General features: G+C 45.3%; 2 protein-coding genes and 1 long non-coding RNA gene across 3 annotated transcripts; all 3 read right to left on the bottom strand.

Moving 5' to 3' along the window:
- Positions 1 to 5,064: 5,064 nt before the first annotated feature.
- Positions 5,065 to 20,343, bottom strand: LOC142819914 (protein maestro-like). Its single transcript, XM_075908791.1, has 9 exons — positions 20,219 to 20,343; positions 19,899 to 20,010; positions 14,849 to 14,995; positions 13,671 to 13,853; positions 12,631 to 12,786; positions 11,464 to 11,598; positions 9,143 to 9,245; positions 8,105 to 8,170; positions 5,065 to 6,010 (listed from the first exon to the last, which is right to left on the bottom strand). Exons 1-9 carry the CDS (start codon positions 20,269 to 20,271, stop codon positions 5,937 to 5,939), a joined length of 1,029 nt encoding a protein of 342 aa, XP_075764906.1. The 5' UTR covers positions 20,272 to 20,343; the 3' UTR covers positions 5,065 to 5,936.
- Positions 20,344 to 24,394: 4,051 nt separating this feature from the next.
- Positions 24,395 to 26,874, bottom strand: LOC142819885 (uncharacterized). The gene is made up of 3 exons (XR_012897558.1): positions 26,727 to 26,874; positions 25,026 to 25,188; positions 24,395 to 24,582 (listed from the first exon to the last, which is right to left on the bottom strand). It is a non-coding gene; the product is annotated as an uncharacterized LOC142819885 (long non-coding RNA).
- A 1,122-nt stretch (positions 26,875 to 27,996) lies between these two features.
- LOC142819939 (maestro heat-like repeat-containing protein family member 2B) lies at positions 27,997 to 39,445 on the bottom strand. The gene is made up of 7 exons (XM_075908918.1): positions 39,282 to 39,445; positions 38,687 to 38,822; positions 38,422 to 38,517; positions 37,468 to 37,572; positions 32,189 to 32,312; positions 30,672 to 30,781; positions 27,997 to 28,271 (listed from the first exon to the last, which is right to left on the bottom strand). The coding sequence occupies exons 1-7, from the start codon at positions 39,302 to 39,304 to the stop codon at positions 28,110 to 28,112; spliced, it is 756 nt and encodes a 251-aa protein (XP_075765033.1). The 5' UTR covers positions 39,305 to 39,445; the 3' UTR covers positions 27,997 to 28,109.
- Between the last annotated feature and the right edge of the window lie 32,097 nt (positions 39,446 to 71,542).

Raw genomic sequence — 71,542 nt, 5'->3', positions numbered from 1 at the left:
CACCGTGTGCCCTTCGGGGGATATTACTCCTCCTTTGTAGACACCTATATGGCAAAGGGGTGCAACCGACCCTTCCCGGCTTTGATAGGGCATCATTGGGTCTGTGGAACAAAGGCCTATACCACATTACCAGTTAACTGGTCAGGTATCTGTTATCCCGCCCAACTCTTCCCACAATTCCGAGTGTTAGAGTCCTTCCCATGAGAACGCCTCCGTAATTTTAGGCGAAAAAGAAGGGACTTGTCGGATGCCCAATGGTGAATCACATAAGCCCTTTAACTTGGGAAGAGGCTATTGGTGGTTCCTTTGACCCACTTGGGGGAGTAATACATCATGCAAAAAGGCTTCTGAGGTTACAAACAGTAGTTAAAATCATGGAAAATGAAACTGGAAAAAGTTTAAGGGCCCTGGCCAAAGAAACAGGAGCGATCAGACAAGTGGTCCTCCAAAACCGTCAGGCATTGGATATAGTGCTGGCAGCAAAAGGAGGGACCTGTGCTCTCATTGGCAAAGAATGTTGTGTATATATACCAGACAACACCAATGATATAATAGTTCGCGCTAGCTACTTAAAAAAGATTGCATACCTTTCCAACGAAGAGCCAAGTTCCCTGTGAAAATGGCTAAGTAACTTATCCAATTTCTCTGGCATAGGAAACTGGTTGTTTCAGGAAGCCCTGACTATCCTATTTGGAATCTTAATAATTTTTGTATGTTTTCAGTTAATCTCCTGTTGTATCCAAAACTGTGCAAGACATGTCACAGACATGTCCCCTCATCAGAGGGCTAATCTGATGATTTTAAATATCACTAATGAACAAAAAGACAAAGAACGGTTAATGCAAGGAACCCAGTAATTGTTGGTCATAGGCGAGGCTTGACCAAAAGGAGGGATTGTGAAAGTAGAAAGAATTATACTGTAGGAGAAAGATGAATTGTACTGTAATAATTGAATAAGTTGAAGGAATTCTGTTTGTCTTTTAAGAGGAAGAAAAAAACGTATGTTAATGTTGATTGTAGGTATGCAGATCAAGGTGCTAGCCAATTTGGGCCTGAGTTTAACAGGAAGAGAAACATTAGGTGTTAGACAGAAAGCAATTCTAGATAATCAGGGAGATATAGCCAGGAGATTGCTGTGTGCTTGATATTGAAATGAAGATACTTAACCACACTAATAATGTGAAGTTTTGCCACACCCTTTGATCTTGTTAACTTGGCCTTTTGACTGTATAAAATCAAGGGGTTTGAACCTTGTATGGTACTCACATTTTCTGAATGCATTTTAGCAAAGCTTTGCTGAAATAAACAGAGCAGTCTGCCAAATCTGTGAGTCCTGTCTGACTTTGACACTTCCCAGGGTGCCCTGGTGGCCACTCCAGCCTCAACCAAGATCACTCCTCTCCTTCCTCCCTCCCCGGAGCCTTTAGGGGTTGACTCTGGCCACAGTGTCTGTGCCAGTTCCAAGCCTGCCAGGCCAGAGCCAGCAGTCACTACCCCTGACCCAGTGGCCCCCAAACATGAGCCAGCAAAGACTGGCAGCCAGCCCTCCACCACTCGCCAGGAGCAGTCTGCCAGCTCCCAGGAGCCTGACAGGGGCTGGAGAAGGCGGGCGCCTTCCTGGTCCAGGGTGGAGATCATGGACCTTATTCAGGTTTGGGGGGATTGCCCCCAATGTCCATGATCTCTGCACTAGAGAGAGGAATGCGGCCATCAATGGCAGGATAGCTGCCAGCGTGGCACTAAAGGCCACATGTGAACCCAGGAGCAAGTTTGCATGAAAATCAAGTTGGTCTGGAGAGCCCCCCAACCCTGAGCCTTGACCTTCCCCTCCCCTTTCTTCCCCTTGCTTCCTCCCCCCAAGTTTTCCCCCTTCCCTCTCCCCCCTCTCTTCTCCCCTCTCCCGCCTCCTTTCCCCAGTCTCACCAGAGTTTCATTCTCCCCCCTCTCCCCCGGGGTTTTGTTAAATGAAGATAGTTTGTGTTCATGAAAATACGTGTATTTTATTTGACATCAGGAAGGGGGCTGAGGGAGAGGTAAGTGGAAGGACGTGAGGGAGGAATGAGGCACAAGCCCCCAGTGGGGCAGACCAGAGAGGCTCTGAGGGCTCCTCAGGATGGAAGCTCTCCCGCAGGGCCTCCTGGATACTGACAGCCCCCTGATGGACCTCTCAGATGGCAGCCTGCAGAAGGTTCAGACAGGTCCGCAGCAACGCGTCCACGAAAAGCACCAGAGTGCCCAGGGGCAGCTCTGGCTTCATGTTGCAGAGTGCTGTGATGTCCCGAGTGAAGGCAACCAGAGCACACAGAGACAAAATGGTTTCCTGTCCCTCATGGAGGTAGGCAAGCAAGCAGGGAAACCTGAGAACTGGCTGTCCAGGGGGGTGCCTTTAAGCACAGGCCTCAGGCAGCAGCCACACAAAGTAACTCCTGACCTGATGCCCTGCCGGACCTGGTTCTGTCCGGCCTTAAATGCGATTCACCGTCCACTCAGTGTGGACGCGCTATTTCGAAATAGCAAAACGCTATTTCAAAATGCATTTTGTGTGTAGACGCGCTATTTCGAAATAAGATATTTTGAAATAATGCTGTAGTGTAGACATACTCTGAAAGAAGAAATCAGGCCCCTGAGTAATTGAAACAGATACTTCAAAGAGTTTAATTGGAAACATGTGCACAGTAAATACAAACACTATATTATTTACAGGGGAGGGTTATTTACAGGTGACTGTTTGTGAGACACAGCATGGCCAGCACCTGAGAAATAAACTTACCGAGTCATCAGCATTTGTACAATGCCCCTTAATAAATATAATAACATGGGTTGGGATTAAGCTGCTGGATATGGAATGGAAAACAATGTCCAAAACAGGAAACACCACAAGATTAGGGGAACTCCTATTACCTAATATAGGGAATTATCAGAAAGTGTCAATTCAACAGGGGATCTCCACTGATCCCCTTCCCATATTCAGCCATCACAGGAAGATTCTCTCCCCATTGAGAACCACAGACAATGATATCCCAGACCCCCTCAGCCTTTTACCCTCCTTTGCTAACTGTTGTCTGGTGACTCCTCATAGGCCCAGAACCCAGGAGGGCAAGAGTAAAGTGCTGAGAGAGACTAGAAACCTAACTATTCAGGAAACTTTTGCTATGAGGTGGAGGATCATAGCCTCTAAATTTGGAGGACGAATGATATCTGCTGAGTACCTTCTTTGAAGGGCAGAGTGTTCTGAACTCCCAATAACATCAGAGGGAGTTTGAGGACACTCAGCAACTTATGGGACTGGACAATACAAGCACAGTTAAAGGCCCTGGATATCTAAAGGAAATCACCAAAATCCACAGTTAGATGCAAAATGCCAATTAAAGCCACCCTTAGTGAATTCCCCCGGCATGTGTAATCCCCTAAGTAGTATAAGGGCCCTACCATCAATCAAACGTTAGCCCTGCCCTCTGACCCCGGAAGTCCCGCCCCCTGACCGCCAGAATTCCCTTCTCCCCTGTCACCGGAAGTCCGGCCACTGGATGGTAGTACATCTGGGTCAAGAGGGACAGCTGACCGGGTGTCATGTGACCCCCGTTAGGCCCGTCCCCTGTCACCGGAAGTCCCGCCCTTGGGGGTAATACATCCGGGGTCAAGAGGGGCAGGTGAGCGGAAGTAAGGAGTGTCATGTGACCCCTCTAAGGACTCGCCCCGCCTCCCTCAACCAATCAGGAAGGGTTTTTCCCCTGTAGGACCGCCCCGCGAACCGCTTTGACCAATCGGGGGGGCAGTTCTGGGATCCGATGACTCGCCCAGCAGTGGGTCGTGTGACCCCTCTAAGAACTTGCCCCGCCTCCCTCTACCAATCAGGAGGGGGTTTTTCCCTGTAGGACCGCCCCGCGAACTCCTTTGACCAATTGGGGGGCAGTTTTGGGACCGGATGACCCGCCCAGCAGTGGGTTGTGTGACCCCTCTAAGAACTCGCCCTGCCTCCCTCTACCAATCAGGAGGGTTTTTTCTCTGTAGGACCGCCCCACGAATTGCTTTGACCAATCCGGAGAGTGCAGTTCCGGGACCCGTTGACCAGACCGGAGGCGGGTCGTGTGACCCCTCTAAGAGCTTCCCGTGACACCCTTTGCCAATCAGAGCATAGAACTTCCCCGTAAGTTCTAGCACCACACAAAAAAGGCCATCTTGTTCCAAGAGCGCGTGTTTCAGAGAGCGTGCAAACGCTGAGCGGAAACATGGCTTCTTTCACCAACTTTGTTTTGGTGCCGAGAAGAAAGCGCTACATCAGCGACAGTTCCGAGGAGGAAGGAGAAGTTGAAGGGAGCCCTTTGGCCCAGCCGCTGATGGATACACCAATATCTGACGCCGAAACCCAACCGCTCACGATGCAGCCAGACAAGCTAGATGGCCTGGAGGAAGAAGGTGCCCATGGCTCCCAGGAGTCGGACAAGACGCATGGAAAAGAAGCCAAATAGGTAAATGAAAGATCGAAGTTGGGGCATCATGGGGTTAGGAAACCGGGATTTTGAAAACTTTAAAAAAAAAATGACCAGAGCGTCTTACATTATTTCTTTCTGGCAATCTTTTGACAGCTTGATGATGCCTTTCTAGCTGACCGTCAGACCCGGGACAGCATTGCATCGGACGAGGAAGACGAACCGGGCCCACCTTGTTTTTGCTCAACACTGATACAAAGCATTGACGAGAACGCCAAGGATGAATCTGGTGTATCCAATAGCAGAGGGGGCAAAGGGCCCCTTTTCGCCTCTCCCTTGTCCTCGGAACTGTTGCTGATGTGGCGCTTTCTTCTCATGTGGTGGAAGGCCCTCGTCACCAAAACAAACTCCAAACTCCTGGTGGGGGTGGTGAAGGAGTCCATGTTTCCGCTCAGCGTTTGCACGCTCTCTGAAACACGCGCTCTTGGAACAAGATGGCCTCTTTAGTGTGGCGCTAGATCTTATGGGGAAGTGCTATGCTCTGATTGACAGAGGGTGTCACGGGAAGCTCTTAGAGGGGTCACACGACCAGCTTCCGGTCTGGTCAACGGGTCCCAGAACAGCACCCCCCGAATGGTGAAAGCGATTTGTGGGGTGGTCCTACAGGGAAAAAAACCCTCCTGATTGGTAGAGGGAGGCAGGGTGAGTTCTTAGAGGGGTCACACAACCCACTGCTGGGCGGGTCATCCGGTCCCGGAACTGCCCCCCGATTGGTCAAAGCAGTTCACGAGGCGGTCCTACAGGGAAAAAACCCCTCCTGATTGGTGGAGGGAGGTGGGGCGAGTTCTTAGAGGGGTCACATGACCCACTTCTGGGCGGGTCATCCGGTCCCGGAATTGCCCCTCCATTGGTCAAAGCGGTTCGCGGGGCGATCCTACGGGGAAAGCCCTTCCTGATTGGTAGAGGGAGGCGGGGCAAGTCCTTAGAGGGGTCACATGACACCCCTTACTTCCGGTCACCTGCCCCTCTTGACCCCGGATGTATTACCCCCAAGGGCGGGACTTCCGGTGACAGGGGACGGGCCTAATGGGGGTCACATGACATCCTTTTTAACTTCCGGTCACCTGTCCCTCTCGACCCGGATGTACTACCCTCCAGGGGCGGGACTGCCGGTGACAAGGGAGAAGGGACTTCCGGGGAGTCGGGGGGGTGGGGACTTCCGGATTCAGGGGGCGGGGCTAATGTTTGATTGATGGTAGGGCCCTTATACTACTCCCTTACCCCATGGAGAGCTAGCAGATATAGCGTTCAGTCACTGTAGCTGGCCGCATACCACCCATGTCTCGCTTCCCACCCAAGTATATGAGGTGCAAGCTGGAAACAGAAGCTGGCACAGACAGAGCACATTGTCCTCCAGCAATCCCCAGTGAAGCAATGGATGTGACAAGGTAGCAGGAGCTCTTTGTTCTATTTGTCTGTGCTTCATTCCCCGAGCACTCATCCAGGTCAGATGTCTCTTAGGACCTGAGTTGCCACCAGCTGGACAATGGGACTTGGGTCATTCTGTAGGACCTGGAGAGCTGGAATTACAGAGAATATGACTCACTTTTCATATAGTCACCTATGCCTGCAGTAGCTGGAGATTTAGTACCAGTGAGTACCAAGCTACAGAAGCTCTCTGTACAAACAAAGCTTTAGGTTCCTCCATTGGGATCCTTCCAAGCTCCAAACTGAGATGGAGGAGGGGGGAGAGGGGAGACCCTGACCCTACCAGAAACTCATCCAATTGGAAGGTGCTCCATTGACTCAATAGCTTCTGCTTTTAAGTTAGTTTACATCTCCTGACAGAAATAAATCTGATGGTGTGGAGTTTGGGGTAGCAAAAAGTGGCTCCCAGGGAGCCGATGGAGCCCAAAGAGTGGATGACACAGGTTGGGAAGAGGCATTGCCAGGATAGCCAGGAGATGCACTGACTTATATCACACTGGCTGCAGTTTCCTCCAGGTACGTCTACACCGCAAAGTTAATTCAAAATAACAGCTGTTATTTTGAATTAACTTTAATAGCATCTATACATGCAAACCGCTATTTCGAAATCAATTCGAAATAGCAGAGCGCTTAATTCAAATTTGGTAAACCTCATTCTACGAGGAGTAACACCAAATTTGAAATAGCTATTTCAAATTAAGTGCTGTGTAGACAATTAATTCAAAATAGGGGGCCTCCAGCCCTTCCCAGGGAGCCCTGGTGGCCACTCTGGGCACAACCAGGAAAACTTACTCTCCTCTCCCCCTGGCCCCAGAGCCATTAAAGGGATAGACCCTGGCCCGTGCCAGATCCAAGCCTACCAGCCAAGAGCCAGCAGTGGCCACCGGGGCCCCTGAGCCAGTAGCCACAAAACGTGAGCCAGCAAGGCACTGGCAGCCAACCCTCCACTGCTCCTCAGGAGCAGTCTGCCAGCACCCAGGAGCCTGACAGGGGCTGGAGAAGGCGGGTGCCTTCCTGGTCCAGGGTGGAGATCATGGACCTTATTCAGGTTTGGGAGGGATGCCCCAGCATCCATGATCTCCGCACTAGACAGAGGAACACGGCCGCCAATGGCAGGATAGCTGCCAGCCTGGCCACCAAAGGCCACATGCGAACCCAGGAGCAGGTTTGCAGACAATCAAGTTGGTGCGGTGAGACCCCCAACCTTGGGCCCTGATCTTCCCTTCTCCTTTCTTCCCTTTGCTTCTCCCTTCCAACTTCCTCCTCCCAGGTTTCACCCTCCCCTCTCCCACCCACTCTATTCCTCTCTCCCACCTCCTTTTCCCAGTCTCCCCAGAGGTTCACCCTGTTGTTCAATAAACCCAGTTTCTATTTTTGAACATACATGTCTTTTATTTGACATCAGGAAGGGAGGCTAGGGAGGAGTAAGTAGATGGACGTGAGGGAGGAATGGGGCACGAGCCCCCGGTGGGGAGGACCGGGGTGGCTCTGAGGGCTCCTCGGGGTGGACACTCTCCTGCAGGGCCTCCTGGATCCTGACAGCCCCCCGATGGACTCCCCGGACGGTAGCCTGCAGCAAGTGCAGCTGGGCTGATGGCAACAACCCTACGAGACGCACCGGTGTGCCCAGGGGCAGCTCTGGCTCCATGTGGCCGAGTGCTGTGGTGTCCCGAGTGCAGGCACTCAGGGCACTCCAAGACAGGACTGCTTTGCTGTCCCTCATCGGGGTAGACAAGCGAGCGGGGAACCCTGAGAACTGTCTGTTCGGGGTGGGGGTAGGGTCCCGTGAAGCACGGAGCTCAGTTAGCCTGAGGCAGCAGCCCCACACACTATGTCCTAACCTGATGCCCTGCCAGCACTGGTTCCGGCCAGCCTGAACTTCGGTTCAGGGTCCACTCAGTGTGGACGCGCTATTTCAAAATAACAAAATGCTATTTTGAAATAGGTTTTGTGTATAGATGCATAATTCGAATTAGCTTATTTCAAATTAACTATTTCGAATTAAGTTAACTTGAATTAACGCTGTAGTGTAGACGTACCTCTTTCAGAGCAGACTAAAGCTGAATCTGTCCTTTGATGTGTGGCTGATGCACTTCACACCTGTGGTATCAGTTACTGCTTGCTTGTCAGCTAAATTTCTTTATAACTCACTAATGAATGGGATTTCACCTGTATTTGTTACTTACAGGTCAACAGATGTTCCATGTCCAGCCATTTCATATTCTTGGTGTCCGTATGTTCCAGGATGATGCCTAAATAAGCAGTGTAAAATAAACATCAATAAAAAACCTTCTCTTGTTAAGTGCAAGGTGATAACATTGGCCCTTTGGCTTCTATTGTGGGTCTACGGTGAGTTGTAGGCAAGAAAATACTAGAAAAGTTTAGCGTCCACACTGAAGAGAATAAGAGAAAAAAATTAAGAATGTTTACATAAAACCTCATTTGCTTTAAACAATCTATGTTCCTCTTGCCACTGCTGTCAGTTAGTGGAGATATACTAGGATAGTGTATTAATCTAGTGGTGTGAACAAAGGGCTGGGGCCAGGAATAAGTGCGTACTAAGCAAGGATCTCACATGGATAAATTAATTAGGCCACAATGCTTGCCTGGCTTGCATGGGTGTGCTAAGGAAAGGATGGCACAGGGCCAAAGGGGAGGAATCTAGTGCTTCCTGGGCAAGGCAATCAGGAACCTGCAACAGCAGGCACTGTGTGGCGGTGGCCTGCCTACCTCCCAGTGATGAAGCACCAGTAAGGAACAGTGAACAACACTGAGCTTAGGTCTATAGTTTGAGTCCACACTAACTCTGACTACTAAAAATAGAGTGCAGGTCAGATGACAGAAGCAGTCTGAGGAGCTAGCCACCTTGAGAACAGACTTTTGGGTTTGGATGGGATCATCCTTGGAATAGTTAACCCCTCCTGCTACTCCTGCCACAGCTACTCTATTTTTAGCACACTAGTTTGATCGGAGAATAAACATACCCTACGTGACAGTGTGCCAGCCTCTGCTACTAAATGACTGCGCCATCTCAAAGCATTCAATTGCAAATTACAAATTCCTCCTAACACCACACTGGAGAAGTAGGAGAACATTAACATCTCCATTTATGCATGAGAAGTCACAGCACGGAGAGATTAATAGTAGCTCAGTGCTGCACACAGGGACTTTTTCTGTCTACCTCAAAGGGAATACCAAAAGGGACATGGCACACTTTCTCTCACCAGCTAACTTGGCTGCAGCTGCCCGGATCTCTTCCCAGCTGCTGCGGAAGTATCTGATGGTGGTTTTGTAAAAGTTCTCCAGTAGCTCAGCCTTCTCTTTGGCCTAGAGAAAATCAGGGACACATGAGCTCTCTCTGGCTAGAAATGCCCTTTGACTGCCAACACATGCCTTTACAAACCACAAGTAAACAGTCTGTGTTCCTCTTGCCACTGCTGTCAGTTATTGGACTCACTCAGACTTTTTTTTTTAATTTAAACAAGTAAATAGAAGAAAGGACAGGAGGCTGTGTAGAAGTGGGGAAAGTGGGAATCTAGGGCAGATTTACATTCCTCTCACCCTCAGTCCTGTATCCCACTCTAATAGGGTACGTCTACACTACAACGTTAATTCGAACTAACTTAGTTCGAATTACTTAATTCGAACTAAGCTAATTCAAACTAACGGATCTAGACTAAAAAACTAGTTCGAATTAGCATTTTACTAATTCGAACTAGCATGTCCACATTAAGTGGACCCTGAACCGGGCTTAAGGATGGCCGGAAGCAGTGCCGGCAGGGCATCAGAGGAGGACTTAGAGCGTGGAGATGCTGTCTCAGGCTAGCCGAGGGCTGTGCTTAAAGGGTCCCAACCCCCACCCCGGACAGACAGTTCTCAGGGGTGCCCCGCTTGCAAAGCAGTCTTGGCTTGGAGTGCCCGGAGTACCCACACTGGGCACATCACAGCACTTGGCCATCAGACCGGCTGCACTTGCCGCAGCCTGCCATCTGGGGAGATGGGGCAATTGGGGGGCTGCAGGAGAGCTTCCACCCCAAAAGCCCGCAGAGCCAGCCCAGTCCTCCCCATCGGGGGCGCGTACCCCATTCCTCCCTCAACTCCTTCCCCTTACCCTTCCCTAGCCCCTCTTCTTGATGTACAAAATAAAGGACAATTGTGTTCAAAAATGGAATCTGTCTTTATTGAACAAAACTGGGGGAGACTGGGAAAAGGGGGTAGGAGAGGGGAAGAGAGAGGGTGGCAGAGGGGAGGGCAACTAAAATGATCAGGGGTTGGGAACAGGTCTCATATGAAGAGAGGCTAAAGAGACTGGGACTGTTCAGCTTAGAAAAGAGGAGACGGAGGGGGGACAGGATAGAGGTCTCTAAAACCAGGAGTTGGGTGGAGAGGGTGCATACAGAAAAGTTCTTCATTAGTTCCCATAAAGAAGGACTAGAGGACACCAAAGGAAAGGAATGGGTAACAGGCTTCAAACTAGTAACAGAAAGTTGTTCTTCACAAAGCACAGAGTCAACCTGTGGAACTCCTTGCTGCAGGAGGCTGTGAAGGCTACAACTAGAACAGAGTTTAAAGGGAAGTGAGATCAAGCCATGGAGGTTGGGTCCATGGAGTGGTATTAGCCAGGGGGTAGGAGAGGTGTCCCTGCCCAAAGTTTGTGGAAGGCTGGAGAGGGATGGCACGAGACAAATGGCTTGGTCACTGTCTTCGGTCCATCCCCTCCAGGGTCCCTAGGGTTGGCCGCTGTCGGCAGACAGGCTACGGGATAGATGAACCTTTGGTCTGACCCAGGATGGCCATTGTATGCTCAGGGCTCAGGGTCGTGGGGTCTCAGTGGACCACCTTGATTTTCATGCACTCCTGCTCCTGGGTGGCCAGGCTGGCAGCTCTCCTGCCCTAGCCGGCCACCTTCCTGTGCCTAGTGTGGAGATCGTGGACGAGGTCCACGATGTCCGCACTAGCCCAGGAGGGAGCCCGCCTTTTGCGGTCCCGGGCAAGCTCCCAGGAACCGCCAGCCTGGTCCCGGGAAGAGGGGGAGGGCTGGGGGGCATCGGGTGTGTGGCTCGATCCGCACCAGGTGCAGGGTCTGCTGGCTGGGTGCTGGCAGGCTTGCACCTGGCACGGGCACCGTAGCCATCCCGTGCCCCTTTAAGGGGTCCGGGGCCGGGAGGGGGGCATAGAGTTTCCCTGGTGTTGGCCAGAGTGGCCACCAGGGAAACCTGGGGAGGGCTAGCCTCCCACTAGTTCGCATTAAGAGGCTACACAGCCCTTAATTCGAACTAGTAAATTTGAACTAGGCTTAATCCTCGTGGAATGAGGATTACCTAGTTCGAACTAAGCGCTCCGCTAGTTCGAATTAAATTCAAACTAACGGAGCGCTAGTGTAGCGCCTATGAAAGTTAGTTCGAACTAACGTCCGTTAGTTCAAGCTAACTTTGTAGCGTAGACATACCCATAGATACTTACATTGCCCATCACACATTCCCCCTGCTTCTACATCACAAGCCTATGCTGTCAATAATCTCATATAATTCTATAGGTCACTCACAAGGTGTCTGCAGATATCCATCTGGAGCTCCTCAGGGTTCAGCTCGGTTCTGCAACTAAGATGCTCATTAAGTATAGTTTGGAGCCTCTTCAGTCCCAAAAATGGGGCACAGAGATGAAATGTAGCTCTGCACTCCTGAAAAAGAGGGTTGCACCATTGAATTGTTCCATAACACGTATTGTGCTCATTCAAATGGAACTCATGTCCTTGACTGCTCATCTACCCCAAGAATAAAAGGGATTCCCCTGAAGTAATAGACAGAAAATATGCCAGCATGACTTTAATAGGGGGAAAGGGATTCTACTTCTGGAGTATTGCATCCAATTCTGGGCACCCCATTACTTAAAACATGTTGATACATTGGAGAAAGTCCAACGGAGGGCAACAAAAATGATTAGGAGGCTGGAACACATGATTTACAAGGAGAGGCTGAGGGATTTGGGATTATTTAGTCTTCAGAAGAGAAGAGTGAGGGGAGCTTTGATAGAAGGCTTTAACTACCTGAAGGGGGATTTCAAAGAGGATGGAGAGAGGCTGTTCTCAGTGGTACTAGATGACTGAATGAGGAGCAATGGTCTCAAGTTACAGTGGGGGAGGTCTAGGTTGGATATTCGGAAAAACTATTTTACTAGGAAGGTGGTGAAGCACTGGAATGGGTTACCTAGGGAGGCAACGGAACCTCTAAATCTAGAGTTTTCAAGTCCTAGCTTGACAAAGCCCTGGCTGGGATTGTTTAGTTGTGGCTGGTCCTGTTTTGGGCAGGAGGTTGGACTCAGTGACCTCCTGAGGTCTCCTCCAAACCTATGGTTCTATGATTTTATAATACTGAAAACTGGAGATAGCAGCAATGTTTTTTCAGAACAGATGTAGCTATGAAAGCTGCTTCACTAGGCATAGCTGTGATCTTTCCTCTGTTGTGGGGAGGCAGGAACGTGGGGTGCAGAGATAGGCAGGAATGAACTCTTGGGATCAGACCCATGACCTATCCTGAACTCCAGTGAGACAACCCTGGCTGCTAAGGACCAGCCTGTCTGGGATTGACTCAAAAGGAGGGCAATGAACTGAGGGAAGAATTTAGGTCTCCACTGCAGGAAGGAATAGCAGAGCTCCCCTGGCAACAGGAGGAAGATTCTTTTTGCTTAGTATTTAAGTCACTGTCATTCTTACCATTGAAACTTCAGGGCTTGGATCTTGCAGGTGCAGCAGAAGCGTGACCCAGCTCTGTCTAACCTGCTTGGCAAAATAGTCCTTCCATTTTCTCTTTGCAGAGCCGGCCAGGATACCAAACAGGACAAAGGCCAATGCACGAAGAGTGTTGTCCTTCTATAGCCAAGAAAGCCACACAGGTTGGTAACGAAGAGATAACCACATCATGTATCTAGCACAGCTGTCTCTTCTACATTAGAGTAGAGTGATTCCAACTACAGAAGTTTAGAAGAACTGGAATTAATCACGTTTGGGCCAAATGTGTTGATTCTTCAAAATACTTTGAAGACAGTTCAATTTTGACAAAATTCTTCCAGAAGCCAAGTAGGGGTACTTGGTCAGCTTCTTGGTGACCCATCTAGCAGGCTAACTGAGATCTTGGGCTTCCTGGCCCTCACCTTCAGAACAGCCTGTCTGGCAGGCTGACAAGGAGCCAGGAAATGTGCACCCTGGCACCTCTAATTCCCAGTGTTTCCAGGTTCCCTGTCTCCAGCATAGTCTGCCAGTAGACTGCCCTCAGGCAAGGCTCCCAGTAGAGCTGGGTTGAGAATAGTATTACTGTTTCACAAAGAGATTTGAAATTTGGGCTGGGGGGTATGTCCCCCAAATAGGAACAAAACCAAAATTTGAAATCTCAAACTTCTCTGCAAAATGGAATAATTTCAACCAGGTGACATAAAAATCGTATGGAGCAGGCCCAAAACAGTCTATTACACCCTGTATGCCCATTTTCCTTGTTATGCAGCTACCTAATCTAGTATTCATACTTCCTTTGCCATTCTCATTGGAAATAAAGATGAACAGAAGGGTGAGACTGAAGGAGCAGGGATGGCATCCTCATTTTCTTAATTCTCTGCTCCGCCATAAAACACATCTCTTCCCTAAGGCCTAAAATCACTTCATTCTGACATGAACAATGCCCAGTGAGGACACATCATGCATTGTAAATGGAGCCTCATCAATGTCAGCTGAACTGGGGTTGAAGGCTTCTGTTCACGTACATTATCGAAGTACTTCCGGATCTCTATGGTGAGGTCTCTGAAGGAAGAACCTATGTCCTTCCCTTTCAGCTCCTTCAGGACTTTGGCCAGTGCCTTCATGCATTCGACAATGATTTCAAAACTGAAAGTCTCTTCTAAAGTCCTGATCAGTGTCTCCAGAAGAAACTTCTTGTACTTTTTCACCTGTTCAGACATATGACATTAAAAAACACTTTCCACTAACCACATTTCTAATATGTTTTTTTAGCAATTATGAAGCAGTGGGAATTTCATCTGCCCCCTAGTGACCTATAGCTATATTTTACATCAGATACTAGCTACAATAAGCCAAACTCTGTGCCATATTACACCTATGTAATCCTATTAGATTTCTAATTACTTAGATTTGAAGGCCAAAAGGGACCATTGTGACCTCCTTCACAACACAGAACCTCCCCAAAATAATGTCTGTTTGACTAGAGTACCTCTTTTAGAAAAACAGCCCATCTTGTTTTTAAAGTTGCTACTGATAGAGAACTCACCACAACCCTTGGTAAATGGTTCCAATGATTAAAATTACCATTAAAATGTATGCCTTACTAGCAGTCTGAATTAGTTTAGCTTCATTCCTCCCCCCCCCCATTGAATCTAAAGGCACATTTTCTAGTCCTTTGAAAATTCTTGTGACTCTTCTCCAATTTATCAGCATCCTTCTTGAATTGCAGGCATGATCCTGACATAGTATTCTAGCAGTTCTCACACCAGTGCCATAAGCAGAGGTAAAATAACTTCTTTATTCTTATTCAGAATCCCTCTGTCTATGCCTCCGAGGATCACCTCAGCTCTTTTGGTCACAGCTTTGTACTGGGCGCTTACGTTCAGCTGATTATCTATCATGATTTGAGTTTTTTAGTGTCTCTGTTTCCTGGAATAGAATCTCTCTCATCTTGGAAGTATGGCCTACACTCTTCATTCCTAGGAGTATACATTTACATATGATCATATTAAGTACATATTGTTTCCTTATGCCCAGCTTACCAAGGGAACCAACCTGCTGTGTATTGACTGCAAAGAGGTTACAGGGGTATGAGAGAGCAGAAGTTGGCCTAGTGCATTGTGCATGGCCTCTGTAAATCCTGAGCAATTGTTTCCTTTAGTTTCTCTAGTTATGCTGCATTGTATTCAGTATTCTATCTTACCTTCTCAGGTGCCCCATAGACTACATTTCCCAGGCCTCTTACAGCCATTCGACGGACAATCCAGTTATTGTCCTCTAACCTTTCTTCTAAGATGTGTAAGACAGACTTAAGCAACCTCTTCTCCCTGAGTATGGGATCAGTCATTAGCTGAAAGAAAATCAACATGTCCATTAGCTCTAATATGTTCATTAAGATAGCGAATATAATTTGAGGAGACACGTAATACACTGTAATTTATTATTCTATACGAATGAGTACTGTGTTAAAAACATGGATTTTTCCTTTTAGGCACTATAATGGGTGATTGCTCATCCCTTGAGAGCCTCTCAGTGACTGCATTTGATACCACAGTCCTTTTCTCGCCCAGGTGCATCCTGCCAGTCGATCTTAGTGAGTCTTCCATGGCTCAGCCCTCTGGCCAAGTCCCAAAGTCCAAACAAATGCCTTTTAGGTCCTGTTGCCCTCACTAGGGTCTTCAGCCCCAACTCTGGACCCTTTATATTCTGTTCTTTGTTCAACCTCTCCATAAGCCCTGTCCCCTTGGGTGTGTCTAGACTACATGCCTCCTTCGACGGAGGCATGTAGATTAGCCAGATCGGAAGAGGGAAATGAAGCCGCGATTAAAATAATCGCGGCTTCATTTAAATTTAAATGGCTGCCCCGATCTGCCGATCAGCTGTTTGTCGGCAGATCGGGGGAGTCTGGACGCGATGCCCCGACAAAGAAGCCTTTCTTCATCGACACAGGTAAGCCTCGTGAAACCAGGCTTACCTGTGTCGATGAAGAAAGGCTTCTTTGTCGGGGCATCGCGTCCAGACTCCCCCGATCTGCCGACAAACAGCTGATCGGCAGATCGGGGCAGCCATTTAAATTTAAATGAAGCCGCGATTATTTTAATCGCAGCTTCATTTCCCTCTTCCGATGTGGCTAATCTACATGCCTCCGTCGAAGGAGGCATGTAGTCTAGACACACCCCTTCATCGGGTTTATGCCACTGGGGAACCTGGGCCTGCCCACTACTCTTGGTTCCAACCTAGAAATAGCAGCGAGTCATTGCTTCATTTCAGTTTATTGCTACTTTTTCCTTGGGTTCTTCCTATGGGGCCACTTTCAGTTTCTCCCTCAAATTATATGTTTAAGGCTCGTAAGGACTCTCTCTCTGCAAATTCAGCTTCAGAAAATGCTGCCTGAAATAAACCCCTGTGAATTGGTTTGGCCAGAGAATAGCATCCTTTCTTGGCCCTCCACTTCCTGAAAGAAACTGACCTAATAAAGCCCTGTAGCTCCATATATCTGAGCCAGCTGGGCTCTGATTGGCAGCTTTCATGAGGCCTCTCTAGGCAGACCTTGAAAACCCACGTTTGTGACTCCTTTCCTAGGTGGGGTGTAGAAAGATTTTGGGGCACAAACAGATTCCTAGAACCACCAGATGAGCCTCTAAAATAGCGACTTAGCGTAAATGTGAAATATGACACAGACATTATAGCAAGGCTGTGGAGAGGGAGGATGCTCCAGTAGTTAGCAGCCTAGGACTTAGGAGGTTCCAGTTCAATTTCCTGCACCCTCAAAGACTTCCTAGATGATGTTGGGCAAGTCACTTAGGCCTTCTGTGCATCAGTTTCCTCTTTGCAAAATGGGACTATTAGTGTTTCCCTGCCTCACAGGGGTATTGTAGGGATACATACTTTTAAAGAGTTTTGAGGCACTCAGATACTACATTATCATTTTGAAGTACTCAGATAATACAAGTTTCTAAAAGGATGTTTTAAGGAAGATGGAGAAAAATTGTTCTCCTTGGCCTCTAAGGATAGGATAAGAAGCAATGAGCTTAAATTACATCAAGGGAGGTTTAGGTTGGACAGCAGGAAAAACGTCCTGCCTGTCAGGGTGGTTAAACCCTGCAATAAATTGCCTCAGGAGGTTGTGGAATCTGCATCACTAGAAATATTTAAGAGCAGGTTAGACAAACACCTGTCAGGGATGATCTAGACTGTGCTTGGTCCTGCCGTGATGGCTGGGGATGGGACTCGAAGACCTCTCAAGATCCCTTCCAGTTCGAATGTTCTATGAATCTATTATTCTACATTAATGAGAATCTAAGATAGATGTTAATGTATTTGTATGTTGCTTATTTTATAGTATTAGGACACTAGATTCATTTAGAAGATTTGCTGAGCTAGACCAAAATCAGGAGCTGTTGGTTAGTATTAGCCCTAGGAATTGTCAGAAAAGGTCTAGTAACTCAAATTCTATGGCTACATCTACATTGGCATGATTTTGCGCAAAAGCAGCTGCCTGTCTACACTGGCGGGGAGTTCTTGCGCAAGAACACTGACATTCTAATGTCTAAAATCAGTGCTTCTTGCGCAAAAACTATGATGCTCCCGCTCAGGAAAAAGCCCTCCTGTGCAACTGTTCTTGCGCAAGAGGCCAGTGTAGACAGGCCACATTAATTTCTTGTGCAAGAAAGCCCAATGGCTTTCTTGCGCAAGAGAGCGTCTACACTGGCCCGGATGATTTTGCACAAAAGCGCCTCTTAGCGCAACAGCACATGCCAGTGTAGACGCTCTCTTGCGCAAATATTCTAACGCAAAAACTCTCGCGTTAAAAGTATGGGTATGTCTACACTACAAAGTTAATTCGAACTAACAGCCGTTAGTTCGAATTAACTTTAATAGCGGCTATACATACAAACTGCTAGTTCGAATTTAAATCGAACTAGCGGAGCGCTTAATTCGAACTAGGTAAACCTCATTCTACGAGGAGTAACGCCTCGTTCGAATTAAGTAGTTCAAATTAAGGGCTGTGTAGCCACTTAATTCGAACTAGTTGGAGGCTAACCCTAATCAGGTTGCCCTGATGGCCACTCTGGGCCAAACCAGGGAAACTTTTCTGCCCCTCTCCCAGCCCCAGAGCCCTTAAAGGGGCACGGTTTGGCTACAGTGCCTGTGCCAGTGGCAAGCCTGCCAGCACCCAGCCAGCAGACCCTGCACCTGGCATGGCATGAGCCAGCCACCCGCTGCCACCCAGCCCTCCGCCTCTTCCCAGGACCAGGTTGGCGGCTCCTAGGAGCCTGCCCAGGGCCACAAGAGGCAGGCGCCCGCGTGGTCTAGTGCGGAGATCGTGGACATTATCGAGGTTTGGGGGGGGAGGCCTCCAGCGTCCACGACCTCCACACTAGGCACAGGAATGCAGCCGTCTAGGGCAGGATAGCTGCCAGCCTGGACACCAAAGGCCACATCCAAATCCAGGAGCAGGTTTGCATGAAAATCAAGTTGTTCCAGTGAGACCCCCGACCCTGAGCCCTGCGCTTAGAACATAAGAACATAAGAATGGCCGTACTGAGTCAGACCAAAGGTCCATCTAGTCCAGTAGCCTGTCTGCCGACAGCGGCCAACACCAGGTACCCCAGAGGGGATGGACCGAAGACAATGACCAAGCGATTTGTCTCGTGCCATCCATCTTCAGCCTTCCACAAACAGAGGCCAGGGACACCATTCCTACCCCCTGGCTAATAGCACTCCACGGACCCAACCTCCATGAATTTATCTAACTTCTCTTTAAACTCTGTTATAGTTCTAGGCTTCACATCCTCCAGTGGCAAGGAGTTCCACAGGTTGACTATAAGAAGAACTTTGTGTGAAGAAGAACTTTCTTTTATTAGTTTTAAACCTGATGTCCATTCATTTCATTTGGTGTCCTCTAGTCCTTATATTATGGGAACTAATGAAGAACTTTTCTTTATGCACCCTCTCCACACCACTCATGATTTTATAGACCTCTATCATATCCCCCCTCAGTCTCCTCTTTTCTAAGCTGAAAAGTCCCAGTCTCTTTAGCCTCTCTTCATATGGGACCTGTTCCAAACCCCTAATCATTGTACTTGCCCTTTTCTGAACCCTTTCCAAGGCCATATCTTTTTTGAGGTGAGAAGACCACATCTGTACACAGTTCTGAAGATATGGCGTACCATAGGTTTATACTTCCCCTCCTCCTTCTTCCCCTGGCTTCCCCCTTCCAGCTCCCTCCTCCCAGGTTTCCACCTCCCCTCTCCCACCCTCTTTCTTCCCCTCTCCCACCTCCTTTTCCCAGTCCCCCAGAGGTTAACTCACCCCCCCCCCCACCCCCAGTTTTGTTAAATAAAGAGAGTTTCTATTTTTGAACACGTGTCCTTTATTTTTTACATCAGGAAGAGGGGGCTCGGGAAGGGTAAGTGGAAGGAGGTGAGGGAGGAATGGGGCACGAGCCCCCGATGGGGAGGACTGGGGTGGCTCTGCGGGCTCCTCGGGGTGGAAGCTTTCCTGTAGGGCCTCCTGGATCCTGACAGCCCCCTGATTGACCTCCCCCAGATGGCAGCCTGCGGCAAGTGCAGCTGGGCTGATGGTCGAGTGCTGTAATGTGCCGAGTGTGGGCATTCAGGGCACTCCAAGACAGGACTGCTTTGCTGTCCCCATCGAGTTAGACAAGCAAGCGGGGAATCCTGAGAACTGTCTGTCCGGGGTGGGGGTCGGGTCCTTTTAAGCACAGCCCTCGGCTAGCCTGAGGAAGCAGCTCCACACCTTAAGTCCTAACCTGATGCCCTGACGGCACTGGTTCTGGCCAGCCTTGACTTCGGTTCAGGGTCCACTCAATGTGGACATGCTATTTCGAATTAGCAAAATGCTAATTCGAATTAGTTTTTAGGTCTAGATGCACTCATTTGAATTAGCTTATTTCGAATTAACTAATTCGAATTAAGTTAAATTGAATTAGTGCTGTAGGTTAGACATACCTTATTTGCGCAAAATCTTGCCAATGTAGACGTAGCCTATCTATATCTTTCTCACTCTCTCTTAACCAGCAACTAGAATAGGCAGCTAGGCCAGGCTAGTATAGACCCCAAAAATAACAAAGAGAAAATGATTAAGAAAGGTGTAATGAAGTTCCTTGTGAGATTTCCTTACAAAGGACACATTCTACTATCTAAAATGAATTCCTATGAAGTGAACTGTACAACTCCTCAGAGAAAGGTAAACAACAGATAACAGCCTAATGGTGGAAGTGCTCATACCTGAGCAAAGAAAGCTGTGCTGGTGACTCGCTGATTTTCTGATGGGGAATTTACCCAGGGGAGGAGGCTCTGTATGATCTCCACTGTTATTAGTCCAGATCTTTGCAGAACACTGGAAGACAAAAGGAACCACTTATGGGGCAGACTGTGCACTTCAAAAGCTTAGCTGCTATGACCATACAACTCTAAAACCTACGCATGGAAGCTCTGTGTTTCTCACCCAGGACACCCCGCACAAAGCTATACCTGAAAGTTCCCTGTCAGTCACTCTATTTGTTGCCGATCCCTGAGGATGAAATGCTGTCTCCTAGATCTCTTACCTCACCAGCAAACACACCCCCTCGTGGTGAGTCTGCGGATTTTCAAGAAGCATCCAAGTTCTCTGCTTCCAGAGTGTTCTTATCAGCTTCTCATTCACAGCCTTGAGAAGCACAGCCTCTAATGCTTCAATAGAAAGCCTGGGGGAAAAGAGGCACAGAACTGTAGTAACCAATAGAAAGGCACAGCCTAAGCAGTCAGGAAACCCCAGTTACTTGTCAGGGCTGTTGTTCATTGACAGTTCATCCATTGACAGTGTCCTGGGGACCACTGTTTTTGGAAGGACTTAATTCCAGGAGGTATTTCAGTCTCATACATCTCATATTACTAGTGTTGCTATGGACAACATTTTGCAGTCACTTTCTCCTATCTGCAAGGCGTATGGGCACTAGCACAGTACAGTAATATGGAAAAAATTCACAATCAGACCCCAAAAGCTGGGACACAGAGAGATTAGTGATCACTAATGGATATTTTGGGGCCCTATCTCCAGCGAGATGTGACAGGGTGCTGAGAGCTTGTACTTGGGGTCAGCACTCTGGTAACTACTAGTACTAATTAGCTTCCCCAGAGAAAGCCTAATTGGATAGAAATGTACCTGATTGCCTGGCTAGAGTGGGGCTATAGAATCAACAAACCTATTATCCCATTAATAAGGAATCTGCCTAAAGGGACACACAGAGGAGTGTTTGAGGGAAACAGAGAGCAAAAGAGACAAATGCTAGGAGAGCCTTTCAAAGGGAGTTCTCTGAATGGAAACACTTTCCCTCCATCTGGAGGAGGGACTAGAAAGCTGAGATATAATGTAACGGTGCTATGCATGGACAGGCGGATTAAAACACTGCACATAGTCTACACATCGGTATGTACAGACAAGAAAGTCTCAACACGGGCAACGACTCCTCCGAAGTTTGGAGAGTTTTATGACAGGAAATGGAAACCAGCCACAGAAGGTAGCGTTCTGCAAAGTGGGGCCTGAAAATAACCCTGATGTAGTTTTGGCTACCCTTAAAAGAGCAGCAGGTGGACCTGCGAGACACAGAGCAATGTGTGCCCTTCAACTGACACCACACAGCAGTGCGGATGGGAGGAGCTGCTGGTGCAGGACACTGGTTCCCAGGCATGACAGGGCCATGCGCCTCTCTGTTGGTCACAATGGCTCTTGGGAGCAGAGTCCTGTGGATGTGCAGAACCCAATGTCTATCTGCAGATCTCCGTGTCCAGGGGTAGATGTTTGTATTCGCACAGGGCTCTAACCATTTTTTGCCTGTATTCTAACTCATTATCACTGACATCTCTGTTCTTTGATAATATACCAGTTCTTGTTTTCCCTATAAATACATCTAAGTGTTGTATGTTTTCCAGAGCTGAGTTCTAAAGTATAAGTGTAAGCAGGGGCTGAACTACTGCTTGCAATCAGCCAGCGAAAAGGAGAGACTACACCACATTTTGGGGGTGGGCATGCTCACTCAAATTGTTTAGCCCTGTAAGATAATTAACTGTTGATATGTAAATACAGGCCTGTCTGATAATTAACTGCTTCATGCTGGGATGGGGAAGGAATCTGGGGTGTGGTTATATAAATCCAATTCAGCCAGGGCTCATGGAGGACTGGTTGTCAGAATGGAATGTGATGTATTGTAACTAATTTGGCTGTTGTGGGGTCACAAACCATGCTACCCCTAAATGTAGGAACTGTAAAATATGACACCAGTGCTTGCAGGAGAGACACCATCATTGTAAGGGGTCTCAGATAAACAAGCCTCCCCCTTCCAGAGCTGAGTGAACTGAGTTGGGGACAAAGGGCTTGAGCCAGCCTGCTTCATGCCTGCCAGGTGTCAGCTGTAAGGCTGGTTCAACCTGTCTCTCTCCTCCCCCCCCCCCCCGCCTTCTAAGGGTAGACCTAAAGCAGACTCCATTAGGAGTCTTTTTGTTATTCCAGTGGAAGCTGGAATCTTTTTGCCAGCCTAGGTGGTAGCTAAAGAGTTGAAATCACTAAGAGCTGAAGTCACTGGTTTGGCCTGGAGCCAGACCCATTGCGGCCAGCAGAGGGGCTGGTGGGAGAGACCAGAGGGTGGCCAGCAGGGCAGCTGGAGAGGAGCAGTGGCAGGCAGCCAGCAGAGCGGCTGGTGGAGCAGCAGACCACAAGAGCAGCACGAAGGTGGCATGGCCTCAGGCTCAATGGGTGGAGTCATCAGGGTGATGTGTCTGGGACTGTACTGACAGAGCTGTAAGTGGGGCGTTTGAAGTGGGGTATGGAGAAAGTTTGGGTAGGTGAATGGGACCCTTACATTGTTGGACTAGTGAGCCTGAGGGGCAAAGGACATTGCTCAATCCATTTGAGCTGGGATGGTTACTCGTGGGTTGGTTATGAACTCTGGCTGTGGTATTTTCCCAAGCTAATGCCATGTGACCTCTCTCTCTCTCTCTTTCATTAAAAGTTTCTTTTCTACACTCAGACTCTGTGCTTGCAAGTGGGGAAGCATTGCCTCTCAGAGGCGTCCAGAGGTGTGTGAATTTCCCAAGCTACTGAGTGGGGGCTCAAGACTGTTGTGTGTGAGATGGATGAAAAGGGAGTGTGTTTGTGTGTGTGGGGGGGGGGGGTATTTATTGTGTGCTGAGCTTGTGTTTCTCTGTTTGGTTTAGTTTGGTGTTTGTTTGTTTGTTTGTTTGTTTGAAGGAGCTTCTAAAAGGTTTGAAATCTAGAAGCCTATGTTAATTGGCTGAGCCTCAGTCGGGGGAGGGGCTACCAGAGCTATATAAGCCTGTGAGTCCGCGAACAGGGAGCTTGGAGAGGGACTTTGGAGTGGGAGTTTAGAGGGCACTAGTGACTTCTGATCTTCTTTAAACCTAACTTTTATAATAATCTATATTCCAGAGATTTAATAAGCCCAGTTTTTACTTAAATTTATTCATAAAAAAATGGAGACAGAAGCCCAGCAGCAGAGTGGGGGCTATCCTGTTTATTACGTCGAGTGTAACATGTATGATTACCTGCCCTGTGGGCGAGTGGCGTATGTGTGCACCTGTTGCAAGGAGCTCCTGGCCCTCAGAGACCGAGTTCGGGCTTTGGAGGCCAGGGTGGCTGAACTGGAGGAGCTAACAGAGGTAGAGAGCTATGTTGATGAGACTTTCCAGGACACTGTAGTACTGTCCCACCTCCAGTCTGAGAGTCCCAGTGCTCTTAAGGAGGATGAAAGTCTCAAGGGAACAGAGAATTCAATGGGAGCAGAGGGAAACCATCCCGTAGTTGGGACCCTCCTTCCCGAGGATGTTGCGGTATCCTCTCGCACCAACGATACCTCTGAGGGGGAGGGAATGCCAGATGTTAGGAAGAGGCAGGTGTTAGTAGTGGGTGATTCGATCGTTAGAAACATAGATAGTTGGGTTTGTGATGACCAGGAGAACTGTATGGTCACTTGACTGCCTGGTGCAAAGGTTGCAGATCTCTCGAGGTATCTAGATAGACTTATGTCTAGTGCTGGGGAGGAGCCGGTGGTCGTGGTACATGTAGGTATCAATGACATAGGGAAGGGTAGGAGAGATGTCCTGGAGGCCAAATTTAGGTTGCTAGGAAAGAGACTGAAATCCAGGACCTCTATGGTGGCATTCTTGGAAATGCTTCCAGTTCCACGCGCAGGACCAGGTAGGCAGGCAAAGCTTCAGAGTCTCAATGCATGGATGAGACGATGGTGTAGGGAAGAGGGGTTTGGATTTATCAGGAACTGGGGACACTTTTGGGAGAGGGGGAGCCTATACAGGAAGGATGGGCTCCACCTAAACCAGGGTGGAACCAGACTACTGGCACTAAACATTAAAAGGCCGTAGAGCAGTTTTTAAACTAAGAGATGGGGGAACGCTGATTGGTGCGGAGATGCACGTACATCGCAGGGAGACTTCTCTTAGAGGAGAATCCGTTGATAGAGATTCTCTAAGCTGTAGTCAGAAAGAGAGGACAAAGAGACTGAGGCCTGAGGAGGCCTAGATAGTAGTGTTTGTGTTGCCAGAGCTTGGTGGTTTCAGGGAACTGACCTATAGCAAGCACAAACAAGACTTTCTCATATTAAAAGCAGGTGATGGTAAGGTGCCTCATAACCCTGAGAACTCCTGGGGAGTGTCACCCAAATGGACTGGGATTCTCTTTGTTTTGCTCCCTTTCTTCTAATTACCTGCAAGGGTTGCCCTCACATAGTTGTTGTCCTTTTCTGAATAACCTCCTTCGGCTGCTCATCCTGGGCAAAGGCATCTTTTGTCTTAGGGTTTGGCTGATCTGCTGCAGGAGAACAGTAAACAACTCCGGGAACAGCTCCTGCACAGTTTTGCTCAGCTGCAATGCTGACACCACTTCAAAGATGGCACATGTTGCCTGAAAGGAGAGCATGGTAAAAGAAGAGGTCTCTTCCTAACACTATCACACTCTCTCCCCTTCTGATACCTGCTGGACTAAATTCTCACTCCTGTCACTAACTTGATGAATGACCGAGAGCAATTCACTCCATGTGTGCCTTAGCGTCCCATATCTGTAAAAATGTGTACGACCTATCAAAGCATGTTGTGAGTTGTACAAAACATCTGCAAAGCACTGTAAGAAATCTGATTCAAAGACTTTCTAATTGCCAGATAGTATTAAGTGAATCAGCCACATACTCTAAATCTGCCATCTGTTGTTCCACAGAAAGCACAGCTGGAATCCAGGAAACAGGACTTCAGAAAAGAAGTGCCCATATGACAATATTATACCACTCATCTAGCTTTCCATCAGCATGTTTGTCACAAGGCAGAGAAATACATGTCTGTCGTCTAACTTACTGTGAGAGGTTCAGCAGCTGCTAAATGCAGGTCAGTTTTTGTCTCTGAGGTCATCCTTCCTTCTTGGCTTGTTGGAGTCTTTATTTTTTCTATTAGGACCTTCAGGACTTGAGGGGCGAGCAAGGGATCTGTCCCCAGAGATCTCCACAGCTCAGTGGTGTCACTGCAATTTAACATAAGTTATATGTGACCCCTGGAGACTTTTGTGGCTCTGACTATATGCATCATATTCAAGTAAAGAACACATTTTCTCCTTGACTATGATCAGGGCTCACCAACCGCGCTGTCCGGCGAACTGTGCATGCACAGATCGTTCTGCGCATGCACAGGTCGCCCGAACCCGGCTCTTCCAGGTTACAATCTACACGCCATGGGTGAGTAGATTGTATTATTTGTCAAGCCCTGCCTATGACGAGCAAGTTCAGAGTGCTGTCCTCCTTATATGGTCCTCATGTTTTACATATTGAGTTTCTAGTTACAGAACTAAGTTAAGTTACATTTCAGGTTACATTTCTACAGTGCATGACTATTTTGGGATCCTGGAGGTATCCCGAAATAGCTACCCCACATTTATACAAGCAGCCCGTTATTTTGAAATATTTTTCAAAATAATGGGCACACTATTTTGCCATCCCAAGAAACTTTGTTGCATGAGGGATAAGGGATGGCTTGAAATAGCGCATTATTTCGACATTTGGTGCTGTGTAGAAGCGCCACATTTCAAAATAGGCTATGCAAAATATGATACGCAATTTGCGGAGTGCAAATTGTGCATCTTATTTCAAGTTTAGGGTGCTGTATAGACACAACCCTAGTCTTACTGCACCATAACCATTAATGCTAGACTTCAGAAGGAAAGGACACAGAGCTCTAATCACAGTTCCTGTTTTCCTACTTCTCAGTAGATATGGAATCATGAGCATATGATGCCCAAAGATCTAGGGCCTGGGAGACAAGTTGAAGAAAGAAAAATGATCTTCCTACTAACTGGATGTACAACTACGAGAACAAATATTTGTGGCTAGCCCATGACCTCTTCACAAATGGCATTCCCTGGCCTCTATTTGCCAGAATGGGCATGTTCTGTTCACTCCCTATGGGGCACCTGGCATTGGCCACTGTCTGAAGACAGGATCCTGGGCTAGATGGACATTTGGTCTGACCCACTACAGCCGTTCTTATGTTCTTAGATTCCAGCACTGATGACTGATAATTCAGCTAGGGATGTTTGAATGAAATGATAGATATGCTTACCGCCCTGTCTTTAAGTACCAAGAATGACAACTCCATTCCAGCAGCCATACCCTTGCTGATACCAAAAGCCTGGTACCCTATCCTGGCTAATCAGCCAGGAATTTGGATTTGAAGCTTTCATGCTACCAGAAAACGAACAGTCACTGGCAATTTCCAGGGTGATGTTAGTTCAGGGGTCTGGAGAGGCAAAAATCCACTCCAGTGATGCCAGTAAAGGGAAGTCTTTAGGATGCCAAAGCAACTATTAATTAATGGAAACAGAATGAAACTTAATTTCTCCCTGCACCCACCTTGACATGGTCTTGGACCTTTCTGCAGAAAGACCCAAGCTATTAACCTTTAGGAATTATCTCAAACTGTCTGTGGCTTAAATGAAGCCTTACATCTTCCAGTGAAGCCGTGGGATCCATGGTTACCAAAATGAACACTGTAAGGAGCAGTATATACCTGTCCATCGGCAGACGTTTGATGAGGAGGCTGAAGATCACTGCCTCTAGGTGATGGTGAGCTAGAATGGACACTGCCTCCACCAGGAACTGCCTCAAGCTACCCTGCTTGATGGTAGGCATATGAAGATATATTCTACTCAGGATATCTGGCACCTGGACAGAATAAAACCAGAAAAAATGTCCCTTTTCCATTCTCTCCATTCATTCTGCAGAACCAAAACGTTTATTTAGTCGTTTAGCAATTTGCTGTTCTTGTAGAAAATCCTCCCTTCAAAAAACAAGTATTTAGACATGGCTGCATAGATTTAACCCACAAAAATTATACATATCTCTGCCCATACCTGGCTGCAACACCGGGTTAAGACATGCTGAGGCCCGAAGCTATGTCAAGTTAAAGAGGCCTCATTGCATTTCCAAAAAAAACCATGTATTATTCTAACAGAAAGGAAAATGAAAATAGAAATAATAAAGTTATCTATCTATCTATCTATCTATCTATCTATCTATCTATCTATCTATCTATCTATCTATCTATCTATCTATCTATCTATCTATCTATACATAGGCAAAGAGGCAAGTAAAAACTAGCAATTTTGGGGTATTTTTAGAGACCCCTCATTATCTGAGGCCCTAAGATGTAGTTCACTTAGCTTGTCTCTTGGGGCCGGATATCCTCTTTTTGCATTTTACTCGGAGTCTAATTTTTCCAAGCCTTTCATGGCTGGAAACTGTGACAACAAGATAGACAAATAATCAAGCATCTTCCTTTTCACTTGGGGTACGGTTACACTAGCTCGTTAGTTCGAGCTAGGTAGTGTAATGAGGGCAAGCAGAGTTGCAAATGAAGCCCAGGATTTAAATATCCTGGGCTTCATTTGCATGTTCCTGGGTGCTGCCATTTTAAAATCCCCCTTAATCCGAACACCGTGCCCGCGGCTACATGCGGCACGGAGTAGGTAGTTCTAATTAAAGATCCTAATTCCATGAGGAGTAACGGTAGTTCGAATTAGGATCTTTAATTTGAACTACCTAGTCCATGCCGCATGTAGCCGCGGGCACGGAGTTTGGAGTAAGGGGGATTTAAAAATGGTGGCGCCAGGGAACATGCAAATGAAGCCCGGGATATTTAAATCTCGGGCTTCATTTGCAACTCCGCTTGCCCTCATTACCCTACCTAGCTCGAACTAACGAGCTAGTGCAGATGTACCGTTAGATTATCTCTGTCTTCTGCTGTTGATTCCCCCATTGCCTGACTCAGGATAGGAACACAGATGGAATTAACTTCCAATCCCAGGGGGAGAAACAGCAAGACTTGTGTTCACTGCAAATGATGGCAAAGACCTGAAAGCCTGCAGGTTAGCCAGAAAAACCTCTCCAGCTTCTATTTTACCTCATCCAGCATGGCACCTCCACACTCCTTCAGGATGATCTTCATCCACAGACCGGCTGCTGTGGCACAGGAGGGACTAGCAGACAGCATACCATCCAGTATGGCCTCAATAAAATCTGTGGCTTGGTCAGAGGGAAAGTACTTACTAACCACCTGTGGACAGATCAAAACCAGGAAAGATTGCAATGATAGTCGGCTCCAGTACTTTTAAGAAAGGAGGCCTAAGAGCTGTATAGGAAAATAATGTATTCATCAGCAAATTGCTAATTGGGCTCATATCTGGCAAGGCAGTTGCAATTAAAATTTTCTCTGTAATCTTTCTAGCTACCACATCTCTATTCTACACTAATAATATCAGGTTAGATCTTAGGTTGTACAGTTAGCACAACATTGTATGGGACAAACAGGATGTAAATTTCCAGTTTATATTCTATGATGTACATGACATCTTTTCACAAAATATAAAAATATGCAAAGAGATGCATGCACACAAATATAGGTTCAGGTAAACACACAAGGTGACAAGACTGGTTTCTCAGCTTGATGTCCCGCTCACATATTTTCCCCCTGGATGGATGGATGGATGGATGGATGGATGTGCGCACGCACATGCATGGGCATGTTCATGCAACTGTCTGGAATCTGTTTTTTACATGGCATTCATAGCATATACCTATGAAAAGCATGTTACTGATTACACATGAATGCCTCACTCCCATAGCTCGCTCCATGTGGAAAGACATCACGAAAGCATAAAACAATCATGGAAACATAGAATACTAGGACTGGAAGGGACCTTGAGAGGTCATCGAGTCCAATCCCCTGCCCTCATGGCAGGACCAAATACTGTCTAGACCATCCCTGATAGACATTTATTTAACCTACTCTTAAATATCTCCAGAGACGGAGATTCCACAACCTCCCTGGGCAATTTATTCCAGTGTTTGACTACCCTGACAATTAGGAACTTTTTCCTAATGTCCAATCTAAATCTCCCTTGCTGCAGTTTAAGCCCATTGCTTCTTGTTCTATCCCCATAGGCCAAGATGAACAAGTTTTCTCCCTCCTCCTTATGGCACCCTTTTAGATATCTGAAAACTGCTATCATGTTCCCCCTCGATCTTCTCTTTTCTAAACTAAACAAACCTAATTCCTTCAGCCTTCCCTCATAGGTCATGTTCTCTAGACCTTTCATCATTCTCGTTGCTCTTCTCTGGACCCTCTACAATTTCTCCACATCTTTCTTGAAATGCGGTGCTCAGAACTGAACACAATACTCCAATTGAGGCCTAACCAGCGCAGAGTAGAGCAGAAGAATGACTTCTCATGTCTTGCTCACAACACCCCTGTTAATGCATCCCAGAATCATGTTTGCTTTCTTTGCAACGGCATCACACTGCTGACTCATATTCAACTTGTGGTCCACTATAACCCCTAGATCCCTTTCTGCCGTACTCCTTCCCAGACAGTCGCTTCCCATTCTGTATGTATGAATCTGATTGTTCCTTCCTAAGTGGAGAACTTGGCATTTGTCTTAAACTTCATCATATTTACCTCAGACCATTTCTCCAAGTCATTTTGAATTATGACCCTATCCTGCAGATTAGTCGCAACCCCTCCCAGCTTGGTATCATCTGCAGACTTAATAAGCGTACTTTCTATACCAATATCTAAATTGTTGATGAAGATATTGAACAAAGCCGGTCCCAAAACAGACCCCTGTGGAACCCCACTTGTTTGCCTTTCCAGCAGGATTGTGACCCATTAATAACTACTCTCTGAGTATGGTTATCCAGCCAGTTATCCACCCACCTTTTAGTAGCCCCATCTAAGTTGTAAATACCTAGTTTATTGATAAGAATATCATGCGAGACTGTATCAAATGCCTTACTAAAGTCTAGGTATACTATATCCACCACTTCTCCCTTATCCACAAGACTCGTTATCCTATCAAAGAAAACTATCAGATTGGTTTGACATGATTTGTTCTTTACAAATCCAGGCTGGCTGTTCCCTAGCACCTTGCCACTTTCCAAGTGTTTACAGACGATTTCTTTAATTACTTGCTCCATTATCTTCCCAGGCACAGAAGTTAAACTAACTGGTCTGTAGTTTCCTGGGTTGTTCTTATTTCCCTTTTTATAGATGGGCACTATATTTGCCCTTTTCCAGTCCTCTGGACAAGGAAAAATGAATGGTGCACAGCCACTAGAACAGTCACTTAGGGTACGTCTAGACTACAGGCTTCTGTCGACAAAGAGCGTCTAGACTACATTGAGTTCTGTCGACAAAGCAAGCTGCTTTGTCGACATGGCAGTGTAGTCTAGACGCAACCCTACAGGCAATAACACCATCTGTCGACAGAACTCTGTCGACAGAAGGTGTTATGCCTCGTAAAATGAGGTTTACCAGCGTCAACAAAACTGCTGAGTTCTGTCGACGTTATGTTGACAGAACTCAGCGGCAGTGTGGACGCAGGTATAGTTTTGTCGACAAAAGTCCACTTTTGTCGACAAAACCCTATAGTCTAGACACACCCCTAGTGTCTGTTACCTTAGCCATTTTGCAAGATGCTTGAAACAGAGCCTCAGGGTCTGGAGTTGTTAGTGCCTCACGGAGACATCTCAGCTCCTCCTCTGCTGACCCCAGGTTTCTGCACTGACCTAGGATAGAGAAAAGGAGAAAAAGTATGGGAACATGTAATAAAACTGAACCTCTGATCCATAGATAATCATACAGGCGGATCTATGGGGGTATGTTATTACCAGCTGTGTGTGAAATTTTGGCCCCACTAAAGCCAATGACGAAATTCTTGTTGACTTTAATGGAGTTAGAATTTTACCATCAGGCTATGTGTGGACTATATCCCTTTTTCGGAAAAGGGATGTAAATTAGACGTATCGCAATTGCTAATGAAGTGGGGATTTAAATCTCCCCCACTTCATTAGCATAAAAATGGCTGCAGCTTTTTTCGGCACGGAGCTTTGCTGGAGAAAAGCGCCAGTCTAGATGCTGATCTTGTGGAAAATTAAGCCTTTCCCGAAAGATCCCTTATCCCTCCGAAAAAGGGATGTAGTCTAGACGTAGCCCCTATGTCTGAAAGTTAACAGTAATGGCATGTGATTCATTGTGATTCATACAGGATTAAACAGGCACTGTATTCTGTGTGGAGCATCTTTCTCTGTATATCTGGTTTCAGTAGCCACTCTGCTCTCAGTATTTAAATCTAATCTCTTAGTCAAGCACAACTCATGTAGATTGTTCTGAGGTTCTGATTTGGAGGAGAATCCCTCTACTGAACTCTCATTGTAAAAGAGATGGGGCTGACCAAAAGCTTAGGTAGGAAACCCAGGCTCTTCGCTCACTTCTAAATCATGAACTGTCTCTTTAAGGGAAAGCTGTCCTGCTCTGTCATCTCCCTCTCCCCACCCCACTCTGCAGAGGGGGGGACATATGGGCATATGGCAGGGGAGAGAGTGTGTGTGAGACAATGTGTGTGTGTGTGTGTGTGAGAGAGAGAGAGAGAGAGAGAGAGAGAGGGACATGCTGGCTGCCAGAGAAATCTTAGAAGCAGTGCACTGCCTCTTTAGATAGGCACTCCGTTACTCACCATACTTCAGACTGGAGCAGCACTATTGTATGTGTCCCTCTCCCCAAACTCTGCTCTGCAGAGATGATGACAGGGGCAAAGGGGTCACCCTGACTTCTGCACGCCTCCCTGCTCACCTCCCCTCCACACACCACTAGCAGCAGATAGGATGGAGCAAGGTCGGAGAGGGGCAGCTGAACACATGCTGCTGGCATGCTTGCTAATCAGCTGAGCGCTCCAGACAGAAATTCTGGGGAGAAGGGCAGATCTGGCCTGTGTGCTATATTTTGCCCACCCTCTAATATTTGCAGATTATTTATTATTTGTGCAGTTCTCTTCCAGCAATGTACTTACAAGGCCCCAATCATTCTGTTATATAAGTGTCGCTAACAAGACAGAAAGAATTACAGATGGAAAAAATGGTCATTACAACAATGAAAGAAAGTGAAGAGTTACTTACACCTGCTCATGGTCTCCTCACCTTGTATATTGAGAATACAGTTGATACAGTCAACCACCCACTGACGCGATGAGGTAATTGAAGCACAGGTATATGGTGCTAATAGCCCAATCAGATATCCAAAGTGATCAAAAGTTTCCTGAGGCTAATTAAAAAAGAATGAAGAATGAAAGTTCTCCGGCTATACTGGACATTATTTGCCTTCCTTATTGTGAACTCCATTACTGTACCTGGGTACGGCACATTGGAAAACATAATCCTTGTTGTACATGCAAATTGATGGGGTCTAAATTAGCTGTAGCACTCAAGAAAAATCTCAGAGTCATTGTGGATAGTCCTCTAAAAACATCTGTTCAACACGCAGCTGCAGTTAAAAATGCTAATGGTATGTTAGGAACCACTAGGAAAACGGATGAATAATAATATGATAAATAATAATAAATTAGCAATAGGGATATATTACCAACCACCTGACCAGGACAGCGATACTGACATTGAAATGCTGAGGGAGATTAGAGAGGCTACCAAAATAAAGAACTCTATAATAATGGGGGACTTTAATTACCCCCATATTGACTGGATACATGTCACCTCAGGAAGAGAAGCGGAGATAAAATTTCTCAATGGCTTAAATGACTGCTTCTTGGAGCAGCTGGTGCAGGAACCCACAAGGGGAGAGGCAATTCTTGATTTAGTCCTGAGTGGAGTGCAGGATCAGGGCCAGGATATAACCGTTACCGGACCGCTTGGGAATAGTGACCATAATATAATAACATTCAACATTCCTGTGGTGGGAAGAACACCTCAGCAGTCCAGCACCCTGGCATTTAATTTCAAAAAGGGGAATTACACCAAAAATGAGGAGGTTAAACAAACAGAAATTAAAAGGCACAGTGACTAGAGCAAAGTCCCTGAAAGCTGCATGGAAACTTTTTAAAGACACCATAACAGGGGCCCAACTTAAATGTATACCCCAAATTAAAAAACATAGCAAGAGACCTAAAAAAGAGTCACCGTGGCTTAACCACCATGTAAAAGAAGCAGTGAGGGACAAAAAGGTATCTTTTCAGAAGTGGAAGTCCAATCCTAGTGAGATAAATAGAAAGGAACATAAACACTGTCAAATCAAGTGTAAAAATGTAATAAGAAAAGCAAAAAAAGATTTTGAGGAACAGCTAGCCAAAAACTCAAAAAGAAATAACAAAATGTTTTTTAAGTACATTAGAAGCAGGAAGCCTGCTAAAAAACCTGAGGGTCCCTTAGATGATTGAGCTATAAAAGGAGCAATCAAGGACTATAAAGCCATTGCGGAGAAACTAAATGATTTCTTTACTTCAGTCTTCACGGCTGAGGACGTTGGGGAGATTCCTGAATCTGCACCGTCCTTTGTGGGTGATGAATCTGAGGAACTGTCCCGGATTGAAGTGTCATTAGAGGAGGTTTTGGAACAAATAGAAAAACTTAATGTTAACAAATCTCCGGGACCGGATGGCATTCATCCAAGGGTTCTAAAAGAACTCAAATGGGAAATTGGTGAACTATTATCTGTAGTTTGTAACCTATCCTTTAAATCGGCTTCCGTACCTAATGACTGGAAGGTAGCTAACGTGACACCAATATTTAAAAAGGGCTCTAGAGGCGATCCTGACAATTACAGACCGGTAAGTCTAACTTCAGTACCGGGCAAATTAGTTGAAACAATAGTAAAGAATAAAATTGTGAAGCATGTAGAAGAGCATAATTTATTGGACAAAAGTCAACATGGTTTCTGTAAAAGGAAATCCTGTCTTACTAATCTGTTAGAGTTCTTTGAAGGGGTTAACAAACATGCAGACAAGGGGGATCCAGTAGTTATAGTATACTTGGATTTTCAGAAAGCCTTTGACAAGGTCCCTCACCAAAGGCTCTTGTGTAAATTACATGGCCATGGGATAAGAGGGAAGGTCCTTTCTTGGATTGAAAACTGGTTAAAAGACAGGAAACAAAGGGTAGGAATAAATGGTAAATTTTCAGATTGGAGAGGGGTAACTAGTGGTGTACCCCAAGGGTCAGTCCTGGGACCAATCCTTTTCAACTTATTCATAAATGCTCTGGAGAAAGGGGTAAGCAGTGAGGTAGTAAAGTTTGCAGATGATACAAAACTGTTTAGGATAGTCAAGACAGAAGCAGACTGTGAGGGACTCCAAAAAGATCTCACCAAACTGAGTGATTGGGCAACAAAATGGCAAATGAAATTTAATGTGGATAAATGTAAAGTAATGCACATCGGGAAAAATAACCCCAACTATACGTACAGTATGATGGGGGCTAATTTGGCTACGACAAATCAGGAAAGGGATCTTGGAGTTATCGTGGACAGTTCTCTGAAAACTTCCACGCAGTGTGCAGCGGCGGTCAAAAAGGCAAATAGGATGCTGGGAATTATTAAGAAAGGGATAGAAAATAGGACCCAGAATATCTTACTACCCCTGTATAAAACTATGGTACGCCCACATCTTGAATACTGTGTACAGATGTGGTCTCTTCACCTCAAAAAAGATATTTTGGCCTTTGAAAGGGTTCAGAAAAGGGCAACTAAACTGATTAGGGGTTTGGAACGGGTCCCATATGAGGAGAGGTTAAAGCGACTGGGACTTTTCAGTTTAGAAAAGAGGAGACTGGGGGGGGATATGATAGAGGTCTATAAAATCATGAGTGGTGTGGAGAGGGCTGATAAAGAAAAGTTATTTATTAGTTCCCTAAATAGAAGAACTAGAGGACACCAAATGAAATTAATGGGTAGCAGGTTTAAAACTAATAAAAGAAAGTTCTTCTTCACACAGCGTGTAGTCAACCTGTGGAACTCCTTGCCAGATCAGGCTGTGAAGGCTAGGACTATAATAGAGTTTAAAGAGAAGCTAGATAATTTCATGGAGGCTAGGTGCATGAAAGGCTATTAGCCAGGGGATAAAATGGTGTCCTTGGCCTCTGTTTGTCAGAGGCTGGAGAGGGATGGCAGGAGACAAATCGCTTGATCATTGTCTTCGGTCCAGCCTCTCTGGGGCACCTGGTGCTGGCCACTGTCGGTAGACAGGATACTGGGTTAGATGGACCTTTGGTCTGACCCAGTACGGCCGTTCTTATGTTCTTATGTTCTTATGTTCTTATCATGCCACTGTTTCAAATCCATGGTACACCCACACCTTGAATACTGCAAGCAATTGTAGTCCTCCAACTTAAATAAAGTTAGGTTATAATTGGAAAAAGTTCAGAGAAAAGCAACAAAAATGATATGGGATATGGGACAAGTCATACAAGGAGAAGTTAAAAGGACTGGGACCATTCATCTTAGAAAAGAGATGCTTACAGGGGGGTATGATAGAGCCATATAAGATGATCAGAGATGCATGATATGGGTGTCCCTATATCTCTGACTGCCTGGGGCTGGGACTGGACAACAGGGGAGAGATCACTCAACAATTGCCTTGTTCTGTTTGTTCCCTCTGATGCATATAACACCCACCACTGTCAGAAGACAGGATACATGAACCATTTGTCTGGGGGATCCAGAATGGCCATTCATGTTTTATGTTCTTATCTGATTAAATAGAAATAGAAATTCAACTTTAACAGCCTGAGAGTATAAGAATGCATCTATGACACTGACACAGCCAACCTATGTGTGACCCACAATAACTTAACAAGCGGCACTGCAATTGTATCAAGACAAGTCACTTATATATTATTTCAAAGGGTGTGTCTAGACTACTGAGTTTTGTCGACAAAAGTGGACTTTTGTCGACACAACTATACCTGCATCTACACTACCGCTGAGTTCTGTCGACATAACGTCGACAGAACTCAGCAGTTTTGTCGACGCTGGTAAACCTCATTTTACGAGGCATAACACCTTCTGTCGACAGATTTCTGTCGACAGAAGGTGTTATTGCATGTAGGGTTGTGTCTAGACTACAGGGTTTTGTTGACAAAGCAGCTTGCTTTGTCAACAGAACTGAATGTGTCCAGACCCTCTTTGTCGACAGAAGTTTTGTCGACAGATACTGTCGACAAAACTTCTGTCGACAAAACCCTGTAGTCTAGACGAACCCAAAGAAAAGTTCTAGACTAGCGATCACCAACATCATGCATTTTGGTAATAGATATGAAAGGTAGATGTTATGTATTATTGTCTGTATTTATATCTTGCTAGAAGTTTAACATAACCAAATTAGCTTGTAGATTCCAATTCCTTTTCATGTCTTAATTGCCTTAATGATATGCAACTGTCTTCAGTTAACCTTAAGATCAAAGATATAAGACAGTACAAGAAAATATTTTTTACATTGCCTTCAGCTTAACTATCTGTGTTGTAATGGAAGACCACGATCGGCTAATTACCTTATGTGAATGACTATCACCCATTTACCAGTGTATGCATAGGAAATAGAAAATTAACTTCAAAACAAAGCACGACAGGAGATCTGCATGAGCTATTCTTTCTCAGGGAGAGATCCTGCTTCGACAATTTCTGTGAGGAGGCTTGCCAACCGGCTAGAATAACTATAAAAGACAAGTTATGGGACTGATCTTCTCTCTCCAGTCTGCTTAAACTTTGAACAGGGGACGTGTAAGCCATAGGACATAGATCTTCCAAATAATTATTTGGAATAGTCTGGGAAATGCATGGAAAAACTAACAGCCTTTGCATCTAAACTGACTCTGGATGTTGACCGGTTAGCATGATTCCAGAGAGACTTTTACAAGCCAGCCGTTTATTCCACCATGGTTGTGATCCTGAACTATGAAAAGTGAAAGTCATTTTAACAAATATCTATCACTTAACCATTTGTAACTCTCTTCTTTTTCCTTTTAACAACAAATCTGATATTCGGTTATTAAGGATTGGCTGATATTTAGGGAAGACCTGTGATTCATATTAACCTAAGGATAAGTGTCTAGTCCTTTGTGATTGGTGATTATATTAGACTTAGTTGTCTAGATGGGAACCAAGGTCTGGAATGCCTAAAGGGTACTATTGTTTGGTATTTTGTTAACCAGAGTAGAAGCTCTTTTCTTACTGGTTTGGTGAATCTAATTATAAAATCACTCGTCTGGGGAACTGCCTGCCCTGTTTCTTACAGTCTGGCCTGAGTGCTGTCACAGCACTCTTATGGAAACCTTTCTCTTATGGAAGCAGAGGGATCTTAGTCACTTTGAGGCCCCAGCTGCAGGCCTAGTAGAATTTCTCATGCATTCACATTGAATGTCAGATTTGATTTAAGTGGGGAAGTCAGCTCAAGGAAGAGTAGAACTATACTCACTGTGCTATTAACTATCTCCTGATAGGCAGTTAGCAGCCAGACACTGGCCTGCAAGGCCCTTCCTCTCTCCCACTCCTTCTCTGAACTGAGCCAGGTCTCTAGTAGCTGTTGGCAAAGCAGGAGAATGGACAAAGTTAGTACCAGAAAATCCCTCCCAAACATTTCTTTTAAATAGGTTTGATTGTCACTAAAATCCCTCTCCAAAGCATTTAACTTCCATATAGCAAAAGATTTATATGTCTCCAAAAAGAGACCCTTGTATATACAAGTCCCAGGGACCAGATTCACCTCTGGTGTACGTAACTCCATCAAAGCCAAAGGAGTTACATGAGAGATGAGTCTGGCTCTGTGTATGTGAGGGCTTCTGTAGACTGTCTGATGGCAGCTGTCTAGCACATTGCATGCAGTTTGGGGTCCGGTGCTGTGTTCTCTTTCCTGGACAGCTTCTCCCATGCTGAGTGGCAAATGACAGAGAGGAGCAGAGAAGTCTCCCCAGCCCAGCTCCTTTTATAACTTTATTTTCATACCAACGTTGCACCTAACTCCCCTCCCCTCCGCTCTTCAAACTATTCTGTTTATGTCTGAAGAGCAGGAAGTCTTTGGTGAATGAGTTTCCATACACAGAGCTTAACTCAATACTAATTCATTCCTTTTACAAGAGGTGATCAGTTCTCACTGGTCCTCTTGAATTTGGTTACTGCACTGATGATTTTCTTTCCTGTCCATGTAGTGTTAACTATACTGGAAAAACTAGATCTCAGTCCACCACTGGCATAAAATGGAACAGCTTCCATGGATTTCAATGGGACACATTCCCACTTACTTCAGGAAAAAACTGATGCTTTCTCCCTAAAATTCACCCGCTGCGGAAAATTCCTCCACAACAGAAGCTTGAGCATCATCCCTGCTATAACACAAGAAACAATTATCACCCTGGTCCTATGGGCTACTCACATGAAACATTTCCTGGAACCAGTCTGGGGTTGGTTCTTCCTCAAGCAGGATCTTCATTAGCTCACTAAGGGCTTCTAAGGAGCACTCATACATCAACTGAAACCAGAAGAGAAGGAGTGAGGCTCAACACCAGATAATTTCTGCAGGAGGTGGAGGTGAAGTTAGCCATGACTTTGCAGGGAGGCCATGTGTGGCTGCTATCACCCAGTGCTTGCTGGGCAGAGATCTCAGTGGAGTCTGCCAGAGGGGAATTGGTGTCATATACCTCTATGTGCAGAGTATCCTCTAGTTTCTTGCCTTCCTCTTTCATCTTCTCCAAGGGAGGAAGGGGAAATACACTTTTAAAACACAGATCAAGGATCTCACGGTTTTCCTCCAGGGTCAGAGATGGTTTGAGTTTGCTGTCCGAAGACAGAAAGAGAAGTCACGTGTTAGATTCAATACCATAGCCAAGTAAAAAATGGGTTAAATGAATAAAGATTATCCCAATCTAGAACCCCAAATGCAAACAGCCCTTCACTTTGCAGCTGTGCACCTCTTTGTACCTCTGTTAATTATTTGCTCATCTAGAAGTAAAGCTAAAACTTCAATTCCCTTTTTAGAGGAATCCACCAGCTTCCTTCCCCCTGCCAGCTAGCCAGACACCTCCATCCCCACCTGAACTCTTCTCCGTAGTATGGCATGCCCCACAACCTCCACTCTTGTGCCTTTCAAGCACAAATCTCCAAACAGACATGACGCATTCAAACCCTCAAAACAAAAACACCATGTGAGCATCAGCCTGCTCCCAACCTGACACTCATGAATTAACAAATGAGAAGACATCACAGTGCCAAGAAATATGGCATAGAATATCCTACCACAGCTGTCCAATCGCAAACATTGCCTCGTAACGAACTGGAGACACCAGGGAATCCAATGGTTCCTTTTTAATGAAGTCCTGAAATGCATGAACAGAGACATAAAAATAGGAAGTGGGTTTGAAAGGCAGAGAAGCCTCCCCCTCACCTTCTGAAACAGGGCTTTATGCCAGACCTGTAAGAAACAGACGCTGTTTCAGTGGCTCTCTGCCTCAGAAATGGACCGTAGAGACATCTGCTATACACAGGTCATCAAGCTGTATCCTGGCAACTCATCAGACACTATCCATTCCTTCCAGTTACAGCCCACAATATGCCAGCATCCCGGCCAAGCACAGTGGACCCAGCATTCTAGGTGCCAGGCAGGTAAATCATGACACTGCAGTAGTATAGCTACAGCCAATGGAAAGAATAACATCTACCCGGACAATCAGTCTCATTACATAATAACAAAATCCCTTGTAGCTCAGGCTTCAAAGTTCCTAATCACTCACCATCATGTAATCAAGGAGCTCCAGTTTGTAAGAGAATTCAAATGCCTGGGAGTCTCCAGTCTTCAAAACTGCACAGCTAATCTCTGTTGCATTCTGGATGAGGGTTGATTTCAGGTCCATGTCCTACATTTCCAGGAAAAACAAGAGGATGTGGGTGAGAAACTGAGAGAATCAGATTCCAGAAGAGTAGAAATTAGATCTAGTCTCAGGAGAAGTGTCTGCAGACCCCAGAAGACAGAGAACCCCAGCTCTACACCCATCTCAGAAAAAGAAAAGGCCCAGGTTGATCAAGTAAACCCAGGTCCATTTACACAGAGTAGTCATGACTCCTGCTTGATGTGGGAGGGAAAACAAATTTTATGCAATTTAAACAAGAAACTTGTGCCTAGTAAATGCACAAGATACGAGGGCAGATTATTTAGAATTTAACTTGTTCGCAACATTGATCCCCAACACCTGAAAAACAAAATGTAAAACCGCTACTAGCAATTTCTATTGTGCCACATTATGCACATTCTACAAATATCCTGGTTAATGAATATGAAGTAGAGAGATATCACTATTACTGACTCTTCCAAAAAAGCAGGAAATGTGCCCAGTCTGGGTGTGTTGCAGTGGACAATATCAGGGGCCATAGTTCTTAATATTTGTATTTGTGAACTACTGGAAAATGTCAACTTGGTTCATTTGTGATCAACTTTTTTTGACAATGAGAGTCTCAGTTAGGCTAAGTCTAGACTGCAAAGTCTGAAAAAGATACGCAAAGTATGAATCTGTCTCTGCTTTTCTTTCAAAAAAGGCTTTTTCGAAATTTGGAAAAACCTGCTCTTTCAAGCCATCCCTTCCTTCCTCATAAATCAAGGTTTACAGGGATGGTGAAAGAACGCATCCACTTTTCCAAAAAGTGGATGCGGTATTGCTTTTCTGGGATCCCTCTGGGATCCCGGAAAAGTACTGCAGCCTAGACATAGCCTTAGACAGAGTAGAATGGAATGGCAAAGTGATGTGGAGAGATTAGAACTATGCACTGAGACCAGAATCAGGGCTGGCAAGTGGACAGCCATATATCTAAGGAGCAGAAATAATGAGCAGGCAGACAAATAGGAAGACAGATATGGGGAAAGGGAAGTAGATAGTCCAAGAAACAGTGATAGCAAATAAACTAAATACAAGCTAGCACTATTCTCCCTTGAGTAGCAAGAGGTAGAGCTAGATACTCATACATCTTAAGGAAATTAAGGTGCATCGACAGGTCACCCTTACCTCGAAATAGCTTATTTTGAAATTTGGCAATGTCTACACAGCAACAAATTTTGAAATGAAGCACTATTCCAAAAAGTCCCTTAACCCTCATGGAACAAGGTTTACAGGGATGTTGGGATAGTGAGCCCGTTAGATTTCAAAATAACGGGCGCACTCAAAAGATGCGGAATAGCTATTTCGGGATACTTCTGATACCCTGAAATAGGTTCACAGTGTAAACATAGCCTTAGAGTGTTATACTGCACAGCCTGAGTGTGACTGCATCCGAAATACTATGTAACTGTGACCTAGAGAATTTCAGAAGAACACAGAAAAACTAGAGAAAATACAAACAACAGCAACAAATAAGATATTTGTTACAGCTCACACTCCATCCATGAAGGTTTTAGATTTGATGCACATGACAAACGGTTGTTCAAAGGAGATTTTTAGAAAAATAAGCCCTCTCTTAGAAAACTCAGGTCCAGTGGAGGCACTGATCTAACTTCAGAGTAATATCCCCAACACTTATGCAAAAACTCTTACTTGGCAACCGGTTCTATAATGGTGTAGGATGTTCTCTGTGATGTCTGCCTCCACCCGAGACAGAAGTTGCTCTTTTGGAGCATGCATAGCCACTTTGCTGTATGTCAGCATCAGCGTGCTGCGGGTCTTGGCTCTTTTCCCGTGATGGTAGTCCTGGACAATTGGAAATGTCACAAGAGACAATTACTTCTGATTCATTTTGCCTTGAAATTCTGATCTGTTGCTGACTGAGGAATTGCTTTTGGCAGCGATAATAGCTTGTACTTGAAAAATGTATTTAAGCCAAACCATAACTGCGTGAGGCACAGAGGTATTGGTGTCTCAAACATACTGATTGGATAATTCTGACACAGAGAGCCCAAAGTTTTGACCCTACCCCAGTGACATAAATGGGAGATTTGTCATTGACACTGATAGGCACAGAATTAGGTGCTAAATGATATGCCTAAATCTGCACAGTGAGTAAACAGCAAATCTGGCAATGGTGGCCAAGACACCTAATATGCTGTTTTATCCTCTGGATAAATGGTTCTCAACCAAAGGTACGCAGAAGTTTTCGAGGAGGACAGATCAGATCATTTCGATATTTGCCTAGTTTTAGAGCAGGCTACCTAAAAAGCATTAGCAAAGTTACAAACTAAAATTTCATACACACAATGACCTATTTACACTGCTCTATATACTGCACATTGAAATGTAAGGAACATATTTATATTTAAATTAATTTATTTTAATTGGTATGGCATATGAAAATGGGAAATTAAGCATTTTTTCAGTAATAGTGTGTTGTGACACTTTTTTGTATTTTTATGCATCACACAGAGCACATCCATTGGGGGACAGTGTTAGCTGACCAATGAGACTCTACCGGGGCAGGAGATACTGTCTCTAGTTTAGAGGGAGAGGAAGTTTGAGAGAACCCCCTGGCTCCTTTACCTTCAGGTGACCAATAAACCCAGAAATCGTAAGTTTATCCATTGCTGCCCCAAACTCCTGAAGTGTGTTCAAGATGAGGTCCAAGTGGCTCGCGGCAGAGAATGAAAGGATGGAAATGACTCCCTGTTACTCAAGAAAAATATTGGTTAGTGAATCTGACCAGGTGCCCAATAGACCCCCACAAGTCAATTCCTTTCACCCAAAGTAGTGTAAAGTGCCAATTAGGCCTGAGACCTATGGGAGGGGGGAGCAAAGGGTGAGTGAAATAGCAACAAAGAGGACATGAAGCAAAATGGCATCTGTCCCAGGACAACTGAGAGCTGAGTTGCCCAGGGGACATTCAGAGGGTACATGATAAGGTAGGGAGAGGGACAGGGTCCTTACCAGTCTATCAGGGGCTTCCATGTAATCTGTTGTCTTCAGAAACTTCTGAATCTGTGATTTAATATGGACCGGGTCCTGACAAACTGCCAAGCAAATTCCTAGTGCCTTATACAGGAAACACTGAAAGAAAGAGGCCAGCATTGAGATATCAAGAACACCACATGCTTGTCAGTATAGAACCAACCCAGCAACACACACTGACACAGGAAAAAACAACCGAGCCAAGACCAAGCACCCCTACTGCAGACACATCCCATCATCTTCCGCCACCCAGTTAGGGAACAATTCAGTACCAATAGCTGCTCCAAGCAAATGCCAGCAGGGGAAGAGCAGGGAACAAGCAAACACAAATTTTATACACAAAAAAACCAATGAAGCAGAGAGAAGTCTCATGCAGCCCTCCAACAAGAATTCCAAGAGCAATTAACTAGAAACTAAACCTTAACAGAGAACAAACCTTCTCTTTGGAGGGGCTGGCATAGCCGGCCATCTGCTGGCTCAACTCAGAGCTTAGCTGGCTGCTCCAGGCATTGTCATTTATCTGCTCCAGAGATGTTCTGAGGAACTGTGTGTAAAACAAGAGCTGGTTTATTGAAAGAATTTTTGGTTGGGGCTTGAGAGTTTTTTCCCTTCCTTGTTCTCTGTTGTAACCATTCCAATATTCAGGTGTCATAGAAAGATTATTTCCCTATTGAGAACTATGAGCATTGACAACCCAGACTTCCTCTGCCGGTTGTTCTTTAACCTTTGCCTTATGATTCTGCTCAGTCCCCAAACTCAGATGCACAGCAAATTGGAGAATGAGATCTGACCATTGATTTTATAGCAGACAGAGGATAGGTCTAGTGAACTTTGATCAATGGGCCATCATTAACAAAGAGCCAAGCACCTTCTCTGAAGTGCTACAGACTCTTCATAACACTTTCTGCGGGTATGCAGGGTTGTGAGGTATCTCACTACCACCTGCCCTTGGCATGAGGAAGCATTCTCTATGCCTGCCAGGTGTCAGCTCCTGACTCTGCCAGACACAGGAAATGCAAGCACACCCTTCTCACCCGGACCCAGCTTTGCTGTCCTGCAGATAAGCAATAGGCATGCTTCAATCATCACACCCTCTACATATTCCCAGAAGGTCCAGCCCCTGTTCCACTGGACACTCCCAGAATTCACAGGTTTACTACTTACCACCTTACTATTTTCACCTCAGCATCACTGATCCATTTAACACACCGCTCTTAGGTGCATATACAGTGAAAATAAGTAGAGTTTCATTCACAAAGAATGGAAATTTGAGAAGCAGCAAGCAGAATTAATGTAAACAAAGATTACGTAAAAGTAAAATCACCACACACTTCCTAAAGGTTAAACTTAGATAACCAAACATTCCTCTGTCTCACAAAGGATAGCTCTCCCAGCTTGAAGCACCCAGACCAAATGTGATCCTCCTAAGTCAAGCAAGTTGGCAGCTTATTCCCTAGATGAAGGATAACTGGTACAGGATACCTCTGGACCTCCCAAAATAGTTTCAAGCATCTCACTAGTAAACAGGTATCCCCTATTGTTTGGTTTTCTTGGATAGAGTCGCCTCTGGAGACTTTGCAATCACTTAATTAGAATTTTCTCAGTCAATTAACATCCATTGTGAATAATTACTCAGTCTACATACAGCCAGACAAAGTTGCTTTTCACCTTCTGGTGACCAGCCTCAACTCATAGACCTCAAAAGCATAAATTTTCAGTATACATCCAGAAGTAGTATTCCCTCTAAGGCTACGTCTAGACTGCAAGCCTCTTTCGAAAGAGAACATCTAGACTGCAACCACTTATTTCAAAAAAGCGAGCCGTTTTTTTGAAAGAGAGCACCCAGGCAATCTGGATGCTCTCTTTCGAAAAAGCTCCATTTGCATTCAATAAAGCCTTTTTTTGAAAAAGCCCCATTTGCATTCAATAACACCTCTTTTCAAAAAAAGGCTTTATTCCTTTTAAAATGAGGTTTACCGCGGTCGAAAAAATGGCTGCATTCTTTCAATTTAATTTCAAAAGAATGCAGTGGCCGTCTATATGCAGAGGAAGTTTTTCAAAAAAAAGGCCACTTTTTTCGAAAAAACCCTGTAGTCTAGACACACCCTGAGATTTCCGATCCATGAACGGAATGAGATTTGTCTTGTGCGCTGCTGTGGCACCTACCAGTTATTAACATACATATATATACTGTATATATATATGCAGTCTTTTTCTTTCTTCAGACTGCCATCATATTCTCTCAAATCATAACTTTTTAAAAAGTGTGCAGAAAAGAAATGTCTGTTCTTTTTAAAGTTTGCAAAACATTATGGTGATACTTAAAATAGTGTGCATTCTAACCTACTTGAAAAAGCACATTTGTACAATTTAAAAAAACCTCTTAAAACCCCCAAAGCAGTTGACATTTTAAAAATTCAGGTTTTTTCAGAGAGCTGTAGTTGTGAAGACTCTTTAAAATGTGAAGCAAGTGCAACTAAGAGACATGGTGATAGCTGCACGTATTTTCAGAAAATCATAAAAAATAGCTCTGCTACACATGAATTGCCTTATTTGGGTCAATCATGAATTAAGTTGGATGCCCAGTGATGATATTTAAATGTATTCATTGGTTATTGTGTTGCTCATACAAAGCATGTAATATAGTGAGGACATCAGTCATAGTCTATTCTGAAAGGCACTTCACTTTGGTCTTAGGAGTGAGTGGCAGCTGGTTACCGTAATTTATGTCTTCAATTTGACCTGTAAAGCCATCAAACCAGAAAGAAGGAACAGAGCCTGAGGGACTCTTGATCCCTACCAAGAGAAGCCAATCCCTCAGGGCCCAACAGAACTGACGAAACTGGGTTTCTGTGCCCAAAGTATCCAGTACAAGCCAATTCAGGAGCCAAGCTTGAGTAGCTCAGCAGAGCCCATACGTCGCAACATGAGGAAATTAAACCCAAGATGCTTGCCAGATCCCACTGCAGTATCCAAACTCCACTGAAGGGATAGCAGAGGACTGAGGTATTTGTGATGTTATTTGTTTGTGATGAAGGTGATTGGTCCTGCCTCAGCTTATTACTGGAAAGTTAGGAGGGCGGCCAAAGCCACCCAAACAGCCGCTGCTGGCAGCCACCACTGGCCACGCGGCTCGAGCCCCGGCCGTCCAAGCAGCTACCCCTGGCCACCTGGCCCCACCAACGGGGCCGTGGTGGCCTGTCCACTCCAGCTGGAACTGGAGCAGCGAAAGCCTCACCATGCCCTGGCTCCAGCGGGAGCAAACAGGGGCAGGGCAGCCTGCTTGCCATCATGCGGCCCTGCTAAACTGCCTCTGTCACCACTCACCTTCCGATCCAGCAGGACAGTGAGAGGAGAGTGCTGCTGCGTGGCTCTGCAGGCGAGGTGTGTGGGCTTAAAATTTGTTGTGCGTGGCCATGCAGACACGCAGCTTGTAAGGCCTGTCCAGAAGGCCTTATATATTATCCATCCAGACATTTTGCAATGATTATGATGATCAGTGTGGCCAGCAGAGGCTTTACATGATACTCTTTGATGAACTGAAATGTAGAGATCAGCTCTAGAGGATCCTGGCAATTCTATGCACCCCGCAACCTCTGTCAGTTTCCAAAGTCATACCCTCAACTCCCATTGAAGTCAGCAGGAGATCCAAATTTTGAACAGCAGCCAGGTTATACTGGAAACCTCACAAGAGAGCCTTCATGGAGACATGTATAGGTCCCTGCTGACCTACCGTCCATCCAGTTCCTTCAGGCCAGCCTACTCTGACAGTGGGGAGGGGTGGGATTTGGAAAGGACATGACCACACATCTCGAACAGCAGTTACAAAAAGGTAGGTAACTGGTTTGTTTCTTTTTCGAGGGCTTGCTCATGTCTATTCTGATAGATGACACCCAAGCAGTTCCCATGGAGGAGGGGGCCAGAATTAATTGAAACATCACATCACCCCTTACCTGTTGGGTGATGCTGTGGTGTGACATGACGGTGCAAATAGAGGAACACGTTGCTGCCCTGCAAATATCCTCAATGGGAATCTGTAGGAGAAACGCTGCCAAAGATGCCTGTGCTCTGGTGGAGTGAGCTGATGGCGCTGGAATTTTGGCAAAGTAATAACAGGAAATATCCACAATGAGATATACTGGGATGAGATGAGAAGTCCCTTCATTCCTTCAGCCATGACAATAAAGAGCTGTGGTGATTTACAAAATGGCTTTGTGCATTCAGCGTAGAAGGCTAGGGTAGGGTCTGTCTGACACATGGTTGGCATGATGTTTTGGGAAGAAAACCAAGAGGAAAATGTCCTGGTTTAGATGGAAGAGGGAGACAACCTTGGGTAGGAACACCAGATGCGGACAGAGCTGCACTTTGTCCTTCCAAATGACAGTGTATGGAAACTCATAGGTAAAGGCCCGGAGCTCTGAGACCTAACTAGCCAAGGTTATAGCCACCACAAAGACCACCTTCCAAGAGAGGCAAGCTAGAGGGCAGATTGCTAGGAGCTCAGACAGCAGTCCCATAAGTCTAGAGAGGACCAGGTTAAGGTCCCACTGTGAAATGGGGATGTCTGACCTGGGGATACAGCCTCTCCAAACCCTTAAGGAAACATCCCAGCATAGCATTGCTGAACAGAGATCTTTCCCCAGCCCCAGGATGGAAGGCAAATAACCACTACGTGGCCGTTAATGGATGACAGTGTCAGTCCCTGGCACTGGTTAAGGTATAAAAAGTAGTCAAGCACAAGGGAGATGGAGGTTTCTTGTAGGGGGATGTACTTTTGGAGGGACCAAACTGAAAATCACTTCCAGATTGTTAGGTATGTTGCCCAAGGGGAGGGTTGCCTCCTGCCCAACAGAACCTTTCTAATGGAGTCTGAGCACTGTAGCTCGAGCTGGTTTAACCATGGAGTTTCTGCACCATGAAATGGAGGTGCCCCAGGTGAGGGTGCTGTAACTGGTGATGGTCCTCGGTGATGAAATCAGGCTATGGAGCAGAAGGATTATCGGTCTGTCTACAAATTGGTTCACCAGGCTGCTGAGCCTATGCTGCTGCAGCTACACTGCTGCTATGAGGATGAGTTCCGCCTTGTCCTGCCAGATCTTGAGGAGAACCTTGTGTACTAGAGGAAAGAGCAGAGACATGTACACCAGGTGACTGGACCACGATATCTTGATTGCATCTGCTACCGATCCACAACTGTGGGTCTGGAAGGAACAGAACTGGATGCACTTATTGTTGCTCCTTCTGGCAACCAGGCCCATTTAGGGATAACACCAACTTTGGAAGACAGAAAGGACAATATCTGTCCTGAGGAACCATTCACGGGTGTTGACTGAGCAGCTGAAATGGTCTTGTAGGTTTTTTTGCATCCCTGACGGTAAGTGGCGAACAGGTAGATGTGGTGATCTACACCGAAGTCCCACAGGTGAAGGGGTTCCAGGCATAGAAGAGAGAAGCAAGCACCGCCTTGTTGGTTTATGCAGGGCATCACTGTGGTGTTGTCTGTCAGTAATGAGACACACCTGCCCTGCAGTTGGGGAAGGAAGGCGAGGTGAACTGCCCTGAGCCCTCTGACACCAATGTGCAGCAGTAGTTCTGATTGTGACCACAGGCCCTTAGTTCTGAGCTGCCCAGGTATGTCCCCGCAGCCTGTATCCAATGCGTCCAGGACCAGAGAAAGAGAGTTGGGATTGGCAAAGGGCACTCCCTCACAGACCCCTGAGGTTGAAGCCACCAGTTGAGATATTCTAGATTAGAACTAAGGTGAGAAGGGTGACCAAATTATGCAACAAATCCTTGTTGGGCTTGTACACGAACCAGGCCTTTAAAAGGCAAAGCCACAGCGTGGCATGCTATAGGACAAATTTGCAGGCCTCCATGTGCCCAAGAAGCCTCATGTAGCTCCTTTCTGCAGTGGTGGTGAACCACTGGAGGCTGCCAATGAGGTCTATGATGGTGTGAAACTGGGATTTGGGCAGGAAGACTCTTGCCCACGTGGAGTCTAGAACTCTGTCTCTTGTGTCGGGAGGGACCAGTGTGGACTTAGGTACATTCAAAATGAGACCTAGGTCACTAGAAATGGCTTACATCAACACCCCAGGATCGAGAGCCTGTTTCTAAACTTGGCCATTGATGAGTCAGTCATCCAAGTACAGGAAGATCTGTACCCAATTTTTGTTCAGGAAGGCTGCCACTGCACTCCTATGCACTTTGTGAATAGAGGTGGGGTCATGGAGAGACTGAATGGGAGCAGAATGAATTGGTAATGCAGGGCTGTTGAGTACAAATCTCAGGAATTTGCTGTGTGCGGAGATGATTGAAATATGGAAGTACGTATCCTTCAAATCGAGGGTGGCATTCCAGTCCCCCGGGTCTAGGTAGGGGATAATGGTGGCCAGAGAGGCCATATGAAACTTGAACCTTCTTATGAATGTGTTGATGTTTCGAAGGTCCAGAATGGACCTGAGCCCACTGTTGCCCTTGGGGATAAGGAAATATCAGGAGTAGAAACTCCTGTCCCTGAACTCCTGAGGAACCCCCTCTATCGCCGCCAGTGTAAGGAGCCATTGCACCTCCTCGACAAAGAGTTACTTGTTAAAGAGTCCCTGAAGAGGGATGTGACAGGTGGGTGGAAGAGTAGGCAGGTAACGAACTAGACAGAATATCCCACTTCTACTGTGCTCAGCATCCAGAAATCTGTGGTGATCTGATCCGGTGCCAGCTCCAGAACTGGAGGTAGAAGTGCAGACTCTATAAGCAGGAGTTTCAAGTGCCAGTCTCTTTCTTCCTTTGTTCTGGGCATAAAGCCTTTGCAAATGATGCACTTATTTAGCAGATGGCCTCCACCTAAGCACGTGAAGCAAGCAGCATGCAAGTCCTCTCTGGACCTAGTCTAGCCTCAGGAGTCACAGTGCTTAAATCCCTAGGGTTGCTACATGCCCCATGAATGGGGAGAATGGAAAACAAAAAGAGGAACCCCCCCCCCCCCAAGGAAATTTACTATTGACTACTAAAAATGCTAATTATTACACTGAAATGACAATTAAGTCAGAACAACGTACAATAACTACAGCAAGAGATGCCTTGCAAAACATGAAATCAAATTCTCCAAAGACCATCACTGGCGGTAGGAAGGACCTGGACGGCTGATCAGCTCAGGAGGGATCAACATACATTGCTCACCCTGAAAGCGCCACTCCAGAAGTTTCCAAATCTGATCCAACAGTACTGCTAGTAAAAAAGCTACGTCTATATTGGCATGATTTTCCGGAAATGCTTTTAACAGAAAAGTTTTCCGTTAAAAGCATTTTCGGAAAAGAGCTTCTAGATTGGCACGGACGCTTTTCCGCAAAAGCACTTTTTGTGGAAAAGTGTCTGTGGCAAATCTAGACGTGCTTTTCCGCAAAAAAGCCCCAATCGCCATTTTCGCGATCGGGGCTTTTTTGCGGAAAACAAATCTCTGCTGTCTACACTGGCCCGTTTGAGCAAAAGGTTTTCGGAAAAAGACATTTGCCCGAACGGGAGCAGCACAGTATTTCGGCAAAAGACCTGACAATCTTACATGAGATCGTCAGTGCTTTTGCGGCAATTCAAGCGGCCAGTGTAGACAGCTGGCAAGTTTTTCCCCAAAAGCAGATGATTTTGCGGAAAAACCTGCCAGTCTAGACACAGCCCTAGTGATTGTGTGCATGGAACATGCACACACGTATTGGAATGGACAGGAGCAAGCACTTGAAGAAGAATGGAAAATTCTGGTGAGTAATCCAGAATTTCCCCAGACCTTCTCAGGCTTATCTGTCACTAAGTTCTTTCATTTCGTTTTCAGCACTTGCCACAAAAATGTTCCTTGTCTCGATTTACACGAGACTGTAAAGAGCTCTAACTAGAAAAAGATACATGAGAAAGTCACCAAACCTTGTCTTGTCTTTGCTGCTTTTTAGGTTTTCACATCATAGATTTTCTTTTGAATGTAAAAAGTAAGAAAGACTCTTTTACGAGTACCCCAGTGATGCACTACCATCATTAGCATGCTGGTTTTCAGGTTAAGTTCTGTGTCATTCCCAGTGGTACTATGAAGCTATTTATAATTATAGCAGTCTGAAAAATGGTAAGTCTGTTTCGCAAAACAGGTGGAATTTTTTGTTTGTTTGTTTTCTTGATTTTCAATGCCACAAACAAAAAGTGAAAAACTAAAACCATTTTTCAGTTCTTTGTTTTCTCCTTTTCTTACCCCTCATCACCATCCCTTTTTTCCCTCTTCCATTTTCTGATTGAAAAGAGGATAAAAAAAAGAAATAAACAGGAAAACTACTGAAACCCTCCCCCCCCCCCCATCCGTTTAAAAAAAACCTAAATATTTTCTGTTTGGGTTGGGGTTGTTTTGGTTTTGGTCGAAAGATAATACAAAATAAAAAGTTTCCATGAAAATGTTTTTGAAAAAACCCCCATATTTCATCAAAGAAACATTGCAAATAAAATGATTTGTCCCACTCTGCTAATAATGAATAATTTATAATTAATTCTTTCCCAGCTGATACATTTGGGTGCGGGGATGTATGCTAATACATCTGAAAGTCATCCTGTACCTGAAGCAGCATGTGCTCCCACTGTTCGTGGTTCAGAGAATTCTCTGTGTTTCCTATAAAGCAGGAGGCAAAACAACAGTGTAATTTACAACAGCAAGAATAGCTGTCCCCAATATACCCTCTGCAGTCAATCTTCTTAAAACTACCTGAGCTTTCAATGCTAAAAGGGACCGATGCCAATGTAACATACCTGGGATTTCAATGCTAAAAGGGACCGATGCCAATGTAACATACCTGGGATTTCAATGCTAAAAGGGACCGATGCCAATGTAACATACCTGGGATTTCAATGCTAAAAGGGACCGATGCCAATGTAACATACCTGGGATTTCAATGATAAAAAGGACCGATGCCAAAGTTCTCTACTGGGCTAAGAACAAGTATCATTTTTATTCAGAGTCAGTCAACCCACGAGGAGCGAGATGCTGGACACTCCATAGGATACTTTGGGGTTGCCACCCCAGCTCCTACTTTGGGAGAGCCCATGGTGGCCACCTCAGTTGTCCTATGGATGGGTCCAAGAGAGACCCAGCAGCCTGCTCTGCCCTGCCCCACCCTGCCACACTGCCCTCTCCCAGCCTGCTGTGTGCATTGTATCTGTGGCAGTAGGAAGCAAGGTGCCCCGGCTCCAAGGCAATGCGCTTCCCATGGCCACGGCGATGCTGGGAGAGGGCTGTGGGGCAAAGAAGCGGGCTGCCGAGCCATTGTCACTCCTGTTGCTTTGGTGATTTTGAAGGCAGGAGCCCATCCTACTGCCATCCTGCACCAGGACCCCCCAGTAATCCCTCAGCTCAGAAGAGGGGGCTTCAGCAGCAGGGCAGAGCAGGGGCAGGAAGGGATAGGGTAGGGCAAAACAGGGGCAGAGTTTGGAGAAAAGGTGAAGCAGAGGCAAGGTAGGGCCTGGGGCTGGTGGGCTGCCCTAAGCCTCGCCCCTGGGGAGTGCCCCAAGCCCTACAACCCCTTACAGCCCTGCTCCTAATTACTTTTGACTTCAATGGGAGCTGAGGGCACTGGACATCTCATCAAACTATTTAGCACTAGGGACATTAAATATAGTTTAATCGACTAATTGACTAGTTGATGAATTTTCCATCGACTAGTTGATTAGTCAATAAGCGGGGGAGCCGCAGCAGGGTTAGCTCTCAGTCCCGGCAGCTAACCCTGCTGCGGCTCTACCTTTAAAGTGTATTAAGAGCTGACAGGCTCTTAATACATATAAAAGGCTGAAGCGCGAGCCGGGATACCTGACTGCTGGCTCACGCTAGCTCTCCCCTGCTGAGCTTCTGATTTTTTAATGTATTAAGAGATGGCAGGCTCTTAATACATTTAAAAAGCAGAGTCGCAGCATCTGGGATGGAGCACAAGTCAGGAATAAGCTGATTTCCGGCTCGCATCCAGTACCCGCTACTACCCTGTCTCCTGCGGAGATGGTGCTTGGGGGAAACCAGCTTTTAAGCCGGCTCTCCCCAGCACTGGCTCCTGCTCCCCCCACTTGCTGTCGCTGCTAGATGCAGCAAGAGGGGGGGAAGCAACTGGTCAAGGAACTAGTCATGTATCCGATAAGCTTTTGCTTATCAGATAGTCAACTAGTTACTTACATTCCTATTTAGAACATCAGAAAACTGGACTTAAATATGCATGCACATTTTTCCTGCATAATACAAGATTCTGACTTGATCCTAAACTTGTGTAGCTTTACTGAAGTCAGTGGAATTATACTGATTTACATCGACTAAGAATCTGGCCCTGTTTCTGAACAGCCGGCTCTAACTTACCCTTCTTTAATGTCTGCAGAACATAGTGCTGTGGACTCTGTACAGAAACAGCAGCCAGGGAAGATACAGCTCTTTTTTTTTTAATAGCAAGCCCACTTGAAAATTGTAGGGTCCAATATATATCAGAAACACATTGGGATTGTGCGTCACTTAGGGTATACCTACACTAACCACTGGATCAACAGGCAGCGATTGATCCAGAAAGGGTCAATGTATTGCCTCTAGTATATATGCGATATATTGACCACCAAGTACTCTCCTGTCAACTCCAGAATTCCACCAGAATGAGGACAGTAGGTAGAGTTGACAGGAAAGCATCTGGTAAGTAGATCTAAGTGTATCGATTTCAGATACATTATTCACATAACTGAAGTTGTGCAACTTAGCTTGCTGGCTCACAGTTACATAGTACAGAGACTATATTGTCCTAGCTTTGTCACTATAACCATATTGACATAACCCCGTAGTATAGACACAACCAACGCTAAATTTTTTCCCACTGATGTCAATAGTTTCATACGACTGTAAAATTGGTGAAAGACATCAGGCCTACAATACGTAGATTACACATTATATGTAGGGCACCCACTTGGTCAACGTAGCTTTGTTGTGACAGGCATGGATTCTATCGCTAATATATGGATTAAGTTTCCTAACAGAAAGAAAAACTGTGGATTTTTAAATTGAACTAATCTTGACAAGAAACATAGGCTGAGTCTAGACTGGCAAGTTTTTCTGCAAAATCATCTGCTCTTGAGGAAAAACTTGCCAGCTGTCTACACTGGCCGCTTGAATTTCCGCAAGAACACTGATGATCTCATGTAAGATTATCACCTAGCTAAGATCAGGAAGATACTGCTGTAAAATGGTCATTCAACTGAAACCTTCCTGGCCTGATTCCATCCTAAGTGGTTGGCCCCCGGTTTGACACTGGAGTTAGCTCACTGGTTCACAATTGTAGAAAAATTTTGTGAGGTGTCTAGAACCCCAGTTTCAATTCCACACTATTCCCACGGACTGCAACATGCATGGCACCACACATGTCAATAGGAATCTGCATTTTCTGCTTTCTCTTCTATCCTCCATGGACCACGTCACTCCCAACTAGCACTTTACCTTCAAGGTGCTGCAGCAGAGCTGGAATCTTTACTCCCCACATCTCACCCACTGCTGCATGGATATTTTGGTGCAAGGCTTTTAGCAGCTGCAAGACAGAATATCCGTGTCCTTCTCTTTCATAAGGAGATGAGGCTACAACCTGTCAATGAGGGAGAAAGCACAGGCTAAGTTCTGCAGCAAGATACCAGCTTGTTCTTGAAGGAGGAAATATTTCAGATTCTCTCACTGTGGAGACTACACACTGTAGAGCTGCTGCTTCTACTGCAGTGACTTCCTAAAGAAGAAAGTATTCTAACTAGCATGAGGGTGTAGAACAGTGTGTCTCTGTCTGATCGGGGAGGGTGGAGAGAGACCCAATCATACACATTCTTCAGCCTAAAGCATTTAGCTGGAAAACTGATTTTTATACTTAACTGTTCCACTTCACATTTCTCAGAAAACCTGTCCTCCATGGTCTACTTACCAGGAGTCGTGCCAGCAATCCCTGAGGTGTAGGGAGTTTCCCTGGGAAAAGAAATAGAAGATCATTAATTATGCCAGACTTTGGAGAATCCCGCTGATGTTGTTCACCTAGCCATTTCCAATGTGCCCACCAGCGTTGCATGCAGCTGATAATATTTGCATTTCCATAGTGTTTTCAGGCGGAGCATCTCAAAAGTGTTTTACAAACATGAGTTAATTCCTCCTCATAGCACCTCTAAGAAACTGGCGTTAACTAGTCCTCAATTTCACAAGTGGGAAAGCTGAGAGAGAGCAAGTGATTTCCCCAATGTTATATCAGAATTTTGGTGGTGATCTGGAACCAGAACCCCCAATTTCTAGCTCCCTCCCATTGCCATGTTTTAATCCCAAGACCATCCTGCATTCCTTTTAGTCTCTTGACTGAAGATGAGAGAATTGGAACAGGCTGAATCTGGTCATTTCATAGTGGCTGGTGAGAATAAATGAAAGAGTTTCTGTTATAAACCTTGTCCACTGTAGTCCAGGCAAGCAGCTTCTCCTCCTTCTTGCATCTTTTTCTCAGCCATTTCCTGGAGGCATCTGCAGAGAGGCTTCAAAGTGCCAGTGTACTGAGTTGGCACCACATACGTTAGAAGCCTTGGCCATAACACCTGCACAGAAGAGCAAGACAGTTCAACACTTGGCTATTTTCATTCCCCCACCTCCTACTGGCTGAATCCTTCTGTCATGCACCTTCTCCTTTTAGTCATCACTGACCCTTCCCTATCTCGTTACCTTATCTCGATCTCACTTTCTCCTCCCCTCCGCCATCATCTCACTCTACCTGTCCCAGTGATCCCTCTCTCTACATTTTAAGTACACTGCCTTGTTTGGAGAGCATTAGCAATCTGGTTCTCATCCGGAGATGAATCATCTTTCCCTGCATTATAAAGCTACTTAGACAGCACCATAAATTCATCCTGCACTTTTCAGACATACAGAAGGCACAATCACGGCCCCAATAACTGTTTAAATACAGGATCACCAAGTCTACATTTCCAAGGGATTCATGGGGAATCTAAGGAGACGTTGCACTCAGGCAATCGTGGTAATTAACAGAAGACCACTGCATTATGGTTCCTTCCAGTGAAGTTCCTTTTTATTTTGTCTGTACTGTGAATCGCTTCCTCCATGATACAGAGGTCCCATCATCTCTGACATGAACTTGACATGCTGTACCTCCATTATCCTGACTGGCAAGAAGCTTCCTTATGGAGAGGTACAGTAGATATACGGAAGAATGTCTTTATTTCACGAAGCAGTAGCAACATGTCACTTACTTGGGTCATTCCAGTGACTGATATGTCCAGGCCTTGCAGGATGTGAATGCACATAGTTTGGATAGTGCTTTCTTCCTGAACATCCTGGGAGGGAAGTTTTGTCCCCTGCTATGAGATAGATACATAGAATTTACTAGCTAGTGGGAAAACACTGGCTGTAGAAGCGGTGTCTATTTCTTACAAAGCCTTTCTGAATATTGACCTATGAGAGCTTTTCCATTGCATTAGGAGTGCACAAATCATAAAATCATGGATTAAGGATGGAAGGGACCTCAGCAGGTCATATAGTCCAACCCCCTGCTCAAAGCAGGGCCAGCCCCAACTAAATTATTCCAGCCATGGCTTTGCCAAGCCTGGCATTAAAAACCTCGAATGATGGAGATTCTTAAGGGAAGAGAATAACAGAAACACCTAACTGGTGGGTCAGAACCCAGGCTTAGGAAAACCCCAGCACAAGGGGACACAAAGAAGATGGAGAGAGGCTGTTCTCAGTAGTGACAGATGACAGAACAAGAAGCAGTGGTCTCAAGTTGTGTGTGGGGGGGTGGATCTTAGGAAAAACGATTTCACGAGGAGGGTGGTGAAGCACCGGAATGGGTTACTGAGGGAGGTGGTGAGATCTCCATCCCTAGAGGTTTTTCAGTCCCAGCTTGACAAAGCCCTGGCTGAGATGATTTAGTTGGAATTGGTTCTGCTTTTAGCAGGGGGTTGGACTCGATGACTTCCTGAATTCTCTTCAAGCCCTATCGTTCTATGATTCTATAAAAGAGTTCCCTGAACAGTATTCATTTTTTGAAAAATTTTCAAAAAAGAACATTTCTTCTTTTTATCTCTGAGGAGAGCCACTCAGACTCTGCCCAGTGGACATAAATATGCAGAACCTAGAGGGAGCCATTCTGTTTGTTCTGATGCCCCAAGCAGCTTGATCATTCTGTGCATAGTGAATGTGAGTCTATCTATAGGCTAAATTCTGTTCTTCCTTACACCAAACTAAATATTGATCAGCTCTACTGATTTCAGTTTAAATAAGAGCAAATGTGGCCTGATGAGAAAGAGTTGCCTCCTACTTTCTTTGAAATGGGTAGCATGAAAAAGAGGCAGTTGGTGAGTACTGCCATAAGCTCCCACTTCGTAGCTAAAGGGCCAGGCAGAGCTAAGATCCTCAACAACTTACTGTAAAGTTAATGTATATCATGGATCCCATCATGGAACTCTGTGTCTGGAGTCCATGACTCTGCCCATAGCTGGAAATACCCATTGAAAAGATTTTGAACTAGTACACATAGAACAGAGTATGAAGTGTGCAGCAAACTTTTCCAGGTTCTAGACATCTTGATGTAGGCTGCATAACTTCAGTGTTTTGCTAATAGTTTATGTATGCTTCAGCAGCCACAGGATTGGGCACCAGTGTGTTCTTTGGAGAGTCTATTTATAAAAAAGATGTGCTTCCTTATACAAGAGCATTTCACTGATAGATTGTGTTGTCAGAATTTTCACTGACTTGCCCAAGGTCTAAGGAATGTAGGTCGCACTGTCAGATGTAAATATCCAGAATCAGATTCTGGTCTCTGTTACACTTGTGTAAATCCAAAATAATGCCACTGAAGTCAGGGGCATTACCCTGGCTTTACACGAATATCACTGATCAGATTCTAGCTCTAATCCTTCAGTCCAGCTGCATCCTTGAGCATCCAAAGCTCCCACTGAAGTCAAGGGGAACAATCAGCATGCCAGAATGGCAGAACTGAGTCCTAAGTGTTAAGAACTCTCCTTACCAGATTTCTGGTGGACACATCGAACTCTCTGAAAACGTATGCAACCATATCCCCTGCTGCACAATTCTCCACACTTCCTGAACTGAGCAGCTTCAGGACAAAATGGAGAGCTGCCATCTTCACCTGCAAGGGTAGAGATTATGCATGAGTTATTATTATCCCTTCTGCATGCAATATGAGACAGGATATGAGAGTCCTTTTGCTTTTGCTTTTATCTCTTTGGAATGGTGGCTGAAGTACAAATGATTAACACATCCGTTATGTAAATTCCTTGCAACACTGGCTACAGAAGTACCATGCAAATGCCAGTTTTCACTTTCAGGTGACACTGTAATTAGGAAAAAGGCAGCATTTTCTCCTATAAATGTAAACAAACTTGTTTGTCTTAGTGTCTGGCTGAACAAGAAGTAGGTCTGAATGGACTTGTAGACTCTAAAGTTTTACATTGTTTTGTTACAGTTAACAAAAAATATCTACATTTGTAAGTTGCATTTTCACGCTAAAGAGATTGCTCTACATCACTTGTATGAGATGAATTGAAAAATAGTATTTCTTTTGTCATTTTTACAATGCAAATGTTTGTTATAAAAATAATATAAAGTGCATAGTACACACTTGTCATTGTGTTGTAGTTGAAATCAATATATTTGAAAATGTAAAAAACCACAAAAATATGTAATAAATTTCAATTTTTAATCCCATTAATTTTTAGTTAACTGTGATTAATTGAAACCCTATTAATAATCTCAGCCTAAAAATGTGTCTCATTGCCAGACTCTCCACTGAGTGAAATACTTCCCAGATATTAACAGCAATACCACTATTCCACACACAATCTTACCTTAGCACTCTGATCACTGAGAGCAGATTGCACTGCCTTCACAATCAGAAACTTTCTAACTCTTGTCTCAGGCACTGAAAGATAAGGAGAAGTGTGCAGTATAGTATATCTTTGTTCCAAACACTCATGCTCCACATTAGAATGTGTCCTGGGCCCTATTTAAGAGTACTACCAAGCTTCATTCATATACAGAATCAGCGGGGAAAATATAGGGCCAGGCTCTGATCTCAGTTACACCAGTCTAAGTCTGAAGTATTTCCACTTCTGTAAATAGCACCATCATCCTATCCTGATGGAAATATTGTAAGAGAGTTAGACAAATGGAGGTCAGTGAAGTTAGTCTGTGTTTACCACCAGTATAGCAGAATTCGGAATCTATTCTAGAGTGTCTAATACTTATTCAGTCAGGAGTACTATTTTGTTTTTATCTCATTATTATTAACATGCATCCGCCACAAGATTACATTTGTATTTGAACCTTGAAAATATCTTAGGCTACATTCAGCACTTAATTAACCCTGTTGATTTCTGTGTGACCACATGGGAGTAACTTAGAGCAGCACTGGGTCCCTTTAGTGAATTTCCAACCCTCTGGTGAGCATGCAGCTAAAAGGGTGTCGCAAGGAGAAGGGAGAAAAATTGTTCTCTTTGGCCTCTGATGATAGGACAAGAAACAATGGGCTTAAATTGCAGCAAGGGAGGTTTAGGTTGGACATTAGGAAAAACGTCCCAACTGTTAGGTTGGTTAAACACTGTGAAAAATTGCCCAGGGAAGTTGTGGAATCTCCACCACTGGAGTATTTAAGAGCAGATTGGATAGACACCTATCAGGGGTGATCTAGACAGTGCTTGGTCCTGCCATGAGGGCAGGGGACTGGACTTGATGACCTCTCAAGGTCCCTTCCAGTTCTAATAATCTATGACTATATGACTCTGTGTGTTACAGCAGGAGCAGATGACCATTTTGCGGGGCTCCGGGCAGCATAATGCCGCGGGGCCCCCCCCTTTGCCACGGCGCATGCACAGTGACGTCATGTGCATGCGCGGTGGCACCACGGCGCGTGCGCGGGGCTTTTTGAAGCGCGGGACCCGGGGCGGCCACCCCGCTCGCCCTGCCCTATATCCGCCCCTGTGTTACAGATCCTCTGTGCCCCATTTGCAGAGATCATGAGTATGTTATAGCCCTACCATGCCTGCAAAGCCTTGGTTCTTTAGATCAACCTATAGCAGCTCATGCTTTTAGCTCTGGATGTCCCCAACTCAACCCCCAGCACGATGGCGATGATCGCAGCAGTCACAGTTACTCCTGTGTTACTTACAGTCAGCACCAATAATAGCTGTGAGCAGATTCAGGGATGCCACACGAACAGTCTCATTCTTAATCTTCAGCTGCGAGTGCAGAAAAGCTATGAGGTCATCAGGAGAAGAACGGGCTGCAAAGGAAGAAATCACATCCTCACTAACAACTGAAAGCTCATTCTTACCACATCTACAAAAGAAGGAAGTTACAAGGAAACTACTGTGTAATTTGGAGTCTCTTCCCCTACCTAGCAGTAGGATACAATAGCACAGCTCCATTTGATTTTCCATGATGAGCTGCTGAGTTGGAGAACAGATCTGTGGGAAGAAGAGAAGTGATCAAAGGAAAACTAATCAGAACAAGCAACTGAAAAGAAGATGCTCAATTAATTTCTAAGCACTCACTTCCTACCTTTCCAAATAGGGCTCTGAACCCAAAATAAATGGTACTGACTGCACAACAAGAATCAGAAACAATGACCGATACATTGGATAACAGAAGTTCCTGCTTTCAAAGTGTTTTTAGCAGCAGAGCTAATTGAATCAAGACTTGATCCTTGGTAACTGGTTCAAATGGTTAATTATTCCACCATAAAAATGTAGGCCTTATTTCCAGTCTGAATTTGTCCAGCTTCATTTTCTAGTTATTGGCTCACGTTATGCCTTTCTCTGCTAGATTATTACATATGTTTCCCCACATAGATATTATAGACTGCAATTAAGTCACCCTGTCACAGGATAGGTCCTCCCCATTTGGATGGGATCAGTTTTTACTATATAACTCTAACTCCCTCTAATAACTGGCTTATGCTAAAATTGCTTTACAAACTGAGCTGGATTTTAGCTAATAAAATGAGACCACTATCTGCTTATTCTTAAGCCAGCAGAAACCAATAAGGCATAAGAAGGTCTCCGAGCTCTTCACTAGCATTCAAAAGATGTTTATTGTTAATATGCTTCAGATCTGCTGTGCTTAAGCTCAAGTGATACAAGAAGAAGTTCCCCTCACCCGGTTGTGCAGAGCACTGCAGATGGCTTGAAATTTCCCTTTAGGTAGAAGGATCTTATATTCACCAGAGACTTCCAAGAGCTGCCTCAGACTCTACAACAGAGGGTGAAAGTTAGAAGGTGGGCATACAAAGGAGCAATATTCAATGACTGAAGCAGGTTCATGGAATTCATAGATTCCAAGGCCAAAAGGGATGATTGTCATCAACTAGTCAGGCCTTCTGTATGACACAGGCCTTAGAAATTGCCAAAATAATTCCTAAAGCAGAACTTTCAGAAAAAAATCCAATCTTGATTTTAAAATGATCCCCTTGACTCTTGGAAAATGGTTTGAATGGCTAATATCCCACCACTGAAAAGGTAGACCTTATTTCCCATCTGAATGTATCCTGTTTCAGTTTGTAGCCACTGGATCATGTCATGCCTTTCTCTGCTAGGTCATTACATATATTTCCCCATGCAGATATTATAGACTGTAAGTAAGTCACCTGTCACAGGGTAGGTCCACCCTGTTTGGATGGTATCAGGTTGTGGAGGAGTTCAAGAACTAAGGCAGCCCAAGTGGCCTAGTCTCCCCAACCACCATAGCAGGCCTGGTTCTTAGAGCAGCATTGCCTAATAGTCAGGGTCAGTGCAGCAGCCCTTTGATGAGGCTCTTCAGCTCAACGACCCAAGCCCTTCTAGGTACGACCGTTCAACCTAGTGCTCAACTACTCTTTGGGGCAAACCAGTGTTGCCTAGTGGCCAGCCCTTCTCCACCAGGCTCTACCTACTCCACAGGGTCCCAGCCTAGGGCCTTGTCTTGCAGCTCAATGGGGTTTCTTCCAAAACATGCAGAGTCAAAGTCTAATACCTCAACTCAATAATGCTTAGTTCACATAGATTACTTCCCACCATTCTTCTGCAGCAGGTCATCTCAGTAACTCCGTGGTCTCTCCTCCATCTGTGGCATTGGATGGTTGTGGGGAAGGGAGGGGGGTCAACTGGAACCACAGGCTGGCTGGTTTCTGCATCCTAGGGCACTGTCAGTCCCTCCACAAAAGCCTGCAAAGTACCTCTGCTCCCTTCAGCTGTCAGCCTAGACAGAACTGAGCTGCTCCCTTTTATATCCTGGTTTCCTGGTTCCAGTTGGAGCATTCCCAGCAAGTATGAAGGGGCATAGCCCACAGATCATGATTAGCTCCCGCTGAACCATGCATGGTGGGTATCCTCTGTCACAAACACTCCCCCTTAAGAGGGTGTCCATTGGTGGACCTTCCTCTTCATCGTCTCCTTCCACTTGGGAGAAGTCTGTGTTTGCATAAGCCTTCCCTGGCCCAGTGTAACATACAGAAGTCATAGGGTTGGAGCGGGAAGTACTACCTCATGATTCAGGCACTGGTGTCCTTCATGTTATTAATCCATCTGAGGGGTGCGTGGTTGGTGACCAGTTGAAAGGGCTTCCCCAGTACAGAATATCCCAGACTAAAAAACTAGTTCGAATTAGCGTTTTGCTAATTCGAACTAGCATGTCCACATTAAGTGGACCCTGAACGGGGGTTAAGGATGGCCGGAAGCAGTGCCGGAAGGGCATCAGATGAGGACTTAGAGCGTGGAGCTGCTGCCTCAGGCAAGCTGAGGGCTGTGCTTATAGGGACCCAACCCCCACCCCGGACAGACAGTTCTCAGGGGTGCCCCGCTTGCAAAGCAGTCCTGGCTTGGAGAGCCCTGAGTGCCCACACTGGGCACATCACACCACTCGGCCATCAGCCCGGCTGTACTTGCCGCAGGCTGCCATCTGGGGAGAGGGAGCAATTGGGGGGCTGCAGGAGAGCTTCCACCCCCAGAAGCCCGCAGAGCCAGCCCAGTCCTCCCCATCGGGGGCTCGTACCCCATTCCTCCCTCACCTCCTTCCACTTACCCTTCCCTAGCCCCCCTTCCTGATGTACTTGTGGTCAAAAATAGAATCTCTCTTTATTGAACAAAACTCGGGGAGACTGGGAAAAGGGGGTGGGAGAGGGGAAGAGAGAGGGTGGGAGAGGGGAGGGCAACTACAATGATCAGAGGTTTGGAACAAGTGATGGAGGTTGGGTCCATGGAGTGCTATTAGCCAGGGGGTAGGAGTGGTGTCCCTGCCCAAGGTTTGTGGAAGGCTGGAGAGGGATGGCACGAGACAAATGGCTTGGTCACTGTCTTCGGTCCATCCCCTCCAGGGTCCCTAGGGTTGGCCGCTGTTGGCAGAGAGGCTACTGGGCTAGATGGACCTTTGGTATGACCCAGTATGGCCATTGTAAGCTCAGGGTCAGGGTCGGGGGTCTCAGTGGACCACCTTCATTTTCATGCACACCTGCTCCTGGGTGGCCAGGCTGGCAGCTCTCGTGCCCTAGACGGCCACTTTCCTGTGCCTAGTGCGGAGGTCGTGGACGAGGTCCACGATGTCCGCACTAAACCAGGCGGGTGCCCGCCTCTTGCGGTCCTGGGCAGGCTCCCGAGAGCCGCCAGCCTGGGAAGAGGGAGAGGGCTGGGTGGCAGCGGGTGGCTGGCTCGAGCCATGCCAGGTGCAGGGTCTGCTAGCTGGGTGCTGGCAGGCTTGCACCTGGCACGGGCACCGTAGCCAGCCCGTTCCCCTTTCAGGGGTCCGAGGCCGGGAGGGGGGCAGACGAGTTTCCCTGGTGTTGGCCAGAGTGGCCACCAGGGAAAGCTGGAGAGGGCTAGCCTCCCACTAGTTCGAATTAAGAGGCTACACACCCCTTAATTCGAACTAGTAAATTCGAACTAGGCTTAGTCCTCGTACAATGAGGTTTACCTAGTTCGAACTAAGTGCGCCGCTAGTTCGAATTAAGTTCGAACTAGCGGAGCACTAGTGTAGCGCCTATCAAAGTTAATTCGAACTAACATCCGTTAGTTCGAATTAACTTTGTAGTGTAGACATACCCCCAGGGTGTAGATCACCCACTTGATGGCCAGGGCCTCCCTTGCTATAGTAGGGCGGCAGGTCTCTCAGGAGAACAGCTTGCAGCTGAGATAAAGGATCTGGTGCTCCTTCCCACCTACTTCTTGAGATAGTACCACTCCTGGTCCTACCTCCGAGACCTCCATTTGAAGGATAGAAGGCTTTGTGAAGTTGGATGGGATAGGACCAGCTCTTGGTTCAGCTGCTTTCACAGGGCCTGGAAGGCTTCCTCACAGTCTTCTGATTACTGGACTTTCCGTGATTGGGTGTTCTTCATCAGGTCCAATAATAGGGTGCCCAGTGTGATGAAGTTGGGTACTAAGCAGCCACTGTGTCTGAAGTATTGTGGCACCTGTTTCTTTGTCATGGAGGTGGGGCAGTCACACAAGCCTTAGACCTTATTTATCAAGGAGCTATAGTTTTCCCCTTCCTACTGTGTTCACTAAGATGGCACTTGGCTGGATTCACAGTGAGTCCTGCATCTATTGGGGCTTACAATACCTTGCTAAGATGTCAGAGGTGTTCCCCCCAGCTGGTGCTGTGGATGACAATATTCTTAATGCACACGGCTGTATATTGCATATATGTTTGCAATATTTGGTTCATGAGCTGCTGAAAAGTGGCTGAGGCTCTGTGCAGCCCAAATGGCATCCTGCTGAATTGCTATAAGCCAAGCAGGGTGTGGAAGGCACTCTTCTCACAGGAAGCCGGTATCAGGGGTATCTACCAATATCTGTTGGTCAGTTCTAGTGTGGAAATGAACTTTGCATTTCCCACTGTATTCCTCCTTGAGATTTCCCCATGTATGCATCCCAGTATCACTTCAGCTTTTTTGGCCACAGCATCGCATTTGTAGGTCATGTTCAGCTGAGTATTCACCAAGTTTCCCAAAATATTTTTCAGAGTTACTGCTTCTCAGGAAGCATCCCTCAACATGTATGTATCACCTAGATGCATATATTTACATTCAGCCATATTTAAATGCACATTTATTGTTAGCATCCAGTTTACCAAATGATCTATATCACTCTGAATCAGTGAGTTGTCCTTTCCATTATTTACCACTCCCCAATTTTTATTTCATCTGCCAATTTTATCAATGATGATTTTATGTTCTCTTCCAGGCTATTGATAATGAGATGACAGTCTAACTCCTTCCTGTACCTACACACTTTTCTTCTTTGCTGCTTGAAGCTTTCAGGATATCTCTGATGAAATCTACATATTTTACTACATTTAGGCTCTTGTGTAGTCCTCTGATACTTTTAGTCAAGTCTATGAGGCATTGATTCCCTCAAAGTCATGGGTATTCCAATCCCAAAAGCAACCACATATTCTGGACCAGAAAGCCAACATAGATTGGGAGTAAACCATGGGGGAAGTGGGGAGGGGGGAAGGGCAGCAGGGTTGTGGCCCTGGATTTGCTGCTTGGCTTGTACTGAGCCAGCTCACATAGACTGAGCATGCTAAATCATACTACTGAAGCCAACTCCCCTCACTCCATCCTCTCACTATCAGCAGACAAGAGTTACCTTGGTCATGTGATACTGAGGGTAGATGAAATAAGAGAGACAAGGTGGGTGAAAAAATATCTTTAATTATATTATCTCACCCACCTTGTCTCTCTAATATCCTTGAACCAACACAGCTACAACAGCCCTGTACACAACGGTAGATGAAATAGACAGTGATTTTATATCTATCTAGTTATAGAATCTAAAGCAATGCACTTCAGGCCTTCTTAGTATTAATTTTCAGCTACTGGCCGTTTACTTAATACTGCCCAGAGACAACACACAGCAGCCCCTGCTCTGAGGAGTTTATTTATAATCTAAAAGAGAGACACAGAGTTGATAGGATGTACCAGTAAATCACAAGGAGGGAGTATCTTATGGGGGGGAGGGGCAGGTGTTTTGTTTCTTACCTCCTTAGCATCTCCAGGAAACAGAAGATATTTTTCATGAGAGGCTTTTACCTACAAAACTTGTCACCTGGGTCACCATGTCTATAAAATCAAGACTTGTGTGTTTATCTATTATCTAACAAGTCACTATGTAGACCAGGAAACGCCACTGGTAGCAGCTAGTGCAGTTCACCTATGCGCACACATTGATAGTTATTTTAATAAGTATCTCACCTTGGTGGCATGAAAAACATTAACATCCTCTTTATATTGCTCAAGGAGCCATGGGATCTGTTCGAACACCTGATCTTGATACTCTTCTTTATGCAGGAGGAGGCTCATCATGGGACCAAGGGCTTTGATGATGGCCTGCTTGAGCTACAAAGAGACACAGAATTTATGTTCCTACAAATTCATTCAATATCATGCAATGGGCCCATCTTTTCTACGTCTGATGAGTGCAATTTCCCTTTTCCACTGTTGAAACAGCCCTATCTCAATATTTCCTGGTAAAGAATTAAGACTCATGGGCTACGTCTACACTGGCATGATTTTCCGAAAATGCTTTTAACGGAAAAGTTTTCTGTTAAAAGCATTTTCGGAAAAGCACGTCTAGATTGGCAGGATGCTTTTCCGCAAAAGCACTTTTTGCGGAAAAGCGTCCGTGGCCAATCTAGACACGCTTTTCCGCAAAAAAGCCCCAATCGCCATTTTCGCCATTTTTTGGGGGGAAAACACTACTGTGCTGTCTACACTGGCCCTTTTGCGCAAAAGTCTTTCGGAAAAGGACTTTTGCCTGAACGGGAGCAGCATAATCTTTCCGGAAAACCACTGACGATCTTACATGAGATCGTCAGTGCTTTTCCGGAAATTCAAGCAGCCAGTGTACACAGCTGGCAAGTTTTTCCAGTCTAGACACAGCTATGATGTTGGTTTCAGAATTATATTCTAGTGCACCTCACAACTTTCCCAAGTGGGATATTTCCCCAGATTAGTATGCACACTAAACCAACTCATTCCTGCTGTAACTCTACTGGAACTGAATAGACATCTGCCAGGAATGAATTTAGCCCATTCTCCTGTATTCATCTGCATGTCAGGTGACAAAACTGGAATCTATGTACACTATGTACAGACAGAATTTCCATGAGCTTGTGACATTATAATCTTTTTTAAATGTTTTACATCATACTCTGTTCTATCCCAAAGAACCTGCCATTGAACTCCATCATCACAAAGAATGCCATACACAGAGAATTTAACAATACAATTTCTCATAAAGGTTTAGAAAACCTACAATTCTCACCTCCAAATCTTTACATGTGGTCCATTTGCTTGTCACATGACGATAGAGGGGAAGAATTTGATCACAGAATTGAGATTTACCCATTCTGGGAAATGGGCACTTTTCCCAGTTACTAAAATATACACTTACTGCCCTTGACCATTTTTCCAGAACTGCATGGAAGGAAAAAAGACAGGCAATATGAAAAGGATGCAATAGTAATAAGGATACGTTGCTTCATCAGTGAAGACACCCAGGCTTGTAGTTTATTACAATTCCATGCCCAATTCAGGAACAGCTGATGAAATCCAATAACAGTTTTGAATTATTTCTCTTCCCTCCTTTCCATTTCTTGTTTCTCAAAAGGCTTTCTTCTCTTTTGCCTCTCTCCATCTCTTTTTAATTCCCATCATTTGAAAACATATTTTTTCTCCCTTGTTACCTCTTAATTAGAGCTGATTGAAAAGGTAGTTTAAATTAAATTAAAAGTGTTTACTCTTGTTTTTTTCAAAATTTCAAATTACAAAGATCATTCACATGTTTCAAAAATCAACAAATTTCAGCCACCTTTTTAGCTGCACAAAAACACTGAACACATCCTGATTAAAACTGTCATTGACATTTTTCAGTTTAATATTCCATCAAATTGGAAACAAATATGAAACATATAATAAAAAAACCAAAATATTTTGACCAGCTGTTTTCTGAATGATTCATGTCCTCTGCAGTTATTGCTTATTTAGCCCTAAAACTGTATGATTTCCTATTGGGTTACAGTTTGTCTGAAAGATGTTCAGTGCCCCTAACTCCTATTAGCTATACTGAGATTTGACAGCATTTTGCCCTAAAATTAGATGCACCCCCTGCCCTTGAAAGGAAAATTAAGGCTCAATCCCATGTTCTATGACGCTGATGGCAAAATTCCCATTTATCTCAAAGGTGCAGGATTAGGCCCTTAGGCCTGATCTACACTAAAGGGGAAAGTTGACTTAAGCTACGCAACTCCAGCTATGTTAATTATGTAGCTGGAGTTGACGTATCTTAAATCGTGTTTTCAGACTGTCCACACAGTGGAAGGTTGACAGGAGTGTTATTCCTCATGAGAAGCAGGACTCCCGGTGCCAACGGGAGCACCCACTCAGTTCGAATTAGTGGGTCTTCACTAGACCTGCTTATTTGGACCCTGGTGATCAACTGCAGCAGCATTGATCTTCTGCATAGTGTAGACGTGGCCTTACTTGAGCATCAACTAAAAAGCAAAGGAAGAGAGAAGTGGAGAAGACCAGAGGACAGAGAAAGAGGGTGAAAGGAGATGATAATTAAGAAACTAAAGAGGAGGAATGGGTGGAGAGGTGGAAAACGGGAAATTTTTAAATGTAATTCAATCTGTTGCCTGCACATTCTCCCCCAGGAGTTTCCTGGCACATGGGCAGCATCAGCTTTTGTTTATTTTTAAAATATCCACAAGTCATAAAGTGCCTGAACTTACAAATGCTCAGCACCTCCAGCAAAGTAAGGAGCACTCTCAACTCCACTGAGTGCCACAGGAGCATGAGGACTCAGCCCCTGGTACAATCCAGTTCAGAGCCTGTTTGTAAACGATCAGTCACTTAACTCTGTACCAAGGCCCCTAAATATCCATTTTGGACATCTACAATAAGTGCTGGCACTTACCACCACAAAATGCTTGCCTCAGCCTGCTCTCGCCGACTAACATCCGCATGGAGCTCATGCCGTACAGGGTCATTCCCACAAAAGGAATGCACTTGAGTGCTGAAAAGAAGGACCAGAAGAAAAGGAAGACAGACAATTGACTGTTATCTGCCTTCTTACTATCGCATTTAGAAACACCGCTGGGTCGGATGCTATGGGCTCCTAGGTCATTTTGTGCTGCGTACACAAATGATAAGGCAGCAGTAAAAAATCAGTGGGGGATTTACCCTGAGGAGGAGCATTCTCCACCAATGTGCAGCTGTGCCGGATGCCCAATCCTCTCCCAGAGTAGGAGAGAGAGCACTGGGGAGGGATGAGAAATGGAATGGAGAAGAGCTCCACTAGACCTGATTTTCCTCAATCCTGTCCTTTAAGAACTTCAAATGGGGCATAAGAGCTTGCACCTTGGTGTGGATAGCTCATGGTCTAGCAACTAGAACCAGCCACAGCAGTTCATCTCATGCCCCCCAAATAGCACTCTGTGTAGCTGTACAGAGCGTGAACCTCTGTCCTTAAATGGAAGACAATAACTTTGAAACAAAAGATGGAAGTTGACATACTATAGGCTGATGATAGGTTGCCCAGTGTAATCAAAGTGAACTCGTCAGACAGCTCCAGTGGTTTCAGATGACATTGAAGCTCATACATCACCTCATTGAAATAGCAGCGTGCCAGAGCCACTAATGTGTTGCTCGCTGCCACTTTTAGTTCATTTGTTGCTTCCTTAAAAAATACAAAAAGAGAGAGACTGAAGTGATTAAAGCCAACTATACCAGCCAATGCTGCTCAAATGAATCAAGTTTTTATTTCTGTTTTCCACCCAACTTTCTGTGAACAGAATCATTAGACATAAATAATCATTGAATCGTTTGGCTAAACACTTGTCAGCCTTTCAGTTGTTTGCAAGCTGCTTAGACTATTCGCTATTAGCTATTTGTGGTGGATGATTGGCTATCATAGTGACATGATATTTTTCCCTCAGAGGAGGTGGGCAGCTTCAAGATATTCAGAGAATTTTCCTGAATAAACTATACCCTAAATCCAAATACTGCTTCTTTTGGAAATAGCTCAGATTCTGTTTTAAGGTTTCATCCTGCTGCTTAACACCATAGTATCAGAGCACCTTCCACAGAAAATCAGTATCAATAATGAAATCCCTAGTAGACTTCACAAAATACGTGCTTGTTAAGAAACGGTAGGCCTCTCTGCATCTGATATATGTCACAACATCCTGACCTTACAAAGCACTTAAGCACATGTGTAACTTGAACAAGATGAAACTAGTCACATGCTGCTTAGGACCTGGGATTTCTGGAGGACGGTGTGGGGATCTATGGGCCCCTAGCAGTCATTAATCCTGGAGTTTCAGTATATAGTTTACAAAAAATGTTTTAATTAGTTTAAGCTTTCATTCCTGTCATTAGCATATAGGGAAAACTAACTTACCTGAGTATCAGAGGGGTAGCCGTGTTAGTCTGAATCTGCAAAAGCAGTAAAGTGGGTCTTTGACCACAAAAGCTTATGCTCCAACACTTCCGTTAGTCTAACTTACCTGAGTCTCTCTCATGTGGTTTGAGGCAAGTGTTATTATTTTGCTCAGTAGCCTTCTCTCTAGGACCTGGGCATCCTGCTGTAATACTTTCTCCAGGATACAGTAAATGTCTACTCTGTTTTTCTGGGGACAAAACATAAAAGAACAATTGGAGAAAATGTTTCCTTGATGACAATATAGTAATGCTATAAGCTAATATAGTAACGCAATATAGTAACACTTACGCTAATAAGCTTCTGCCCAAAAGAGTTTACAATCTAAACATGAAACAACTAGCCCAGGCTAAAAGAGCAGATCAATAGCCAGGAAAATAATTCAGGTCTTCTGATTCACTATCTGGAGTCCTCTCCACTAGACCACACTGATTCCACAGCCTGCATACTCACTCAAGTAACCCCTTGTCTTCATTTGTGTAAAACTTGCTATGCCCTCCACAATCACCCCAGCTAGCAGCACTTCAGAAGAAGCTGAGCAATTCACAAATTTTTTAATCAGAATAAGGGCCCTGCACTGCCCCCTTATCTAATTTTGTTTATTATTGTTGTTATTATTATTATTATTGTTATTGTTGTTGTTGTTATTATTATTAGCATCTTGCCCTTTTTTATCCACTCCAGGCAGAATTTGTAAATACAATTATAAAATACCCAACTCCTGCAGTAAATCTTCTGCAGCTTTTAGGGAAAATTAGCTCAGGAGTTACCTCTACATTGACAGTAGCACACTTGAAGGTCTCTTTTATGGGGTCCATCAAAGTTGAAATTCACAGATGATACTAAATATGGAGGAGTTGTAGGTATGAGTTGTGACAGAGAAATAATAAAGAGGGGCACAGAGAAATTAGAAACCTAAGCAGAACAAGACTGATTTCAGAGAACTGCAAACTAGCGCACCTAGAGAGGGGGTCAATATAACTGACATAATGAGAGGGAGAAAAGTGGGAAACAACAAGTGACCTGGAGTGACAGTGAAAAAAAAAGACAGCCATCTGGGCTGGGTTTGTTACATACAGGAATCTTGTCATAAAGCAGGAAGTTTCTCATTGTTCATCTGAGGTGTGACTGCTTCTGGCT

The sequence above is a fragment of the Pelodiscus sinensis genome, chromosome 25 (assembly GCF_049634645.1).
Source record: "Pelodiscus sinensis isolate JC-2024 chromosome 25, ASM4963464v1, whole genome shotgun sequence".
Taxonomy (NCBI): domain Eukaryota; kingdom Metazoa; phylum Chordata; order Testudines; family Trionychidae; genus Pelodiscus; species Pelodiscus sinensis.
This window is presented reverse-complemented; position numbering and strand designations above follow the sequence as displayed.

Excerpts from the sequence above, each read along its gene's own strand:
- LOC142819939 (XM_075908918.1), bottom strand. The coding sequence starts at position 39,304 with ATGTTTGCGATTGGACAGCTGTG. Across the intron at positions 38,823-39,281 it reads TTTGCGATTGGACAGCTGTG|CAAACTCAAACCATCTCTGA; the intron begins GTAGGATATTCT and ends GTCTTCGGACAG. Across the intron at positions 37,573-38,421 it reads GGTTCCAGGAAATGTTTCAT|CTACTAGAGACCTGGCTCAG; the intron begins GTGAGTAGCCCA and ends CTTTGCCAACAG.
- LOC142819914 (XM_075908791.1), bottom strand. The coding sequence starts at position 20,271 with ATGCTTCTTGAAAATCCGCAGACTCACCACGAGGGGGTGTGTTTGCTG. Across the intron at positions 12,787-13,670 it reads TCCGGAAGTACTTCGATAAT|AAGGACAACACTCTTCGTGC; the intron begins GTACGTGAACAG and ends TCTTGGCTATAG. Across the intron at positions 9,246-11,463 it reads TGGATATCTGCAGACACCTT|GCCAAAGAGAAGGCTGAGCT; the intron begins GTGAGTGACCTA and ends GATTTTCTCTAG.